The sequence below is a fragment of the Passer montanus genome, unplaced genomic scaffold (genome assembly GCF_014805655.1).
Source record: "Passer montanus isolate IOZ18808 unplaced genomic scaffold, ASM1480565v1 scaffold326, whole genome shotgun sequence".
In the NCBI taxonomy this organism is placed as follows: Eukaryota; Metazoa; Chordata; class Aves; order Passeriformes; family Passeridae; genus Passer; species Passer montanus.
This window is the reverse complement of record NW_024367997.1, coordinates 1-57,167: the sequence shown is the minus strand read 5'-3', so window position 1 is coordinate 57,167 and position 57,167 is coordinate 1. Positions and strand designations below refer to the sequence as shown.

Here is a 57,167-nt window from a genome sequence, read left to right as displayed (position 1 = left end):
GGCCATCGTTCGTGTCCATGGCGCAGGATGCCTCTCAGCAGAGATGCCCTATCAAGCTCTCGGGCTGCCCTTGCATTGCCTCGGTACTTCCTACAGTGTCATTCCATGTTACTATCATCACCCCCACGTCCCTGCTGTCTCCACAGTGCTACACCATGTCGCAGCAGTGGCGCACGATGTCCCCCCATGTGCCAGTATGTCCCAGCATGTGCCACCGTGCGGCCATGTGCATTCTGTGTCCCAGTGGCATCACACCATGTCCCCACTCTGCCCACCATGTCCCCACAGTGTTCCGCCGCAAGCACACTCCCATGGAATCATGACCTGGATATAGCCCAAACCCCCCCCCCAAAAAAAAAAAACCTGGAAAAATGCCCAAATTCCCAGCCTAAGCCCACCCATTTTTGAAAACCCAGTGAGTCACAATCCAAATTTGCACTATTCCCATGCAATCAGGACCCAGAAAAAGTAAAAAGCCAAAAAAACCCCAACTTCCCCCATAAATTACCAATCTTTTGCAACCAACCACAACTTCTGGTATTTAAAGCAGACAGAATTTTTTATTTTTAATATGAACACTTGGAATTAAAAAATTCCAAGGGAATCCTGAGGGATCCCAGTTGGAGCCTCCAGGGTCAAACGTGGGATTGGGGCAGTCCTGGGCCAAAACTCCCTGGAATTCTGGCCTGTGCCCATCCCCCACCTCACCAGGAGACTCCAATAATTTACGGAAATAAATACAGGGAATAAAATCCGAAAATCGCGGCAATTACAACAATAATCTTTTGGGGGGGAAAGCATGGAACCGTGTGGCAAAAGCATGGAATTCCGTGGGAAAAACACAGGATTCTGGGGGAAAAGCAGGGAATTATTAGGGTTGGGAGAGCATTTTCCAAGTCCAAGGGTGTTGTTGGAGGTCGGAGCTGTGGTGGCTCCCACGTTTTTGGAATTTTTCTTCACGAAAAATGCAGAATACAAGATTTTGTTTTGGAAACTCCCAAAAAAAAAGGTGAAATCCTGAATCCAGTTGGGAAAAACCTCTGGAATCCACACAGGAATGGCGAGAGCTGGAAAATCACTGGGAAAAAGAGGGAAAATTCCCAGTTCCGAACTGGAATTGTGCCCGGGATGATCCCAAACCTCTTCCCTCAGGAAGGGCTCTGAGTCCAGCTGGGAATTCTGGTCATTCTGCAGGGGAAGGATCCGGCTGGGCCCAGACCCTGAAATTCAGGTTTCCACCACTCGGATCAGGGGCAGCGGCTTTGGGCCTGGGAGGCGTTTGCTGGGAAAAGGGGGGGAAAAAAAAAGAAAGGGAATTTTTCAGTAGGAAAAAAACAGGGGAAAAGGTTTCAGGGAGATCTGGATTCCCAAAAGTTCCAGTGCAAGGGATTTGGGATCTGCTGCAGACATTGAAAAACTAGGGGAGATACCAATTATCCTTGAATCTGGAAGAGCATCCCAAAATTCTGAAAGTTGGTCTCTAAATCCAGAAGAGAATCCCAAAATCCAGACGTCACTTCTAAAACTGCAGCCCCAAATCCAAGAGTTCATTGACCAATCCAAGGAGAACCCCCAAATCCAGAAGAGATCCTGGAATTCCCAGTCTGAATCCCACCATTCCCGGCCCAGATCCCGGAATTCCCGACCCGGACCCCAGAATTCCAGTTGCACCTGCTGACGTATTCCGACTTGGAGCGCGCGCGGGCGCTGCTCCCGCCCCGGCTCACTTGTTTCTCAATCAGGTGCTCGATCCGGTCATGCATCTCCAGATTCTGGGAAAAAAACTGGATTTGGGATCTGGAAAGGACTTTCCAACCCTGGGGAGCTGCCTTGGGGTGGTCCCTCTGTGCCTGGAATGGGAATTTTTGGGATTTGGGGGAATTTGGAGTGTAGGAATGGGATTGGGTATTTCCTGAGTTATTTGGGAAGGTTTGTCCCAGGAAAAATGAATGTCCCAGGGGGAATTTTCCATCTCAAAATACTCCATCTCCCTGTTGGATTGGGAATTTCCCAAATCCTGATAGAAATGGTCAGGCTCAGGTTGGGAATTTCGGGTTTTTTCCAGGTTGGTTTTTTTTTGGGGGGGGGGTCTTTTGGGATTTTCTAGGTCTTGAATCCCTCCCACCTTTTTCCCCCCTTTTTCCTGCTTTTCCCCCATTCCCAGTTCCCCAACCACCCCCATGAGGAGCCCAACCCCGATCCTGACATTCCCAACCCCGATCCCAACACTGCAAAAAGATCCAAGCTCAGATCCAGCCCCCAGAATTCCAGACCCCACCTCTGCTTCCAGGTAGGAAACTCTTTCCTTCAGCTCTTGGATTGCCGTGTCCTTGGCCTGGATCACACTCTTGGAATTCTGCAGCTGCAACCCGGACATTTGCAAGGGATTGGCAATTCCCAAATTTTTTTCCAGGTTTTTCCCAGGTTTTTCCCGCTTTTTTCCTTTTTTTCCCATTTTTTCCTGGATGTTTCTCTGGTTTTTCCGTGATTTTTTCCCAATTTTTTCATGGATTTTGCCTGGATTTTTCCAAGATTTTTTCCTGGTTTTTCCCAGTTTTTCATTGATTTTTCCCCAGTTTTTCCCATATTTTTCCCGGGTTGTTTCACAGGTTTTTTCCTTGGTTTTCCCAGAATTTTCCTGGGTTTTCTTCTGGTTTTCCCCCACTTTTTTCCCATAATTTTCCCCCATTTTTTCCCAGAATTTCCCCCCATTTTTCCCCAGACTTTTCCCTGTTTTTTTCCTGGATTTTCCAGGGTTTTTCCCGGTTTTCCCATCACCTGTTCGATCATCTGGCGGACTTTGCGCTGCTGGCTCTTGAGCATGTCATCCAGGTGATGGATTTTCTCCCGGAGCCCTGCCACCTCCTTTTCCAGCTGGGATGAGCTGAGAAGATACCGGGAAAAATCTTCGGGAACAGTCTCCAGAAAAACTGGGAATGCCCACATCAAAACAACTCCCAGAATTCCTACTCCAAAAAAAGCCTGGGAATGGTCACATCCAAAAAAAATTGGGAGTGTTCAGCTAAAAAAAATGGGATTGTTCACAGCAAAACCACTCTGGAATTCCTGCTCAAAAAAAGAAGGGAATGTCCACCCACCAAAAAAAACTGGGAATGTCCACCACAAAAAAACCCTGGCAATGCCCATCCCAAAAAACCCTCAGATATAGGGAACAAGTTGGGATATCAGGAATTGGGCATTCCTGGGATTTTCTCATTCCCAGGATTCCCACATTCCCAGAATTCCCATTCCTGGACTCCCACCGCTCCTGCTGTGCCGCTCTTTCCCCTTCCGCCTTCCGGAGCCGCTCCAGCTCCGCCTGTCCCAGCTCCATCCGTGCCAGCAGATCCCGGTGATCCTGCGGATTGGGCAGGGATTCGGGAATGGGATCATGGCATACGGGATAATGGGATATGGCATAATGGGATATGTGATAACGGGATACAGGATAATGGGATTTAGGAATGGGATTCAGGAATGGCATAATGGGATATGGCATAATGGGATATGTGATAATGGGATACAGAATAATGGGATTCAGGAATGGCATAATGGGATATGTGGTAATGGGATACAGGATAATGGGATGCAGGAATGGGATTCAGGAATGGGATTCAGGAATGGGATAGTGGGAAACCAGGAACAGGTCAGGATATCAGGAATGGGGTGGATATTGGGAATGGCCCCTGGCTCATCCCAATCCCAAACCCACTCATCCCAATCCTCCCAATCCCAAATCACCTTTTCCATGCCTGCCAGGAGCTTCTGGAGCTGCTCCACCTCCGTCTCCGCTCGGCTGCGGGCGGAATCCGCCCGCTCCGCGTCCTCCTGGCACCGCAACAGTGCCCTCTGCAATGGGAAATCCAGGAATTCCGGGAATTCCAGCTCTCCCGGGATCCCAGGACACATTCCGGAATTTTCCTCAGCAGGAGGATTTTCCTGGAGATCCCTCAAAAAACCCCAAGGGGAATAGTTCCTCAAAAAACTCAGCATCTCCTCTAAAACTACAAAATTTGGACAAAATCGCCCCTAAAATCCCAGAATTTGGGCAAAATTCTCTTGAGATTCCTGAATTTCGGTGAAATTCTGGATTTTTAGGAATTCCAGGCTCACCTCGAGGCCATCCCGCTCCAGCTGGTGCCGCTTTTCAGCCTCCTGGAGCCTCCACAGAAGCCGCGGAGCCTCGGGATCCTCCTGTGGGAACAGCCCCAAAAGTCCCGTGTCCCCCAAATATCCAAGAGGCCAAAATTCCCAAATTTTGTGTTTTCCAAGAGCTCAAAAATTCCCCAAATTTGGGATTTTTAGCTAAAAAACGAACCTCCCAAATCCCAATTAAAACGTGGCATTTCAAGACTTGAAATTTGGTGGAAAACACAAAAAATTCTCAAATTAATCCCAAATATTTCCCATTTTTGTGTGGAAAATGGGTTTCTTAAACATTTTCACTCTGATCCCAAATCCCACCCCAAAAAATTCCAGAATTTTTTCTGTTCCCTACCGGATTTTCCTGGGAATTTCCCCGGCAGGAGCAGCTCTGGCTCTGTTTCTCCAGCACCACCTGAACTCCGGGGAAAATCAGGATTTATCCCAAATTTTTCTAATTCCCTCAATTCCCTTTTCCCAAATTTAAACTGATGAATTCCCATTTTTTTCCTTATTTTTTCGAAGCCTTTTTCCCAATTTTAATACATTTACTCCCAAATATTTTTCACATTTTTAAATCTAATAATTTTGTCCCATTTCCCAAGTTTCAATGGGTTTTTTTCCCAATTTAAATCCATTTATTCCTAAATTTCTATGGATTTATTCCCATTTCCCCCCCATTTTTTTATTTCCAGGACCTGCTCCCACTTCCCAATTTGGGGCAAAATTGGGGAATTTTGTCAGAGTAGCAACTCCAAAATTCCAGGATCATCCCTGGGAGCGCCAAAAATCCCAAATTTCACATTTTTCACCCAAAAATTGAATTTTACTGTTTTCCCTACCAATAATTGCAATTTTTCCTTTTCACCACCCCAAAAATAGGAGTTCTTCCCATTTTTCCTGAAAAAATGGGAATTTTCCCTTTTCCCACCAGAAAAATTGGGATTTCCCCCCTTTTTCCACCCAAAATCGATCTGGAATGTTTTTTTCAGAGGAAAATGCCTTTATTTTTATTTTTTTTTTTTTTTAATTCCCTAATTTTTAACCTCAGAGCTCTCCTGAAATTCCTGAAATTCCCGAAATTCCCGGAATTCCCGAAATTCTGTCCGGGTCTGGAGTTTGGTGCTCAAATCTTCCCGGAGTTTTTTGAGGGCACTCCCAGCCTGTGAAAAAGAGGGAAAAGTTGGGAGTTTTTTGGGATTTGGGAGGGAGGGGGAAAAAAAGGTAAAAAAATCCAAATAAAAATGGGGAAAAATCCAATTAAATTAAAATAAATGACAATAAAATTCAGAAATTTGGGGAACTTTTTGGGAATTTGGGGAAAACTAGGGAAAAATTTTTGGGAAATTTTACAGGAATTTTACATGATTTTTTTAGATTTTGGGATAATTCAGGGAAAATTTGGGAGAATTTTTTGGGAACTCAGAGAGGAATTTGAGGGAATTTGCGGGAAATCTGTGGAAATTTTGGGGAATTTTGAAGGGAATTTTCAGGGAATTTTGCAGAATTTTGGGAATTTCACCTCCTGGATGTGCCGGACTTCGCTCTTGAGTTGCGTCACCGGCTCCTCGTGGTCGGCGCGAGCCTTGAGATAAACCTGGAATGGGAACAGGAATAAAATGGGATTGGGAATGTCCCAAATCCCTCCAGGAATTCCAATGGATCTGCAGGGGTTGGGGCAAGGCTTCCCAAAATTTCCCAGAATTTTCTGTGCCTGAATTTTCCCATTAAAATTTGAATTTTCCGTGGGTTTTTTTTGGGAAAACACGTGGGTGTTGTTCCCAAGGAGTGGAATTCCCTGAAATCCACCAGGAATTCCTGAAATTCCACCTGGAGTCCCTCAAAACCACACTAAATCCCAAAAAATCCGCGTTTTATCCCTAAAATTCCACACAGAATTCCTCAAAATCCACCTGAAATGCTCTGAAATTCCCATGGAATTCCCAAAATCCCACCCAGAATTTCCCCAAATCCAAACTGAATCCCAGAAAATCCACCTGGAACTCCCCAAAATCCTTCAAATCCATCCCCAAATCCAATAAAAATTTTGTGGGAATTTGGGGAAAATTTTGTGGGAATTTTGCAGCATTCTGATTGAATTTTAGGGAACTTGGGGACAATTTGTGAGGAATTTTGCAGGAATTCTGGGGTAATTTAGGGACAATTTGAGGAAAAATTTGCTGGAATTTCTGTGGAATTTTGTGGGAATTTTGATTGGAATTCGGGATAAAATTCCCAAACCACCCCAGGCACCAATCCCAAAATCCCTAAAACCCCAGGATTTGGCGCACCTCGATGATCTCCTCAACCCCATTCTTGGATTTGGGGCATTCCGAGGCCAAAATTAGGGAATTCCTGGTTCTTTTTGTGGGAATTTTAAGGGAACTTTAAGGGAACTTTGTGGGGAATTTTTAGGTGGGAATTTTAGGGGAATTTTGCAGGAATTTGGGGCCATTTTTGCTGGACTTTTTTTTTTAATTTTTGATGGGAATTTTACCACCCCCTTTCTCCCCTAGGAACGATCCCAAATGCCAAAAAAATCCCGGGATTTGGGGCACCTTGATGATCTCCTCGTCGCCGTCCTTGGATTTGACACACTCCGAGGCCAAGGAATTCCCGTCGGATCTCTTGGCCACCATGGCGAAGGCTCTGCCCACGGGCTTTGGGGGAAAACGCGGCGATTTCGGGAAAAAATTCCCGGGAAAAGCCCGGAATTGGGATTTGCCCCACTAAGGGTGGGAATTGTCCCAAAAACCCCGGCTTTGGAGGGAAAAATCCAGGATTTTCATGGAAAAATCCAGGATTTCCAGCTGTTTCCTGCTGCGGATACATCTGGGAAAACCACGATCCCATTCCCCGTCCCAAAATGATCCTAAAAATCCTGGATTTTACCACAAAATCCAAGCCTTCCCCCACAAAATCCTGAATTTTCATCCCCAAAATCCCAGAATTATCCCAAAATTCCTATTTTCCTCCCCCAAATTCATGGTTTTACCACCGCAAACTGCCAAATTTCTCCCCAAGACACACAATTTTCCCCCAAAATTCCCAGAATTTCCCCCCAAATTCCCACAAAAATCAAAAATTTCACTTCTTCTCCCCCAAATACTGAATTTTCACCACAACTCCCCCCAAAATTCCAAGAATTATCCCAAATCCCCCACAATTTCCCAAAAAATTTCCCATTTTCCTCCCCAAAATTCCCATTTTCCCCCCCCAAATTCCCAAACTTTCCCCCAAACTCTCAAGTTTCCCTCATAAAATTCCCATTTTTCCCTGAAATTCCCAGAATTCCCCCCTGGTATTCCCAAATTTCCCCCCCAGTCCCGCTCTTTCCGCACCTTCTGTTTGGGCCGGGGCTCCCTGGGGGGGTCTCGGGGCAGGCGCAGCCTCAGCACCGGCCCAGCCTCCTAAGGGTTAAACCCAGCTTAAAATCGGGACTAAAAATCGGCATTTTGGGCAAAGCCAAGGAAAGGATAAATTGGGAAGAAATCCAGGAAAAATCCAGGATAAATCCAGAATAAACCCAGGAAAAATCCAGGATAAATCCGTAAAGAATCCAAGATAAACTGGGAAGAAATCCAGGAAAAATCCGGGATAAATCCAGGAAAAATCTGGGATAAATCCCAGCCTTCCCAGATTTCTCTGCTGGGATCGGGAAGGAAAAGCGACTCCGGATCCAGATTTTTGTGGGGGGGATGTTTTCCAAAAATTCCAGGACTCACCTCCGCTGTCCAGGAAGATTTGGGGACCCCTCCAGAATTTTCCAGGGATCCAGGGGAGTTTTCAGGGCTGGGAAATTCTGGGAATTCTGTGGGACGCCTCATGCTCAGCTCCTGCTGGGAAAAACCTGCCCTGAACCAGAAAATTCCCAAAATTCCCAAATGTTCATTCCCAAGGAGTTTTCCCACCCGACCCCTGGGGGATTTTTTTTGGAGGAATTCACTAGGAATGGGAATTTGGGGGATCTCAGAAATCCTGGATGGGGGAATCCCAAAAAATTCCAGGAGTGGGGATCCCAAAAAAACCCCGGGAATTTTGGGAATTCCAAACCGCTCCTTCAAAGGCTGGGAATGAGGAATTTCACTCTGGAAAACCGGGAAAGTTTGGAATCCGGGAAAAATCCCGGAGTTCTCCAAATCCATTAAAAACCCTGGGATCGTTGGGATTTGAGACACAAAATTCCCAAATTTCCCGGGATTTGGGGCGGGGTTGGATTTTTGGGAATGTACCAGCCCCGCCCCAAGGCCCGGCTGATAAAAGCGGGAAAAAAAAAAAAAAAAAACCAAAACAACAACAGGGAAAACTCCTCAAATCCCGGCTGGAAAATTCTGGGATGGCCCCGCCCCCTGGGGTTCGGAATTCCCAAAAAATTGGGACTTTGGGAGTGGATTTTGGGGAGAGATTCCCGGGAATTCCATGGGAAAATGGAGCCGGGAAGATCCCGAAAACCCCGGGATGGGTTTGGGGCTGGAACGTGGGGAAAAGGGATTTGGGATCGCCCAAAAATCATCCCGGGAATTCCGGGAATGAGGAAAAGGAGGGAGCCGGGAATTGTGGGGAGGGGTCCCGGGGTTTTTAGAGAGGGGATCCCGAGGGAATTCTGGGAAGGACTGGGGTATTTTGGGAAGGATTTGGGAATTTTGGGAGGGTCCCGGAAATTCCAAGGAGGTTTGGGATCCCCCAAAAGTCGTTCCAAGAGGGGGGAAAAATCCCAGGAATTCCGGGAATTGCCGGAATGAGGAAAAGGTGGGAGCCGGGGATTTTGGGGAGGGGTCCCGAGGATTTCAGAGAAGGAATTCGAGAATTTTGGGAAGGATTTGGGAATTTTGGGAAGAAGTCCCGGGAATTCTAAAGGGATTTGGGATCCCCGAACTCCTCCCAGGAGGGCGGGAAGAGCCCGAGAGTTCCGGGAGTGGGGAAAGGAGAGGCCCCGCAATTTTGGGAAGGGGATCCAGGAATTCCGGGAAAGGATCCCGAGATGTTTAGGGAAGAGATAGAGGAATTTTGGGAAGGATTCGGGAATTTGGGGCGGGATGCCAGGAGTTCCAAAGGGATCGCGAAAGGGGGGAAAAAAATCCCGGCAGTTCCGGGAAGAGCCAGAGGAAAGGAATTTTCCCGGGGACTTTTTGCGGAAGATCCGGGAATTTTTTGGGAATGCCGCGGGATTTTTTGCGGGGGAGGAAGTTTTTGGGCAGGATTTGGGAATTCGGGGGAGGGGCCCGGGGGGTTCTTACCGGGGATTGCGGGAGCGCGGCCCAGCCCGGGAGCCCGTTCATGGCCCCGCCGCCACTTCCGCCTCACCTGAGCCAGGTGGCCACGCCCCGCGGCCACGCCCACGCCGGCCACGCCCACGCCGGCCACGCCTCCGTGTTTGGGGATTGTTGGCGGGGTTTGGCCACGCCCCCGCCTGGGTCATGCCCATGTTTGGTCATGGCTAAATATGGTAATGAGGAGATGTGGGCACGCCCACAAGGTGAAGACCACGCCCACAAGAGGGAAAGGGGGGGAAGGGGAAAATTGGGGAAAAATGAGAGAAAAATGGGGAAAAAGGGGGAGAATTGGGAAAAGAGGAGGAGAATTGGGGAAAAGGGGGGAGAATTGGGAAAAAAGGAGGAGAATGGGGGAAAAAGGAGGAGAATTGGGAAAAAAAGGAGGAGAATTGGGGGAAAAAGGAGGAGAATTGGGAAAAAAAGGAGGAGAATTGTGGGGAAAAAGGGGGAGAATTGGGAAAAAAGGGGGAGAATTGGGAAAAAAGGAAAAGAATTGGGGGGGAAAAAGGGGGAGAATTGGGAAAAAAAGGGGGGAAAGCTATTGGGAAAGTTGGGGTAAAACTGCGATAAAAGTGGGCAAAAAATGGGGCAAATTGGGCTAAAACCGGGGGGAAACTGGGGCAAAGCCGTGCCCAAGGTGACCCGGGCCGTGCCAGTGTCACAGCCGGGTGTGCCCAAGCCGTGCCAATGCCACACCCGCGTGGCCCCGGCCGTGCCAAGCCCCGCTCTGGCCGTGCCAAGCCCTGCCCGGGCGTGTCCCCAGAGCCGTGCCAGAGCCGTGCCAGGCGCTGCCCCCGGTGGCACCACGCTGTCCCCAGCCCGCCCGGGGCTGGCACTGCCCGGGCGCGTCCTTGGGGACACCTTGGGGACATCCCCGGGGGCGGTGGCACCGCGGCATCGCAGGCAACCCCGGGGGATTTCAGGGAATTTGGGGGGATTTCGAGGAATTTGAGGGAATTGCAGAGAACTGCGGGGATTGGGAGCTCCCGGGAATTTCAGGGATTGGGAATTCCGGGCGCGCTGTCCCCGGGATGTCCCCAAGTCTCGGGGAAACTGAGGCACGGGGGGGGTGGGGACAGCGCGGGACCGGTCGGGCCGGTCCGGGGGCACCTCCGAGGGCACCGGGCGCGGCCCTTCCGGGGTGGGGACACCCGGGGACAGCGGTGGCAGTGGTGGCACCTGCGGGGGCACCGGGCGGTGGCACCTTCCTGAGCGGTGACCTCACGGTGACCGCAGGGGACTGCGGTGGCTCCAGTGCCACCTGCTGGGGACACCCCGCTGCCACCTGTGTCACCACCGGCCACGGCCCTGCCGGGGTGGTGGCACAGGGACACCCGGGGACACCAGGGGACAGAGGTGGCACCAGAGAAATCCCACCCGGAATTCCCAAATCCCACCGAGAATTACTGAGAATTCCCAAGAATTCCCACCCAGAATTCCCAAAAATTCCCAATCATTTCCCACCCACAATTCCTGAAAAATTCCTGAACATTCCCACCTAGAATTCCCACCCAGAATTCCAAAAAAAATTCCAGACCCTGCTGCCCTTAAACCGCAGGATTTTATTCCAAACATTTTTGGGAGCAGGTGTGGGAATAAAAATTCCTGGAACTGGGAAACCCCGAGATTCCCCCGAAGTGTCCTCAGGAGCTGGGAAATCCCTGGAAATCCCTGGATTCCCACAGGGTCCCGGCTGATTTTCCTTCATATCCTCGCTTTGGGAATTTTTCCTATGGAGCAGCAGCAGCCCGGGGCTGATCCCAGCTGGAATTCTGAGACTGATCCCGGCTGGAATTCCGGGACTGATCCCAGCTGGAATTCCAGGGCTGATCCCAGCTGGAATTCCAGGGCTGATCCCAGCTGGAATTCTGGGCCTGATCCCGGCTGGAATTCTGGGACTGATCCCGGCTGGAATTCTGGGACTGATCCCAGCTGGAATTCCGGGGCCGATCCCAGAGCCGATCCTGGGGCTGATCCCAGACTCAATCCCAGCTCCAGAATTCCCAGGAATCTGCGGGAGGGGGCTGATCCCAGGGATGGCCCTGGAACCAGTCCCAGGTTGGGACCAATCCTGGAACCGATCCTGGGACCGATCCCACTGATGATGATGGCAGCACTCCCGGCGTTCCTGGCATTCCCGGCATTCCTAGCATTCCCGGCGTTCCTGGCATTCCCGGCGTTCCTGGCATTCCCGGCGTTCCTGGCACTCCCGGCGTTCCTGGCTCAGCAGGAGCTGGCCTGCAGGTTGGCCTCGCTCAGGAGGGAGGCGATGGCCGCGGATCCGAACTCCTCATCCGAGCTCAGCCGCTCGTCCACGGCGCGGCGCCTGCCGGGGCAAATCCCCTTCTCCATGGAATTCCCGGCCCCTTCCATGGAATTCCCGGCCTTTTCCATGGAATTCCCAGCCTCTTCCAAACCAGAATTCCCTTACCAGGCCTCCTTTGCCATGGATTTAGATCATTTCCCATGAATTTACAACCTCTTCCTTGGAATTTGGGGTTTTCCCATGGGCTTGGGACCTTTCCACGGGCTTAGGAGCCTTTCCCACAGATTCTGGAATTTTCCACCTGGGAATTCCTTACCAGGCCTCCTTTTCCATGGATTTCAGGCGCCGCTGGAGCTGCTCGTTGAGCTCCTGCTGCTCCTCCAGCTCCCGCTGGGATTTTTTCCGGGCGTTTTCCAAGCGCTCGATTTCCTCCTCGGATTCGTCCACCTGGCGCTTCAGGGCCTTTACCCGCAGGCTCAGCTGGGAATTTCCGGGATTTGGGGTTGGATTTGGGATTTGGGAATTTTGGGAGAATCCTGGGGTGCAGGGATTGGCCCTGGCCTCGGAATTTTAAGGATTTTAAAGGATTTTTAAGGAATTTTAAAGGATTTTTTAAGGATTTTAAAGGATTTTTGGGCTTTTTTTCTATCCCAAATCATGCCAGGAATTCCTTGGATGGGATTTTAGGGATTTTCAGGATCCAAGCTCCGGTTTTTCCATGGATTCCCCATCCCTGAGATGGTGGGAATGTCCCTGGCCTGGGATTTTTAAGGAATTTTTAAGGATCTTTGGGATCTTTCCCCCCAAAACATTTCAGGATTCCCTGCCCTGGCTCAGGTGGGATTTTCGGGACAAATCCTGGATCCTATCCCAGATTTTTCCATGGAATTCCAGGAACTCCAGCCCCACCTGGTCCCTGTGGTTGCTGCTGCTCTGCCGCTCCTCATCCAGCTGCAGCGACAATTCCTTGATTTTCCTCTCCAGCTTCCGGTTGGACGAGAGCAGGACGCTCTTCTCCCTGTGGAAAAACGGGAATTCCGTGGATTCCCCGCCCTCTGGAGCTGCCTAGCAGTGGGATTTGGATGGATCTTTATGGAATTTCAAGGATGTTAAAGGGATTCTTAAGGAATTTTTAAGCAATTTGCAGGAATTGTTAAGGAATTTTCAAGGAATTTTTTAGGGATTTTTAAGGGATTTGGAAAAATTTGGGAATTGGGATTTGAGATTTAGGAGTTGGGAAGTGGGATTTGGGGTTGGAAAAATTTGGGATTTTGGAATTTGGGATTTGGGGTCGGGCACCTCTCCTCGGCCTGGAGCTGCTCCCGGAGCTCTTCCAGCTGCGATTCCAGCTGGGAATTCCGGCTGTTCCCGGGTCGCTGCTGCCCCTCAGAAGCGGCCAGCCGGTTCTTCAGCTCCTTGTTCTGGGAAAAATTCCCAAAAATCCCCTTGATTCCGGGGCTCTTCCCGGTTTTGCCAAGTTTCCCAATGGGGAGGAATTCCAGGAATGCTTTGCAGGATTCCAGGAGTTGGGAAAGAGGGGAAAAGTGGGAATTCTGGGACTTGTCTGCAGGGAAAAGTGAGAATTCTGCACAGGAAAAGTGGGAATTCTGTTGGAATTCTGCAGGGAAAGTGGGAATTCTGTGGGAAAAATACCCTGGGAGAGGGCAGAGAACCCCAGAAGCTGGGACTGGGAATAAAACCAGGAAAAGGTGGGAAAAAAACAGAAAAAAAGCAGAAAAAAGTAGGGGAAAAGCAGGAAAAAATGGGGAAAACTCCTTGGAATCATGACCCCAGTCCCAAGGATTCTTTTCCCAGAATTCCTCATGAAATCTGGGCTCCCCCTGGGCCACTCCCACCAGGATTCGAGGCTGGATCCAGGGATTTTCTCGGGATTTTTCCTGAGTTTTTCCCAGGATTTTTCCAGGATTTTCCCGGGATTTTTCCAGGATTTTCCTGGGATTTTTCCAGGACCTTCCCGGGAATTTTTCCATGATTTTCCAGGGATTTCCCGCACCTGGCGCTCCAGGGAGGATTTGTCACATTCCAGGTCCTGGCGGCTCGAACGTTCCTGGAGCAGCTCTGCCCGCAGCTGCTCGATCTGGGAATAAAAATGGAAAAATCCAGGAATTTCCAGGAATTTCCGGGATGTTCCATGGATTTCCATGGATTTTTCCACGGATTTTCCCATGGATTTCAGGAATGGGGTTGGGAGATGTACTGGGATTCTCTGGGAATTGTGGGAAAAGGATCCCTGGGACTATTCCCAGTGGAAAAAATTCCCATTTTATGCCCCATTTATGCCTTGGAATTTTGGGGGAAAAAGGAGGGAATAAAGTTTGGGAAAGGCCCAGAATCCATTGGGATTGAACTCCCAAATTCCCACCCAAATATCAAAAATAGGGAATTTTTTTGGGAATTCTTTATTCCTTTTCCCAACCTCTTCCAATCCCCACTCCCACCCCAACTGACAATTCCCGGTTGGAATTTTCAGATGGATCCTTGGGGGGCAGGGGTTGGAATTCCGGGAGAATTCCATTTTTGCCAAGATGAGAATTCCCAAAATTCCCAGGATTTTACCTGATCCCGGCTCCGGGTCACCCTCTCGCTCAGCAGCTCCACCGAGCTCCGCTCCTCATCCAGCTCCAATTCCAAACGTTTGGATTTTTCCTGATGGGAATTTGGGATGGAATTTTCAGGGAATTTTGAGGGGAACTTTGAAAAATTTTGGGGGGAATTTTCTGGGAATTCTTTAAGAATTTTCCATTATTTTGGGGGTGGAATTTTCTGGGAGCAATATGGGAATTTTTTTTCCATTTCTTGGAGAATTTTCTGGGATTTTTTTTTAGGAATCCTCACCTCCAGCGCCTTGGAATGCCGGGCTCGCTCTTCCTGGGATCGCTTCCGATTTTCCAGCTCCTGCTCCAGCTCCTGGAGCCTCTGGAGCAGCAGCTCCTTGTCCAGCAGGATCCGATCCTGCTCTTCCCGGTTTTCCTGGATCGTCTCCTTCAGCCGGGAAACCTGCCAGGAAAACGACAAATTTCCCCAAATTCCCAGATGGATTTTCCCCAAAAATCTGCAGAATTCCTGGAAAAATCAGCTCTGATTCCCAACAAACCTCGTCCTGGAGCTTCCCGAGGTTCTGTTGGAATTTTTCCGCCTCGGCCTCGCGGTCTTGGGCGATTTTTTGGGAATCCGTGAGTTCCCGGCGGGATTTTTCCTGGAATTCTTCCAGCTGGGATCGGAGCGAGGCCAGGGAGCTCTGGGATTCTGCCGTCATCTGCTCCAGCTGAAAAATGGGAATTTCGGGATCTGGAATTTTGTGGGATGGTGCCAAAAATGGGATCTGGGGTGGAAATTCAGGGGGGTGGAAATCCCAGAATTCCATGAAAAAAGCTGAAAATTCCGTGGAAAAAACTCAGAATTCAATGAAAAAAAATCAGCATTCCATGAGAAACCCAAGAATTCCATGAAAAAGAAACAAGAATTCTGTGAAAAAACACCAGAATTCAGTGGGAAAATCCAGGGATTTTCAGGAAAAACCCCTGGAATCTCATCCCAAACCTCTCAGAGGTCCCAGTCCCACAAGACGAAAATTTTGGGATGAGAAAATGCCAGAATTCCAGGAAAAAAAAAAACAAATTCCGCCCAAAAACTTCCTCAAATTCCACAAGACCCCAGAACTCCATTTAAAAAAACCCAAAAAAATTCCATTAAATACCCAAAAAAATTTTTGGAAAAAAACCCCAAAACTCCATGAAAAAGTCTGTAATTCCATGGAAAACACCCAAAATTCCCCCACAAAGAACCCACTCCAAAATGCCACACAAAAACCTCTGAAATTCAACGGAAAACCCCAAAAATTCCGTGAAAATCCCTGGAATCTTTGCCCATACCTCCTGGCTGAGCCGCTCGCGCCGGCGCCGCTCCTCGCCCAGCGCCGATCCCAAATCCCGCAGCTCCCGTTGGGATCGCTCCAGGCGCGACTCCAGCGCCCGCTCCCGCTCCGCGCCCGATCCCAGAGACTCGGCCAGGGCCGCGCGCTCCGCCTGCCCGAGAGATTTGGGATCAGTGGGGCTCTGGGATTTGGGATCAGCGGGGCTCTGGGATTTGGGATCAGCGGGACTCTGGGATTTGGGATCAGCGGGACTCTGGGATTTGGGATCAGCGGGGCTCTTNGGGGTGGTGGGTTTTTTGGGGGGGGGGGGGGGGGGGGGGGGGGGGGGTTTGTTGCTTTTTGGGGGATTTTTCTTTGGATTTTTGAGAATTCCCAGCCCCTCCAGTTTGGATTTCTGGCAATTCCCACTACCTCCAATTTGGCCACTTTCTCCCGGAGCTGTTCCCAGTTCTCCTGCTGTTCCTTGGACTCCTCCAGCTGCGATTCCAGAACTTTCCGTGCCTCCTCCGACGCCTCCAGCGCAGATTCCAGGGAAATCTGGGCCTTGGGGGATCCAGAGGAGATTTTGGGGCATTTTGAGGAATTTTAGGGAAATTTTTGATGGTTTTGGGGGGATTTTGTGGGAATTCTTTTTTGGCACAATTTTGGCTGAGCCCACAATGAGCAAAGCTGGGACCTCAAATTCCAAAAATTTCCCAAAAATTTCCAAAAATGTTCCAAATTCCTGGGATTTCCCCTCCTTACCTGAGCAGCCTCATCTCGCTCTCTCTGGAGCTTTTCCAGATCCTTCCGGGCCTGCTCCAGCTCCTGGGAAGAATCCCAAATTTTTGGGGAAAAAAAAAAATAGATTTTTGGGTAAAAATCCCAAATCTTTGGGGGGGGGGGAATCCCAAATTTTGTCAAAAAGAAATTCCCAAATTTGGGGGGGGGAAATCCTGAATTTTGGGGAAAAGATCCCAAATTTTGGGGTAAAATTTCACGGATTTCTCGCACCTTCCGGAGCTTTTCCAGCTCCTGGGGGTCGGTCCGGGCTCGATCCCGATCCTCCCGCGCCGCCTGGAGCCGCTCCCGGAGCTCCCGGAGCTCCTCCTCCAACTCCTCCCGCTCCAGCCGCGCCTGCAGCAGCCTGGAAAATCCCAGAAATTCCCAAAATTCACCAAATCCCCTCCGTCCCAAAATCCCCGACCCTCTTTTGTTGGGAGGTGGGAGTGGAAAATCCTGGAAAATCTCAGAAAATCCTGGAAAGTCTCAGAAAATCCCAAATTTTGGATCTCCCCAAGGCTGCGGGACTCACTCCTGCTTGGAATTCCGCAGCTCTTCCTTGTTTTTCTGGAACATTTCCCGCCACTGCTCCGTCTCCTCCGCGCTCTCCTCCAGCTCCCGACGCAGGTTCCGCAGCTGCATTCCCAAATTTTCCCGCTCCTGCTCCAGGCTGGATTTCTCCTGCAAGGAATTGACAAGATTCCCAAAAAAAAAAAAAATTCCTGGGGAATTCGAGACAAAATTCCTCGGAATTGGCGTGGAGTCCATGGAAATTCCAGAGGTTTTTTTTCCCAATTTCCCCCCCCATTCCAGAGGGATTTTTCCCAATTTTCCCCCCATTCCAGAGGGATTTTTCCCAATTTTCCCCCCATTCCAGAGGGTTTTTTCCCAATTTTCCCCCCCATTCCAGAGGGATTTTTCATAATTTCCCCCCCATTCCAGAGGGATTTTTCCCAATTTTTCCCATGTTCCACTGGGGTTTTTTCTCACGGCTTTCTCCCCCATTCCAGAGGCTTGGAATATGGGGGGAAAAGCCTGGAATTCCCAGTGCTGTCCCCAATTCCCATCCCAATTCCCACCTCCGCCACCCGCTCCGTCTCCCCCCGGATCGTCTCCATCTCCCCCCGGAGCCGCTCCAGGTCGGAATCGTGCGCGGCCACCTCGGCCTTCAGGGCCCCCTTGAGCGCCTGCAGCTCCCGCTCCTGGCGCCGCCGCGACCCCAAAACCTCCTGCAGCTGCTCCCGGCACTCCTGCAGCTCCTGGGAACGGGAAAAACGGGATTTGGGATGTGGAAAAAACCCGGAACCTCCTGGGAATGGGAAAAAACGGGATTTGGGATGTAGAAAAAACCCTCAAAAGCTCCTGGGAATGGGAAATTCGGGATTTGGGGATGGAAAAACCCCAAAACCTCCTGGCACTGGAAAAATCGGGATTTGGGATGTGGAAAAACCCTCAAAACCTCCTGGGAACGGGAAATTTGGGATTTGGGATGTGGAAAAACCCTCAAAAGCTCCTGGAGCTGCTCCCGGCATTCCTGCTGCTCCTGGGAATGGGAGAAGTTAGGAAAGTGGAAAAACTGGGATTTGGGATGTGGTTGTGACCCCAAAACCTCTCCCAGCTGCTGCCAGCATTCCCACAGATGCTGGGAATGGGAAAATTGGGATTTGGGGGTGGCAAAAAATCCCAAAGCCTCCTGGAGTCTTACCAGGATTCCAGGAGTTCCCAGGAAGGGCAGATTTGGGGTTTTGGGTTTTATTTTTTGTGTGTGGTTTTCATTGGCATTTTTCTCCTTTTGAGGCTTTTAGGGCTTTTTTTGTGGGGTTTTTTTTTTGTTTGTTTTCCCCATTTTGGGGGTTTTTAGGGGTACCTGGTAGAGGCCCTCTGTGTCGGGGTCACTTTTGGGGTCGTTTTTGGGGTCGGTGGCCAGCAGCTGCCCCTCGAGGTGGCCCAGCCGCGCCTCCAGCGCCTCCTTGGCGGCTCTCAGCTCGCTCAGCCTGGGCAACGAAGGGTTAATGGGGGAAATCGGGGTCTATTGGGGCTTTCTGGGGGGAAATCAGGGGTTCCTGGGGTCTTTTGGGGGTCCGGAGGGGATTTGGGGGGTTTTAGGTGGAATTAGGGGAGGTTTGGGGGTCTGGGGGGGGATGAAGGGAGGTCTAGAGGGTCTTGAAAGGGTCTTTGGGCCCCAAACCCCAAAAGGGACAAAGGGGGACCCACAGTGACCTCAGACCCCAAAGGGCCACCCCAAACCTGCCCCAAACACTTTAGGGGACCCCAAATCCCTGGGAGGGACCCCAAACCCCAAAGGGCCACCCCAAACCCCTGGAGGGGACCCCAAACCCCTGAGGGACAATGGGGGTGACCCCAAACCCCAAAGGGACAGCGGGGGTGACCCCAAACCCCTCCCCCCCATCAGTGACCCCATTACTGGGCCTGGCTCCGCTGCAGCTCCTGGGATTTCCTGTCCAGGGCCTCCCGCAGGATTTGGGACTGGGGCGAGTCCGGAGCCCCCACGGAACTCTGGGACATTCAGGGACATTTGGGATGTTAGGGACGTCGTGGCCTAAAATCCCAAATCCCAAACCCATCCCAAATCCCTCCCAAATCCCAAACCCATCCCAAATCCCAAACCCATCCCAAATCCATCCCAAACCCATCCCAAATCCCTCCCAAATCCCAAACCCATCCCAAATCCCAAATCCATCCCAAATCCATCCCAAACCCATCCCAAATCCCAAACCCATTCCACATCCATTCCAAATCCCTCCCAAATCCCAAATCCCAAACCCATCCTAAATCCCAAATCCATCCCAAACCCCAAACCCATCCCAAATCCCAAATCCATCCCAAACCCATCCCAAATCCATCCCAAACTCCAAACCCCTGGAATTTTCCCACTCACCGCCAGCTCCTGGAATTTCCCCAGCAGCCTCGAGGTTTTCCTTTTCAGGGAAATTTCGCTCTCGGAGCTCCTGGATTTGGGAGAAAAAATGAATTGGGGTCATGGAAAAAGGGAAGGGCAGGAATTGCTGCTGGATTCCCCCAAATTCTGAATTTGGGGAAAATATTTGGGAATTGGGGTAATGCAGTGGGAATTTGAGGGCGGTTTTGGGGGAATTTGGGGAATTTTAGAGAGGTTTGGGGGAAATTTGGGGGGATTTGGGAGAATTTTGGGGCTGTTTTGGGGGAATTTTGGGGTTCTGGGGGCTCACCCCTCCTTTAGGATGCTGTAGATGAGCTCAGTGGGGTTTTCACAGCCCCCCAATTCCCGCTGATCCCGCAGCAGGTCCGGGGTGGATTTCAGCTTCCAGGAGGGAACAAAAACCCTCAATTCCAACAAAACCCCAAATCCCGCATTCCAGACGGGGAAAAAACCCAAATTTTATAGGGAAAAACATTATTTTATAGGGGAAAAGCACCATTTCATAGGAAAATAATCTGAATTTAATGGGGAAAAACCCCAATTTTATAGGTAAAAACCCCCAATTCCATGGGAACCCCCCCCCAAATGTAATGGGAAAAGTCCTTAAATTTTATAGGAAAAACCCCAATTTTTTTAGGCAAAACCCCAATTTTCATGTAAAACCCCCATTTTTAGGAAAGAAAAAAAAATTATTTTTTTTTTAGGAATTTCCCCCCCCAAATACCTGCATCTCCACGCTCTGCTCCTCCACGCCCCCAAAGCCGCGGGGGATTTGGGGGATTTGGGGCGGGATGGCGGCGGATTCCCGGGAATTCCGCGCATCCAAACTCTGCGAGCGCTTCCTGGGAGCCGCCCCGGGGCCGCGGAACCTCCGCGCTGCTCGCCCGCGGGGCAAATTCCCGTCGAATTTGGTGATCAGGGAATCCACGGAGCGCAGCGGCTCCGTGTCCACGTCCCCGGCAATTCTGGGAATTTCCCCCTCCTTTTTTCCCAATTTTTCGCCGCTTTTGGGAAAAGGCGCGCTGAGGTCCCCGTGCGATTGGGATCGGCGCAGCTCCTCCGAGGATTTGGGGGTTTTCAGGTGCTGATCCGAGTGTTTTGGGGCGTCCCGGCATCTTCCCGGCTCCTCGTCCGAGGATTTCGGCATCCCCCGGGACCGCCCCGAACTTTCCTCATCCCAGGATTTTGGGGCCCCGCGGGATCCCCCCGGAATTTCCCGATCCGAGGATTTGGGGCCCCTCCTTAGCTCCTCATCCCAGGATCTGGGGATGCCCCGGGACCCCCCTGAGCCTTCCTCACCTAAAAACCCGGGGATCCCCCGGGACGGCCCTGACCCTTCCTGCTCCGAAACCCTGTGCACCCCCTGCTCCTTCTCCCAAACTTTCGGGACCCCCCGGGACCCCCCTGGCCCTCCCTGCTCCGCCAACCCGCGCGTCCCCCCATCCCAAACATCCCCCTCCTCCTCCTCCTCCTCCTCCTCCTCGGGGGCCCGGGCGCGGGGGGCGTCGGGGGGCGTCGCGGGCTGTCCCCCCTTGATCTGCACGCCGAAGCTGTCGCCGCCGCGCTGGCCGCTGTTGAGCACCACGAAGGGCTGCCCGGCGATGCCCTGCACCCGCACGGCCACGCCGTACGAGCCGCCGCGGCCGCGGGCCGGGCGCGGGGGGCGCCGCGGCTCGCGGAGGTCGCTGATGAAGCGGATCTGGACGCCGTGGTCCAGCGGCTGCTCCGCCATGGCCGGACTCGGGCTGCTCGGCGGGGAAATAAATGGGTTTCCCTCGGTTTCCCCCGGTTTTTCCACGTTTTCCCCCCGGTTTCCCCTTTTCCCCCCCGGTTTCCCCGTTTTTTCTCGGGTTTTCCCCATTTCCCCCTTTTCCCCCCGTTTTCCCCGCTTCTTTCCCCAATTCCCCCCACTTTTCCCCTTTATCTCCCCATTTTCCCCCCCTTTTTTCCCCATTCCCCCCCCCGGTTTCCCCGTTTTTCCTCGGTTTTTCCCCATTTTCCCCCCGCTTTTCCCCTTTATCTCCCCGTTTTCTCCGGGTTTTTCCCCATTTCCCCCCTCCCCGGTTTCCCTCGGTTTTCCGCTGGTTTTTCCACGGCTTCCCCCCGGTTTCCCCTTTTCCCCCCGTTTTTTACGGTTCTTTCCCCGGTTTTCCTCCTTTTTCCCCCCGTTATTTCCCTATTTCCCCCCAGTTTCTCCCCCATTTATACCGGCTTTTCCCCAGTTTTCCCACTTTTCCCCCCCGGTTGCCCGTTTTCCGCATTTTATTCCAGGTTTCCCCCCTTTTCCCCATCTTCCCCCAATTTTTTCCCAGTTTTCCATTGTCGTGTGTGACCCCGTCCGCCCGTCCCGTCCCCCCCACCCCCTTCCCGGTTTTTTCCCATTTTTCTACCACTTTCCCCCTTTTCTCCCCGTTTTTTCCTTGTTTTTCCCGGTGTTCCCCATTTTCCCCCTTTTTTCACTTGTTTTCCCCTTTAGCCCCCACTTTTTTCCCCCCGTTTTCCCTGATTTTCCCTGATTTCCCCCATTTTTTGCCCGGTTTTTCGGACGAGCGGTGACATTTTGGGAGCAGCGCGAGGACGGAACCTCCCCCCGCCCTCGATCCCAGAAATCCTCTGGAAGCCCCGGGGAAAAAAAAAAAAAATGGGAATTTCGGATTGGAAAAGCCGCGATTCCGCCCCACATCCCGGGGTTTTTTTCGCGGGAATAAATCGGGAATGACGCGAGGAGCAGGAGCTGCGGAATGAGCGGGGGAAGGGGGATTTGGGGATGTTTGTGGGGATTCCGGGATGTTTGTGGGGATTTCGGGATGTTTGTGGGGATTTTGGGATGCCATGATGGGTCTGAAGTGCCGGGAAAATTCCCAAAAAAAACCCAAAGGGAAGGAGCAGAGCGCGGGATGGGGGTGGGGAAAAGGATCCCGGGGCAGGGATGGGATCCCCAAATCCTGCTGCCCCTCCGGAATCCCCACGAACCCCTGGAATGGCAGGGGAGCGACCCTGGGAGCGCAATTCCCAAATCCCCAAATCCCTGGATCCCCAAACCCTCCCAGTTCCTAAACCCCCGAATTCCCAAATCCCCAATTTCTGCCGTCCCTTTGGAATCACCCCAAATCCCAGGAATCTCAAAATCCCTGGAACTGCAGGGGAGGGATCCCGGGAGTGGAATTCCCAAATCCCCAAACCCCGGGATCCAGGAAATCCAGGAACCCACCTGAGCGGGGAGCGGCGCGGGTGGAAAATCAGGAATTTTTCCCGGTGGCCAAAGGGCAGCGGGGCCGGGGCGGGGCTGGGAACGATCCCGATGGGAATTCCGGGAGCCGGGGAAGACCTTTGGAAGGGCCAGGAGGGGTCGGGATCACCAGGAAGGGCTGGGATCCATCCCAGATCCCAGGATCCATCCCAAATCTCAGGATCCATCCCAAATCTCGGGATCCATCCCAAATTCTTGGATCCATCCCAGATCCTGGGATCCATCCCCAGTCCTTGGATCCATCCCAAATTCTTGGATCCATCCCAAATCCTGGAATCCATCCCAAATCCCAGGCTCCATCCCAGAGCAGGTGGAGAATCCATGGGGGGGGAGGGGGCTGGGAATGTTCCCAGATGGCTCCAGAAAAACCGGGAACAGGGGAGGGCTGGAAAACCGGGAGAGGATCGGATATTCCCCAAAAAAATGGGAGAGGATTTGGATTTCCCAGAAATCCGGGAGAGGATCGGAAATTCCCGAAATGAGGAAATCCGGTACAGGAATTGCTCCTTTGCTCTCCCAGGATTTCACTGGAAAACTGAAAGGAAAAAAAAAACAAGAAAAGGGAATTTTGGAGCTGAAAAAATGGGAAAAGAACAGGAAAATGTGAATTTTGGGGCTGAGAAAAAACAGAATTTCGGGGATTTCCCTGGAAAACCAGAAGAAAAAAAGCAGGGAAAGGGAATTTAGGGCCTAAAAAAAACCCAAAACAGGAATTTTCCCTGGGAATGGGGTTGGGAAAAATCAAAGGCCATCCCGGCCACTCTGGAAGGGCAGAATTTTGGGAATTTTCCGTCTGGCTGGGATCCAGGGAAGCACAAAGAGCCTTTGTGGCTCCGACCCAGAAAAAGCCGTTTCGTAATTCCTGGAGAGGCCGGAAAATTGGGGGGAAAAAAAACAACTGGAGTTGCTTTTCCAGGAATTTTCCCCCTTTTTTTTCCCTCTTCCTGAAGGAGGAAAAGGGAATTTGGGATTTTGAGAATGGAGAAAGGGAAGGGAAAACCCAGCTGGTCAAAGGTGGGAAAGGAAGGAAAAAATCCCAAATTTTCCCAAAATATTCCCAAAATTGCTGGGTTGGGATCTTCCCAATATTTAGGATGGTCCCAGTGAGGTTTTCCCAAAATTCTGCTCCATTCCTGAGTCCCTGGGGCCCAAATCGAGCTCCAAATGATCCCAAAGTATTCCCAAATTATCTCAAATTATCCCAAATGAATTATCTCAAATGATCCTAAATTATCACAAATTATCTCAAATTATCCCTAATTAATTATAGCGAATTAATTACCCCAAACCATCCCGGGGTTTTTTTGCCTCCAGGGGATTTTTTTTTTTTGGGATCTTTCCCAAAATTCCACCCTCGGCTCCTCCCCCGGGCGTTGTTTGGGGCCAAAGTCCTGGAATTTGGAGCCGCGCCCAAAAACCGGGAGCGGCTTTTCCGGATTTTCCAGTTTTTCCCGCTTTTCCTGGGAACCCGAAACCGGAGAGGGGCGGAGATCGAGGGGGCAGAGGGAATCGCACCTGGAAAAATGGGAGTTTTCACCCGGAAAAAGGGTCGGGAATGGGATCTTTCACCTGGGACAAGGGCGGGGAGAGGGATTTCCATTTGGGATCGGGAATATTCGGGATCGGGATCATCCCCCACGAGCGGCTCCGGGGCTCCCCGCGGGGCGGAATTCCACGAATTCCAGCCCAGACCTGGGCAGAGCTCCCGGGTTAACCCTCAGCCCCAAATCCTGGGAAATCCACCCCAAATCCTGGGAAATCTGCCCCAAATCCTGGGAAATCCGCCCCAAATCCTGGGAAATCGACCCCAAATCCTGGGAAATCCACCACAAATCCTGGGACATCCACCACAAATCCTGGGAAATCGACCCCAAATCCTGGGAAATCGGCCCCAAATCCTGGGAAATCCCGTTCCCGCCGCTCCCAGGGCAATCCCGATCCCCGCCGGGATCCGGTGACGGTTTCCAGGGAAATCGATCCCGTGGAACCGGAGCCCGCGGGATAAAATTGCCGTACACGGAAAAGCCTCGGGATAACCGGGAATGATCCCATTCCCTGGGATAACCGGGAACGATCCCGTTCTCTTGAGATAACCGGGAATGATCCCGTTCCTTTGGGATAACCGGGAATGATCCCATTCCTCGGGATAACTGGGAATGATCGCATTCCCTGGGATAACCGGGAATGATCCCATTCCCTGGACACCAAAATCCCTGCGGGGTTTGGGGTCACTCTGGGTTTGCCCTGAGTTCCATCCCGAAATTCCTGCCCTGAGGGATTCACTCCCACACATTCCCGCTGGGAATTCCCTCTCCGGCCCCAGGAAGCCGCAGGGAAAAGGCGAAACCCCAAATCCTGCCCAGGGAAAGGGAATTCCGAGGATCCCAAACCGGTCCGACCGGTCCGGGAACGCCCGGAGCGATCCCAAAAAAACGGAACAAAGAGGGACAAAACCCGCTGGACTTGGGATTCCCTGAACCTGGGGCCCCCTGGATTTGGGATCCCCGGGATTGGGATCCCCGGGATTGGGATCCCTTGTGTTTGGGATCCCCTGGGTGTGGGGTCCTCTCACTTTGGGAAGAGGCTCCAAAAATGCCCCTGGATTTTTCCCAAATCATCGGAGGGATAAAAGGCAAAGGTCGGGAGGGGTTTTCTGGGGGGATCCCACCGGACAGGACCCCAAAAAGGGACACCGGGACCCCAAAAGGGACAGCAGGACCCCGTCCCGTGTCCCCAGGCCCCTCTGCGTGTCCCCGTGTCCCCTCCCGCTGTCACCAGTGCCCTCTCCCGTGCCACCACGAGCGTCTCCGGTGTCACCGGCACCTCCTCCGGTGTCACCAGCGCCCTGCCGGTGTCACCAGGGCCCTCTCCGGTGTCACCGGCGCCCTGCCCGGTGTCACCAGCGCCCTGCCGGTGTCACCAGGGCCCTCTCCGGTGTCCCCAGCCCGTGCCCGGTGTCACCGGCGCCCTGCCCGGTGCCTCCGGGCCTCTGCCCGGTGGGACAAGACCCTGCCCGGTGTCACCAGCGCCCTCTCCGGTGTCACCAGCGCCCTGTCCCGTGCCACCAGCCCCCCCCTCGTGCCACCAGCGGCCTGCCCGGTGTCCCCAGCCCCTATCCGGTGTCACCAAGCCCCCCGCCCAGGGGGAAAGACCCTCTACCGTGCCACCGGCCCCTGTCCGGTGTCCCCAGCCCGGTTTCCCGGTGTCCCCAGCCCCTATTCGGTGTCACCAAGCCCCCCGCCCAGGGGGAAAGACCCTCTACCGTGCCACCGGCCCCTGTCCGGTGTCCCCAGGTCCCTGTGCGGTGTCCCCACATCCCTGTCCGGTGTCCCCAGCCCCTGTTCCCGGTGTCCCCAGCCCGTGCCCGGTGTCCCCAGCCCGGTTTCCCGGTATCCCCGGCCCCTGTCCTGTGTCCCTAGCCCCGTTCCCGGTGTCCCCAGCCCCGGTTCGGTGTCCCCACATCCCTGTCCGGTGTCCCCAGCCCCCGTTCCCGGTGTCCCCAGTCCCTGTCCGCCGGTGTCCCCCCCCACATCCCTGTCCGGTGTCCCCAGCCGGTGTCCCCACATCCCTGTCCGGTGTCCCCAGCCCCTGTCCGGTGTCCCCAGCCCGGTTTCCCGGTGTCCCCCCCCGCCACTCACCGCCCGCTCCCGCCGCAGCCACCGCAACCTGTTACCTTCGCCCAGGCCCCGCCCCTCGATACTGATTGGTCGGCACCACCCCAAACCCCGCCCACCAGGCGCGGCTCCGCGCCCCAGACCCCGCCCAGCACCGCACCGGTGCTGCGTCGCGTGCGGGCGCCGCCATCTTGAGGAGGGCACCGCGCCCTGGCCGGTATTTTTCGCCGCGCTCAAGATGGCGGCGAGGCCACGCCCACTCGCTACGGCGGCGGGAAGCGGCCGCGTTGCCTCGGCGCAGGCGCAATCGCGTCGTGACTAAGATGGAGGTCGGGGCAGCGCCGCCACCGTTCTGGGCCGGGGGCCCGGCCCCGGGACAAACGTACATCCCCCGGGCTCTGGGACACACCGGCATCCCTCCCCGGGGCACCGGCACCGGGCCCGCCGCGCTGCCCGCCGGCCGCACGCTGTGAGGGCAGAGGGGGCGCGGGAAGGGATGGGGGGAATGGGGGGGTCCTGAGGGGATGGGGAGGGTCCCTGAGGGGATGCGGGAGCAACTGGGGGGGACTGGGGAGATTGGGGGGATCCCTGAGGGAGCAGGGAAATGGGAAGACCGAGGGGATTTGGGGAGGGGGAGGGGAAATGGGGGGATTTGGGGAGGGTCCCTGAGGGCTGGGAGGGCAAACTGGGAGCGGAACTGGGGGGAACTGGGGAGGGGGAAAGGGAAGGAGCAGGAAATGCGGGAATGCCGGGGAGACTCCTGGGGCGCAGGATGGACAAACTGGGAGGAAGCGGGATCTGAACTGGTGTGAGTGGGACCCACACTGGTGTAACTGGGACCCACACTGGTGTGACTGGGACCACACCGGTGTGACTGGGACCCAGCCCAGTGTAACTGGGACGCACACCGGTGTGACTGGGATCTCGGTGTGCCAGGAGCCCAATGGTGACCGGCACGTCGGTGCTGGGACTGAAGTTCTCCGGGGGGGTGATGCTGGCTGCGGACACCGTGGGGTCCTTTGGGTCCCTGGCGCGGTTCCGGGGCATCTCCCGGCTCCTCAAGGTCAACGACTCCACCGTGCTCGGAGCCTCCGGGGACCTGGCGGATTTCCAGCACCTGCGGCAGCTCCTGGAGCAGATGGTGTAAGATTCCCGGGAATTCCCAGCCCAAATTCCCTCAGGAATTCCGGGATTCCCCATCCCAAAATCCCCAGCTGATTCCTGGGGATTTGGGAATTTCCCATCTCCAAATCCCCGATTGATTCCCGCCAAGTCCCCAAAATTCCGAATTGGTTCCTGGGATTTGAGAATTTCCCATCCCCATTGTTTTCTGTGCGCCAATCCCCGAATTCCTTGAGCACCAGTCCCTGAGTTCCTTGAGCACAAATCCCTGAATTCCTTGGAATTCCTTGGGCACAAATCCCTGAATTTCCTGGCATTCTGTCCCCAAATTCTGCAGCGTTTTTTGCTCTTCTCCAATCCCCGAATCCCTGCTCTGCAATCCCTGCTCTCCATTCCTGAATCCCTGCTCTCCAATCCCCAAATCCCCGACCTCCAAGGCAGAATTCCCTGGAATTTCAGGATCGACGAGGAGCTGCTGGGGGACGGGCACAGCTACAGCCCGCGGGCGCTGCACTCGTGGCTGACACGGGTCCTGTACAACCGGCGCTCCAAGATCAACCCCCTCTGGAACACCGTGCTCATCGCCGGCGTCTACGGCGGGGAGAGGTGACCGTCCCAGCACTGCCATTCCAGGGGTTTCTGCTCCTTCCCAGGGAAATTCCTGCTTCTTTTTCCTGCTGCAGCTCCTGCTGCTTCGCGGGGAAATGGGGCTTTTCCCTGGGGTGGTTTCTCCTCCTTCTTCCCGGGGAATTCCTGCTTTTCCCTGGGGTGGTTCCTGCTCTTTCCCAGGGGAATTCCCGGCTCCCTGGGTGATTCCCATTCTCCTGTTCTGCAGTTTCCTGGGATATGTGGACATGCTGGGCGTGGCCTACGAGGCGCCGTCGCTGGCCACGGGATTCGGGGCTTACCTGGCCCAGGTGAGCCCAGGCTCGGGTCTTTACTTCATCATTAAGTTTTTCATTGATTCTTTCCTGTTTTAGTTCGTTATTTTCCGGCTCGTCATTTTTTGATTGATGTTTTGGTATTTTGACTTGGTTTTGATTGATTGGTTCCTTCATTCCCAATCTGTGTGCAGCCGCTGCTGCGGGCGGAGCTGGAGCGGGATCAGGATCGGCTCCCGACGCGGGAGGAGGCGCGGCAGCTGCTGGAGCGCTGCCTGAAGGTGCTCTACTACAGGGATGCTCGCTCCTTTAACAGGGTTTGTATCCCAAATCCATCCCCAAATCCATGGGATCCATCCCCAAATCCATGGGAATTCACCCCAAATCCATGGGATCCATCCCAAACCCATCCCAATCCCGGGAGCTGCTGGAGCAATGCCTGAGGGTGCTCTACTACAGGGATGCTCGCTCCTTTAATAGGGTTTGTATCCAAAATCCACCCCAAAATCCCAGGAATTCATTCCAAAATCCATCCCCAAATCCATGGGAGCCGCCCCAAACCCATCCCAGGGTTTTTCCCGTGGAATTCCGGGTGGGATTGAGGAATTCTGGGCTTTTCCTGCAGTATGAGGTCGCCACGGTGACGGAGAAGGGCGTGGAGCTGGAGGGCCCCCTGACCCTGGAGGCCAACTGGGACATCGCCCACCTGGTCAGGTAATTCCCGCCTGGAATGCCGGCATGTGGGAATTCTGGGGGGTCTGGGGACATCCAGGTAATTCCCACCTGGATAACAGCGGGGTTGGGAATTCCAGAGGGGCATCCAGGTGTTCTGAGTGAGATGCAGGTGTTCTTCCTGCCCCTCTAACTCCCGTTTTTCACTTTTTTTCCCATTTTTCCAGAGGTTTCGAGTGATCTCCAGGAGCTGCTCCGGCCACGGTGAATCCCCATTTTTATTCCATCCCTTCTTTCCCTCTGGAATGGCAAATCCAGCGTTTTTTGGGAATAAAATCAATCAGTTAAGACCAATCCGTGTGTTTGTTCTTTGGGAATCCTCAAAAAAACCACAGGAATTCTCCCGGAAAATGCAGATTTCAGGCAGTTCTGGAATTCAGGGTGGATGCCGTGGCCCCAAATCCCAATTTTTACCAAAACTGTAGAATTTCTTAAAGCCCTTTTGGGATGGAGCCTGGGCATCCCTAAACCCTGTCCACGATTTTGGGGCATTCCATGGGATTTTTCCCCAAAACCCCAAACCCGGAGGGATTTTGAGGCCATTCCCAAGCCTGGGAATTCCCGGCTGGGTTGGGATCTGTTGATTGAACCCAAAATGGCCCAAATGTGCCCCAAATCCTTTTTCTGGGAATTCTGAGAGGGTCCCAATCTCCCTTTGGAAACAGAAAAAAAAATTGGGGAAAAAAGTGGGTTAAAATCCCAATTTTTGCGGAATTTTTGCTGCTTCAAATGGACCCGCGGGGGTTTTTCTGGGAATTCTGGGGTTATGGAAGATTTCAGTCAATTAAGGAAATTTCAATAAAATATTGGACTGTTTCTGTAAAATCCTGGAATATTTTACTAAAATCTTGGAATATTTCAATAACCAAGGCTACAAATATCCAATTAAAATGGATTTTTTCTACTCCCTATTCCCAAAATTCCTCCAGCAGCATTTTCCTAACTTTTCCTTAAAAAAACCCAGGAATTCTCCATGGAAGAAAACAATTCTGACCCTGAAGAATTAATTAAATCCAGGACTTTTCCACCCAAATCCCTCGGGAATGAAGGAATTTTTTCCACAATAAAAACACCGTTTATTTATAAATCCATTTCCCTGCTTTTATTCCATGTTTTCCACTCCTGTACAATTCCAAGCTGATCCATATTTTTTATTTTTAATTTTTTTTTCCTTTGGGGAAAAAAACCCAAAAAAAAAGAAACAAACCTCCACAAATCTTATGGAAAAACGGGTGCTGGGTGCCTCTGGAATTTGGGAATTCCAAGAACTTTTAAAATAAAAAAAAAAAAAACAAAAAAACAAACCAAAACGTTTTCCCAAAAAACATGCAGATTCCGGTAGAAAATCGGAGCTGGCAGTGAAAAATCAACCCAAAATCTTTCTTTTAAATGGATTTTTTCGGGTTTCTCGTCACAGTCTTAGTCCCAAATCCTGGATTTTCTGATCCTAAGGAAGGCAGCGTTTTCCAGGATGGTTTTTTTTTTAAATAAAGTTGATAATTAACAATCCAAAAGAGGGAAATCCAAGGAAAAGTTGGGTTTTTCTGCCCCTCCAATGGGAATTTTTGGGGCAGAAATTGGGAAAATCAAGGTCGGGACAGGAAAAGCAGCACCAATCCCAAAAACTGCTGGCGTGGAATGGTGGCTCCACAATTCCCAAGCCAAGTTCCCTCAAAACTCCCTAAAATTCCACCAAAATTCCATTACAATTCCAGATTTCCATTAAAAAAGCCCCAAAATAGCTGAATCTTGGCAGCCAATCCGAAGGAATTTTCCGTAAAAACGGGGAATTTTTGTCTTCTTGGAAAAAATCTGGGCACAAACAACGTCAAATTCCCACTGCTAAAAACCAGGAATTATGGTACAAGTGAGGTAAAGAAAATTCCCAAAAAATATCCACCCACGAGAGAGAATTCCAAGGAAATACCAACACAGTGAATCCAAGTCTGGGGTTTTTTTTTCAGTTTTTTTTTTTTCAAATTTAAAAAATAAAGAAAAAAAACCCATGAAAATCCTCCCAAAAAATTGGCAGAAACGGCAAATCTGCAAAAATCCCAGAAATCCGTTGGGAACTGGGATCTCATCTGTTTGTTCCGAAAACTGGGCACGTCCTTTGTTTTGGGGCCAAAAATTTGGGAATATTCTTTGATTCTGGGGCCAAAACTTGGGAAAATCCTTGGGGTTTTGGGGCTAAAAAATGGGAATATCCTTTAATTTCTGGGGCGCTTTTGGCTCTCCAGAAACAGGGAACATCCTTTCATTTTTGGGGCCAAAACCAAGCAATTTCCTTTAATTTCGGCGGCCAAAAATAGGGGATATCCTTCAAGTTTGGGGGCAGAAAATTGGGAATAGCCTTCAATTTCTGGGATGTGTTTGGATCTCCAAAAAACAGGGAATATCCTTTAAGTTCTGGGGGCCAGAAACAGGGAATATCCTTCCATATCTGCGGCAAAAAACTTGGAATATCCTTCAATTTTCGGGCCCAAAACCAGGGAACACACCCCTTCCACTCCCGGCGCTCCTCGGCCTCTCCAAACCCAGGAATTTCTGGGATGAATCCGTCACTTTTTTTTTCCTTTTTTTTCCGGGAATTCTCAAATTTCCATCAGATCCAAATCCGCCTCCTCGAAGCCGTAGAAGGACTCGGCCTCGCTCTCCCCCTCGAAGAGCCGGTGCAGGATTTCGGGATCGGCCTCGGGGTCGTCGTTTTCCGGGAATTCCGGGGACGATTCCCTGGTTTTGGCGATTCTCAGCCTCTCCTCCATGGTGGCGATCAGCTCCTCCTGCTCGTCGCCGTTGCGCCGCGGCGATCCCGAATCTCCGGCCGGCCCCGGCAGGACGCTGGCCACCAGGAAAGATTTCTGGATCAATTCCGGGCAATTCCCGAGGATTTCCAAAGCTTCTCCCAGCCACCCCAGCAGCAGCTGGAGCAGCGTGGAGGAGTCGGAATCCACCAGGTCTTTCGCCCGTTCTTTCCATTTTTTGTGGAGGAAATTTTTCAGGGATCTCTTGACGCAGACGTCCAGCGGCTGGATGCGGGAGCTGCAGCCGGCCGGGATGACGGCTGGCAGCGCCCCGGCCGCGCTGAGCACGGCCAGCACCTCCTCGGACAGGTGCGTCCGGTGGCAATCCAGGACCAGCATCCCTTTGGAAGCGCCGCCTCGGCATTCCGTGTGCTTCCTCCACACTCTGGCCGCCCACAATTCCATGATCTCGTCATCGCCGCAGCCGTCCTCCTTGGACTCCAGCAGGATGGATTTGGGAAGGGCGGCCGGACAGGGGAGGCGACCCCTGGAGATGACCAGGGCGGGGAGGACGCTGCCGTCGGCCAGCACGGTCAGCACCAGCTCGCACCACGGCTCTCCGTTGCCCACGGTCTGCAGCGCGCTCTCCTTCCGCTCGTCGCTGCCCAGCACCTCCGCGTCCAGGAAAAGGGAGATTTCATCCACGGCGGCGATCATGGCCAAGGGCAGCTCCTGCGTGTGGATCTGGCGCTGCACGAACTCGATGAAGGCTCCGGCGTTGCCCTGGATCTCCTTGGGAAGAGGGTGGGCGACGCCGCGGCGCGTGTGGGTGCTGAGGTGGTGGCGCAGCATGAACCTGACGGCCCACTCGTAGGAGATCTGGAACCCTCCCTCCAGGGCCCGCCCGATCTTGGTGGCCTTCTGGAAGAGCGTCTCCTCGTTGACCGGCAGCTGCTGCTCGCGCTGCGTCAGGACCCACTCGGCCAGCTTCTCCTCGGCCTCCAGGCTGAGGTACTTGCCCTCGGGCAGCTCGGGGCGGTCGTCCTGGAAGGCCTGGAAGCGCCGGAGCCAGCGGCGGATGCGGCGCGGCGGGTTGCGGAAATGCTGGGCCGCCTGCTCCGTGCTGGAGCAGAGCGCGAACAGGACCACGCGCAGCTTCTTCACCGACAGCTGCTCCTTTTTGGAGGGCTCGGGGTCCTTCTGGGCAGGGTCCGGCGGGTTTGCGGAGGGGTCTGCGTCGGGGGGCTGGGGGGTTGGGGTTTTCTGGGGGTTCTGGGGTGGGGTTTGGGGTTTTTGGGGGGTTTGGGGTTTTGGAGGGGGAGGAGGGGAGGGGGTTTGGCAGGGCGGGGGTTGTGGCGTGTCCTGGGTGTGCCTGGAAAAAAGGGGGATTGGGAAAAGTGAAATATTTGGGGTGTTTGGAGGAAAGGGGAGGGAAAAAAGGGGGAAGAAGAGGAAAACGAGGGGAGGAAAAAGGGGGATTGGGAAAAGTGAAATATTTGGGGATTGGGAGGAAAGGGGAGGGAAAAAAGGGGAGAGAAGGAGAAAAAAGGGGCAAGAAGGGGAAAATGGGGGGTAAGGGAAAAAAAGGGAGAATAGGGAGGGAATAGGAGGGAAAAAAGGGGGAGGAAAAAGGGGAGAAAAAGAGGGGAAAAGGGAGGGAAAAGGGAAAACAAGGGGAGAAAAAAAGGAAGGAAAAGGGGGGGGAAAAGATGAGAAAAAATTCCCAGTCCCATGGAGTGGGGGGCATGAGGAGAAACAGGAATTTTTGGCTTACCTGGAATGTGATATCCAAGAAGGCCCTGGAATAAAACACAATATTTCAGGTTTTTATTCTGATTCACTTGAGGTGTTTTAGGCTTTACTTCTATTTCATTTTATTTCAGAGGAATTGGGGATTTGTGGGAATTCCTGGAAAAGCTGGAATCAAACCAAGCTCCCTCATGAATGAATTCTGAATTTCCAACCCATTAAAATAAAACAAAATTAATTCAGTTTATTCCCAACCCGAGCTCCAGAATATGGAGATTTCTTGGATTTTGGCCGGAATTTGGGGTTTTTCTCGTTTTTCCCCTTTTTTTCCTGGTTTTACCTTGGACAATGATGTTGCTGGACTCGTGGGAGGGGTTGAACACCAAATGTTTGGCCATGGAGTCACCCTCAGAGGTGACGAAGAGGCAGGAGGAGCACGAGAGCCTCACCCCGCTGGGAAATGGGGGAAAAAAGAGGAGAAATGGAAAAAAGGGGGAAAAAATAGGGAGAATGGGGAGGAAAAAGGAGAAAAAAAGGGAAAAAGAGGGGAAAGAAAAAGGGAGGAAAATAGAAGGAGAAAGAAAAACAAATAAACTTTAATATCAGATATAAAAATGTGTCTAATCCCTCATTAATAACTAAATCATTGATATATAAATCATTATTATTTATTGTTAGTGATTAAACTTGTAATAACTAAATTGATAATAATTAAACATTAAATAATAATTATTAATAATTAAAATGTAAAATACCACCCCATTGAAGCACAATGGAATGGGACCCATAAATCCCAAAATCCTGGACTTTTCCCCAGAATAAAAAAGGTTAGGAATTCCCAGGGGCTAGAATTACCCTGGAATTGGTATTTTGGGAATTTTTTCCATACCTGGCTGTGTAGTTCTTGAACAAAGCCAAATATTTAGGGCTTTTCCGGGGAACGTGGTTGCTATAGAGGGAAAAAGATGGAAATGTCACGGATAATCTGGAGAAAGGCTGTAAAATCAAAGAAAACACCCCACAAATAATAAAAATCCCCTAAAAAACTCTATTAAATTCCCTAAAAATCAGACAAGACACATGATGAATCCATATAAAAGATCCTATAAAATTAATATAAATACCCTAAAAAATTAATATAAAATTCTCTAGATTATGTAACATATCCTATAAAATACCCTATAAATCCATTGAAAATAACCCATATAACCCATAAAAATTCCCCTATAATATCCACACAAAATCTCATCTAAAACCCCGTAATATTCCCAATGAAACTCCACAAAATCCCCTATAAAATAATACAAAATCCTCCATAAATCCATATAAAATATCCTAAAAAAAACACAAAAATCACCTATAAACCCACAAAAAATCCCCGATAAAACACTGGAAAAGTGCTCAGGAGCCCAGAATTGTTCCCAAATCCTGGATTTTTCCATCCTTGACCATGTGGTTGCCGTATGCGTGTGAGCAGCGGGAATTCCCCCATTTTTCACCATTTTTGCCCCGTTTTTTGTTCTCATTTTTTCCCAAAATCCCATTTTTTGCCCCCAGACCCCGTACTTGACCATGTGGTTGCCATGTGCGTGTGAGCAGCAGGAATTCCCCCATTTGTCACCATTTTTCACCACTTTTGCCCCGTTTTTTTGTTCCCATTTTTCCCCAAATCCCCTTTTTTCCCCCCAGACCCGTACTTGATCATGTGGTTGGCGTAGGCGCGGGAGCAGCAGGTGCTGTAGCGGCACAAGGAGCAGTGCACGTAGGTGGGGAAGTGGTTGGGGAAGTCGGGGATCTCAAAGCTGCACTCCAGGCACGTCTGCCGGCCCAGGCCGCTCCTTGGGGCAGAAAACGGCAAAATCCGTCAAAATCCGTCAAAACCACGACTTTGGGAGGGCTTCTCTGGGACTGGGGAGGCTGGCAGGAAAGGGGATGGGAGGATTTGGGATGGGCTTTTGCTACAAATGAATGACTATTTAAAACTAATCAATATTAATGAGCTAAAATTATCAATAGTATCAATATTCCAGGATGGCATTCCAGCTTTAATTCCCTGTTTTCCAGCTCCACCTTTCCAAACCAACCTCAGAATTCCCACCTTTTCCCCCAGAATGACACAATTTTCTCCCAGAATTTCCCCAATTTTTCCCAGAAAATCACTGATGTTTTCATGCCAGCTCTCTTGGGGACGCTTCAATGGCTGGAGAACCCCAAAATTCCCATTCTTTCCCCAAATTCCCATGTTTTCCCTGTTTTTCCCTTAACTTCCCCCAAAATTCCTGTTTTTTCCAGGAAAAGCACTGACATTTTTTTGCTGGCTCTCTTGAGGATCCCATGGTGGCTGGGGAATCCCAAAATTCCCAGGTTTTCCCAAAATTCCCGTTTTTTCCCGAAATCCCCTCTTTTTCCCCAAATTCCCGTTTTTTCCTGAAATCCCCGTTTTTTCCCCAAATTCCATTTTTTCCCGGAAAAGCGCTGACGTTTTTTTGCCGGCTCTGCGGGGGGCGTTGCGGTGGCACAGGAAGAGGGGCTGGGGGTCGGAGGAGGATCCCAGGGGAGCCGGATCCGGGCCCATCCCGTGGGAAGGTTCCAGCGGCAGCGCGCGGGGCTGGCCCCGGGACGCCCGGATCGTCACCTGGGGGAGCACAAAAAATCGGGAAATTGGGATTTTCCACGGGGAATCTGGGGTTTGGATGAATTCCCAATCAATGCCATGAAATACCCAATTAGTTCTATGAAAAGAACCAATTAACTCCAGGAAACATCCAATTAATCACAGGCAATATCCCATGAATCACAGTAAATTCCCAATGAACCCCATTAAATTCCCAATTAATTCTACAAAATTCAGTGAATCCCATTAAATTCCCAAGGAATCCCAACAAATTCCCAATGAATCCCAGTAAATTCCCAATGAATCCTACCACCAAACTCCACAAAAATCCACTCAATCCTATAAACCCCTCCCCAAATCCCCCCTTTATTCCCACCCCTTTCCCCATCCCCACCACCCCCAGCCAACAAAAGCCCTGGGAATTTTTCCGGGAATTTTTCCAGGAATTTTTCCAGGAATGGCATGCCTTGGTGCCGGGTTTGAGCCCCTCGAGCTGCTTGGGCTTGCGGAAGGTTTTGTGGTGCTGCAGCTTGTGCTCGATCTTGTCCTTGGCAAACAGGAACTGCAGGCGGCACTTGTTGCAGTGGTACACGCTCTTCTTCTGGAAAAAACCCATCAACGTTAATTAATTATTAATTGTTTCATTAGGTATTGATTGTTTATTAGTTATTAAATAGGTATCAATTGTTTATTGAGTATTGAATGGATATCAGGACTGAAAATTGCACTGGTTGCAGTGGTACAGCTCTCCTGGGAAAAAGCAGTAATTCGTATTAATTAATTATTCGTTCTTAATTATTTAATAGTTATTAAGTACCTATTAACTGTTTACTGAGTATTAGGTGGGTATTAGAACTGCAGGCAGCACTTGTTGCAGTGATACACGCTCTTCTTCTGGAAATTATTATTAATTAGTTGATAATCATTAAGTAGGTATAAATTATTAAGTAGGTATTAGTTATTAAGTATTTTTCCCAAGGAACTCGCTGGAACTGGGGCTCACCTGGCGCTCATGAAGTGCTGCTGGAAGGCGCTGCCGTTCTTGAACATCTTTGGCAACTCCCAAATCCCATCTTTTCCCATTCCCACCCAGACCCAGTTAACGAATCCCTCCTCGTTCAGCATTCCCAAATCCCGTTTTTCCTGGGAATTCTGGCTCACCTGGTGCCTCATGAAGTGCTGCTGGAAGGCGTTGCCGTTCTTGAACACCTTGAGGCAGTAGGGGCACAGGAGGTGCCGCGTGTCCTCGTGGATCAGCCGGAAGTGGCTGTCCACCTCGGAGTACAGCGACGAGCGGTACTGGCACACCTGGAAAACCCGGGAAAACCCGGGAAAACCGGGATTGGGGGCGGGGAAAACGGGGGAAAAATCCTGGGATTTGGGGCGTTTCAGCAGCAGGGTGTGGGAAAATCCCAGTTAACAGGGAACAATTCCATGGTTTTCCATACCTGGCACACACAGGGGATTACTCTGGGATTTCTGGGGTGGGAACTGGGAATTGCAGGTGGGAATTCCGGGAGTTTTCCTTACCTGGCAGACGTAGGGCATCTCCCCGGGTTTGTGGGTGTCCTTCATGTGCTGCAGGAAGAGTGGCTCGCTCTCGAACGCCCACTCGCAGATCTTGCACTTGGCTGCCCCAAAAAACAGGGAAAAATGGGCAAAAGTTGGGAAAATGTGGGAGTTGGAGGTGTGGGGAAAGGCAGAAGGGGGGGAAAAGAAGGGAAAAGAGGGAAAATAAGAGGGAAAAGAAGAGGGAAAAGCAGGAAAATAGGGAAAAGGGGGGAAAGGGAAAAATGGGGGGAAAAGGGAGGGGAAAAAGGGGAAAAGAGGGGGAAAAATGAGGGAAGAGAAGAGGGAAAAGGTGGAACTGGGACTGGAGAAGTAAAACTTGGCTGAGATTTGGGGTGGATTTTGTGGTGACCTTGAGCAAGGGGTGAGGGAGGAGTGACAACTCTCCTTCCATAAATTCCCACTAAATCCAGGAGGAAAATCCCAATTTAGGGACAAAAAATTCCCAGAAAAGCATGACCTAGTGGACTTTTAGGAGTTGTGCACATTCTCCAGGTGGAATTGCGGCTGGAGAAGTGAAACTTAGCTGGAATTTCGGGTGGACTTTGTGGCGACCTCAAGCAAGACGTGAGGGAGAAGCAACAATTTTCCCCGCCCAAAACCCCGACGATCCAAGAGGAAATTCCCAGGTGAATCCCAAAGGGAAGCAGGAAAAGCACTGACTGCTGGACTCGTAGGGGCTGTGCACGTTCTCCAGGTGGCACTGCAGCTGGAAGGGGGTGCTGAAGTGGCGGTAGCAGTGCTGGCAGATGGTGTGCACGTCCACCTCGCCGTTCTGCTGGTCCAGCTCCACGTGGTGCTTCATGTGGTTCATGAACCTGCAGGGACGGAATTCCCGGAGATTCCCATTCCTCATCCGGGGAAAATGCACTCTGTGCATCGCTCCCAGCTCGGTTTGGGGTTATTCATGGTTAATTCCTGGATAATTCCTAACTGGGGGTTGTTCTTGAGGTGCTCAGTGCAGTGGGGGCAGCAGTGCCCATCTCCCTCTGCCCCTCATTCCCACAATCCCAGCCCATTCCCAGGTAATTCCCACATTCCCAGGTAATTCCCACAATCCCAGCCCATTCCCAGGTAATTCCCACATTCCCAGCTCATTCCCAGCCCATTTTTCCCCAGCCCTGGATAACTCCTCACTGGGGGCTGGTTTCTTGAGGTGCTCAGTGCAGTGGGGCAGCAGAGCCCCCATCCCACTGCCCATGACTCCCACACCACTCCCATCCCATTCCCGGGTTTCTCCCGGGTAATTAACGGACAATTAACGGCTAACGAAGGGCTGATGGCTCACCGGATGTTGTTCTTGAGGCGCTTGGTGCAGTGGGGGCAGCGGAAGGAGGTGGGCACCCTGGGGCAGGGGGGCACGGCCGCCCCCTTGCCCCCATCCCGCCCATAGTAGAACTCATCCACCAGCATGATCAGCTTGGCCTGGGCGGGGTCGGCCCCGCCCTCACCTGGCTCAGGTGCGGCCTTGGGCGGGGTCGGGGGCGGGGCTGGGGCTGCGCCCTGGGCAGGGGAGGGAGCCTTGGCCGAGGGCGGGGTGGGCTCGGAATCCAGGGATTTGCGTTTCTTCAGGAATTCCACCAGCTCTGGGCAGCAGTACTGTGGGAACAGGGTAATTAACAGCTGCTCATTAATTGGGGCTGGGGTAATTAATGACTGGGGCTGGGATTAATCGCTGCTCATTAAACTGGGGTTGGGATAATGAATTTGGAAACATTGAACTGGGTCTAGAATTAATCCCTTCATTAAGGCGGGTCTAGAATTAATAACTGGGTCTAGAACGAATCCCCACTCATTAAGCCAGGTCTAGAATGAATCCTGACTTGTTTAACTGGGTCTGCAACAAATCCCCCCGTTAAGGCGGGATTGGAATGAATCCCCACTCATTAAGGCAGGTCTAGAATGAATCCCCACTCATTAAGGCAGGTCCAGAATGAATCCCGACTCGTTAAGCCGGGCCTAGAGCCCCCCAGCCCAGGGATGATGACTTACACACATGTGGCCCCGCAGCGCCTCGGTGACGCGGAACTGCGAGTCGCACTTGGGACAGACCTTGCGGCCCCCGTCCTGGAAATCCAGGCTGGGAATGGGAGAGGAGCTGCCTGCAGCGGGACAAACACGGATCAGCTCCCAGCGCCACCACTCCCACACTCGTCAATCCCAAAAAAATCCCTAATTCCCCACTTTTCACAGCCTTTGTCCCACAAAGCCTCCCAAAATTCCTCAGTTTTTGTTTTTCTACCCCAAAAACCATCTTAAACCACCTCTTGCCTCCCAAGAACCCGGAGCGCGCCTTAAATCCAAGCTCTGCCTCGCGGCGCCGCGGCGTTCCCGGGGTTTACCTTTGCGGGGCGCGGCTGAGGCCGAGGCCTCGCTGGCGGGGCCGCGCTGGGCCGTGCCGGGGCTGCTGTTGGCCACGGCCAGCGCGGCGGGGCCGTGGGCCAGCGAGGGCACCGTGCCCAGCGTGTTCACCAGCTTGGCCACCTCAGGGCCGCCGGCGCTGCTGCCGCCGTCACCAGGCACGCCCGGGCGCTTCACCGTCACAAAGCTGGCGATGCTCACTGCGGAGGGGAGAGGATTCCATGGAATTCCCGACGGGAACTGGGGTGGGAATTCAGCCACCTCCTCCAGTTCCCTCCTTGAGACTTCACCAGAAATGGCTTGGACAAAATTCCAGTGAAATTCCAGCCAGGAATTCTCAAACTGAACCACATTTTTACCCAAACTGCCCCAGATTCTCCTCATTTCCCAATCTGTGAATAAACTCTGACCCAAGAGCAAACTCAGGCCCAACTCCCAGCCCTGCACCCTGGCTCCCATGGATTCTTCCATGAGAATTCCTGCAGGAACTCAGGCCAGGATTAGGAACTCGGGCCTGGATCAGGAATTAGAGATATGATCAGGAATTTGGGCTTGGATTGGGAACTTGGGCCTGGATTGAGAATTTGGGATATGAACAGGAACTCAGGCCAGGAGCAGGAACTCAGGCCTGGACCAGGAATTTGGGATAGGATGGGGAACTCAGCCCAGGATCAGGAACTTAGGCCCGGATCAGGAATTTGGGACAGAATGGGGAACTCAGGCCAAGATAAGGAACTCAGGCCCGGGTCGGGAATTTGGGGCATGACCAGGAACTCAGGCCCGGATCAGGAATTTGGGATACCATCAGGAACTCGGTGACTCACTCTGCTGGGGCGCCTGGGCCTGGGGCACGGTGCTGCGCAGGGTCAGCGTGGCCGGGATGACCGTGGCGAAGGCGTTGGTGGCCGGCCGGCCGGGCCCGGCGCTGCCCGGCCGCACCTGCGCCACTGGCGAGAACACCTGGGGAACGCCAACTGCCGGTTTAACAAACTGGGTACCTGGGGCTTCAAACACAAACAGAGAGCCGTGATCTGACCCCAGTCCCAAGAAATACGGGATTTACAGCTTTATTTGGCGTTTACAGCTTTTATTCCTATTAATGATGATTATTAGTATTATTAATGATGATCACCTGGCACAAAGGTGACAGGGCCCACTGGCCCATGAGGCTCTGCACTGGCCACACCTCATCACCCTCACCATTATCAGCATTACTCCCATTACTAGCTATTACTGAACGGTTCTAGTTTGATTAATTAATTAATTACCTGGCACGAGGGTGATGGGCCGGACGGTCTGGCCCTGCTGGACATTGAGCACGATGCCCACCTGGTTCATGGGGCTCTGCACGGGCCGGACGTTCTGCACCGGGAACCCCTGGAGCCCAAGGGATGCATCAGCCCCAAAACTGTCCCAAACCAACCCAAAGCCGTCCCAGGCCAACCCAAAACCATCCCACACCAACCCAAAGCCATCCCAGGCCAACCCAAAGCCGTCCTACACCAACCCAAAAATAATCCCAGGAATCCAACAGATCCGTCACCCCCAGGCCATTCCTGAGGGAATTCCAACCCCAAGAATATCCCAAACAAACCCAAAAATCACGCGGGATTGGGGTTGGGCTTTGGGATTGAGATTTAGGACTGGGTTAAGGACTTGGATTGGGGTTTAGGACTGAGATCAGTATTAGGGTTTAGCATTGGGATCAGGATTGGAGTTTGGGGTTCAGGATTGGGGTTCAAGGAAAACAAAACCTCTGGAAGGTTTGAAGTTTTGTTGAGCCAAATCCTCCACGGGATCCAACCCCCATCCCACAGCCCTGGGGGATTTTGGCGCGACGGGCAAAGAAGCACCAAAACCAGAGCGAGATATGGGAATTTTCCCCGGGACAGCGCGGTTTTCCCAGGGGTGTCCCGCGGAGCGTCGGGCCAGGAGCTCACCTGGGTGGTGATGAAGATGGGCTGGGTGCCCGCGGGCGGGTTGGTGCCGTGGTTGGCGTTCTGCATCAGCTGCACCGGCCGCAGCAGGGGCTGCGTGACCACAGCGCCCAGACCGGGCGCGGGGCTCTGCGCCAGCAGCAGCGACTGCCCGCCCGGCTGCACCGCGGCATTCCCGCCTGGAAACAGCCACAGCACCCGTGGGGAACGGGGAAATTCAGGGGGACACGGGGGGAGAAATCCGGGGAAATATGGGGGGGCAATGGGGGAAAATCCAGGGGAATATGGGGGGAAATCCAGGGGAATATGGGGGAAAATCCAGGGGAATATGGGGGAAATCCAGGGGAAAAGGGGGGAAATTCAGGGGAACATGGGGGAAAATCCAGGGGGAAACTCCAGGGGAATATGGGGGAAAAATCCAGGGCAATATGGGGAAAAATCCAGGAGAAAAGGGGAGGAAATCAGAGAAATATTAAGTGGGGGAAAGGGACAAAATTAAGAGGGAAAAGGGGGACGATCCATGGGAAAATCCATAGGAATATGGGGGGAAAAGTCCACGGGAATATGGGGGGGGGAATCCATGGAAAAAGGGGAAATGTAATTGGGGAAATGGGAAAGTCGGTGGGAAATATGGAAAATCAGTGAGAAAATGGGAAACACCAGTGGGAAAAGGGGGGAAATGAAGTGGGAAAGGGAAAAAAATTGGGGAAGATGAAGAGGGAAAAGGGGGAAATGACCTGTGGGATTTTTTTCCATGGAGTTGTAATCCTCCACCACGGAGTCCTCGATGACGTCGCTGATTTTCTGCCATGGCTCCAGCTCCTCCTCCTCGCATTCCATGAAAAGATCCGTGTCTGCCATCCTGGAAAAACGCGGGAAAAACAGGAATTTGGCACTAAGAAATTCGCAGGGAAGTTTTTTTCCATGAGGAGGAATGGGAATAATGAGTTTGGGCTGGTTTTGGACACCAAAATTCCAAGGGAAAACAAAAGGAGCTGGCAATTTTCAGGTTCTGGGGTTGTTTGTTTTTTTTCCAAGGAAATCTGTGGAAAATTCCTGGATTTGACAAAAAGTGGAATTTTTTCCCTCCTCTCCCACTCAGGAGTTCCAGGTTATTTCTCTGGTTTAAAATCTCTGTTTCTTTACAAGGGAACCCATGAAATTTGGGATTAAAATCCCCAGGATTGACTCAAAATTGGAATATTTTGCCTCTCCCACTGAGGAATTCCAGGTAATTTTAAAATTTTTAAATAAAAAAAAATTAAGATTTAAAAAATCCCAAAGGATTTTTGGTTATCCTGAGATTCCCAGCTTGGAATGAGCAGCAGGAACTTCTGTCTGGAGCCTTTAATTAAAATTAGAATACAATAAAAATACTGGGAGGATAATTCCAAGAATTTTGGGATCAAAGGAAAAATTTGCAGAGATAAAAACAAAAATTAACCAGAGCTTCCCACCCTGGGAATTCTCTCCATCACTTCAGCTTGGGATGAGGGGAATTGTGGAAAATTCTCCTGGAATGGGGGGAAAAAATGAGATTTTGTTGTCTCCCACCCCACAGGCAGAACCTTGGAATGCTCTCCTGCCTCTTCCCAAAAAATTCCTCACCTCCAGGCCTCGGGAAGCTGGAAAAATAATCCAAAGAATATCAGCAAAGGTTGGTTTTCCTTGGCTTTGAGGTGGATAAAACACCCAAATTAAATGTTAATAATAATTACTAATTACTAATAATAAATATTAACAATTACTAATTCTAGCAGCCCTAAAACATCCAGGAATTGGGAAAATTCTGAGAATTTTGAGGAATTTGGGAAACAAAATGCAAATTTCTTTCGGGACTACACCCTTCACCTTCCCATCTATTAAAAAAAAACCAGGAAAAACCTCATCCCATTAATTAATCAGATTTAACTTGTGCTAATTAATCATTAAAATCTTCTAAAATGCACTTTTTTTTTTTTCCACCCCCAGCACCTTTGGGAATTTTTCTGGAGAGGATCCCTCCCATTCCCTGCCCACACTGGGATCAGGTGAATCCCAATAAAATCCAGTGAATCCCAATAAAATTAGGTTTTTGGGAAGCAGACTTGCATCCCTCCCCAGCTCCCTGGCACATCCCAGCCTCAGGGAATTCCAGGAAAACCTCAAGCACTGGGAATTTTCAGAGCAGCATCCTCAGGGGATTTGGGGGATGGAATCCCAAATCCTGCTGGAGGAAGGGAATTCCTGCGCTCCTGAGCCTCTCCCAGGAGTTTTGGTCTCCTGGCTTGCCCAGGGGAGAAAATGAGGAGTTTTCCCATTTTTTCCTGCTTGGATCCGGGCGGGATGAGGGGATGGGGCCGCTGCTGAGGGTGACAGCGGAGGGACAGGAACAGGGACAGGAAAAACTGGGAAGAGAGGCGAGACGGTGATCCCAAATCCCTGAGAAGGAGGCTGGGATCCCAATCCCAAATCCCTGAAGAGATAGCTGAGATCCCTGAGGGGAAGAGTGCTGGGATGGCAATCCTGGATCTCTCAGGAAAAGGCTGGGATGCCAATCCCAAATTCCCGAGGAAGAAGACCGGGATGCCAATCCCAAATCCCCGAGGAAGAAGACCGGGATGCCCAGTCCCTGCGGGCGAGGGCTCCCTCCCCTCACGGCGCTGGACAGGGGCACTCACTCAGCGAAGGTGAAGCACCAGCAGGCCAAGGATGATGGGGGTGGTCTCACCCTGCAAACCGCTGATCCCAGACCCTCCCCTTTCCCTTAGCCTCCCCTAAAAACCGGGAAAAGGCCGCTTCTCCCGAGAACTCCGGTAAAAGCCCCCACACACACCCTCAGCGTATTGTGGCGGCTAAGAAAGAGAGTGAAAAATAATCCCCGTGCCCAACATGGCCGCCCACCAGCGAAGCAGCGCCGCCAAAGAGAGGAGGGGGCGGCAGCACCGGCAGAGGGGGGAATGGACGGACACGACCGCCCCTTCCCTACCCCGGCGCTGGCGACCGGGGGGGAGACCGTGAGGGAACCGTGAGGGGTCCCCCGGTGTGGCGGGAGGGGGTGCGCGGAGGGAGCGGCGGCGGGGCCGCATCACCGCCGCCCCCCTCTCCTGAGGGCGGCCGCTTCACCGCGCCCCCCGCGCCGTGAGGGCTGCGCGCAGATCCCTCCGCGTCCCTCAGCGCCCGCCCGGGCCCGGCGGGAGCGGCCGCCGGAGCCGCCGCGGCTCCTCCCCGGCCCCTCCTCGGCACCCCGAGCCCTCCCTCCTCCTTCTCCTCCTCCTCCTCCTGCTGCTCTTCGCCTCCTCCTCCTCCTCCCGCCACCGCTTTGTGTACGGCGCGCTCCGGCCCTGCCGCCCCCCCTCCTTCATTCCCTCCTTCTCCCCCATTCCCGGGCGGTTCGAGCCGGTTCCACCGTCACCGATCCCCCCCCCATCTCCATCTCCCGCCGCCGCCACCCCCGGGGGGGGATCGCCGCCTTCATCCCCCCCCTTCCCCGCGCCCCCCGCCTCACCTTCCTCAGCGCTGCCGCCGCTCGCTCCTACGGGGCTCCGCCGCTCTCCGGGCGAGGCGACCCGCAGGGCGCGGGGGCAGGTGGCATGAGCCCCCACCCACACTTGGCGGGATGCTGAGGAGGAGGAGGAGGATGAAGATGGTGATGAAGAAGAAGGAGGAATTATCCCTGGCTCTGCTCGCCCTCTCTACGTTCTGCCGGGGGGCGGCTCCGTGCTTGGCGTGCGTATGGGTTTTTTCCCCCCCCTTCCTCTACTTCACCCCTCACGGAAAAGGGGGGGGGATAAGAAAAAAAAGGTCGTCGGGCCCGGCGGGCTGATACAGGCGCGCGGCGCCCGCAGCCGCACCACACACAACACACACACCACACACACAAAAAGGGGACCTGGCCGGCGGAGGGATACCGCTGACGTCACTTCCGCCTGCGCGCGGTGACGTCACGGGGGCCGGGCCCTGAGGCGGCTGAGGGAGGGAAGGGGAAGGGAGGGAAAATGGCGGCGCCGGGTCGCGACCCCCGCCCGCTCCTCAGCGCTCTGTGCCTCACGGATCCGCCTCTGCTGCGGGGCCGGGGGGCTCTGAGCGGGTCAGGGCTTGGGGAGCGGCGGGATGAGCGGCCGGCGCTGCCCCGCGGGCTGAGGCGATGCTCCCGGGCCGGTGTCCCGCGCTCGCTGCGAGCGGCCCGAGAGCCCCTCAGGGCCGGGCGGGCTGTGAGCAGCGGTCAGCCCGCACAGCTCAGGGGTGCTCGGGGCTCCCGGCCGAAATCTCCCAGCCGAGGCCAAAATCGTCCAGCTGAGGGCACTAATTCTCTACCTGAGGTAAAAATTCTCCACCTCAGGCCAAAATTGTCCAGATGAGGGCAATAATTCTCTACCTGAGGTAAAAATTCTCCATCTCAGGCAAAAATCGTCCAGCTGAGGGCACTAATTCTCTACCTGAGGTAAAAATCCTCCCCCTGAGGCCAGAATCGTCCAGCTCAGGGCAATAATTCTCTACCCGAGGTAAAAATTCTCCACCTCAGGCAAAAATCGTCCAGCTCAGGGCAATAATTCTCTACCCAAGGTAAAAATTCTCCACCTCAGGCCAGAATTGTCCAGATGAGGGCAAAATCTCCAATATGGGGCAGGCGTTGGTAAAACAGCCAAAAAAATGAGTGAAAAACAGCCAAAAATTGGAAAAAAATAATTTAAATATCCTTAATAATAAAGGAACAATCCCAAAATAACCATTAAAGTATCTTTATTCATAGCAGAAAAATAGCTTTTTTCCCCCTCCTTTTCCTGGTGGTTCATGGAAAAAGCAGGGATATAAAAAAATGTAAATATTTTGGAAATTCCAAAATAAGCATTCCCTGGGAAGAGGAAAAAAAAAAAGGCAGATTCCTTAAAAATTCCATACTAAAGAAATAATCTTGAATTTAAAAATTAATTCTCATTATGGACAACCCCAGCAGGAATTAGGAATGAAATCCTGATTTTCCAGAGGAAACAAAAAAATTTTTTTTTTAATTTTTTGGATTTTTTTCCACCCAGAAAAGCCACAAAATATTTTGAAAAGTTGCTGAAATCCCTTGGGAGAAAATTCCCTGGAAACATTCCCAAAATCCCGAGGTTTTGAACCAAAACTCCTCCAGGAAACATTCCCAAAATCCCAATTTTTTAAGCCAAAACTCCTCCCTCCTTCGCTATTCCCAAATTCTTTCTCCAGGCTGAAAAAAAAAATTAAAAATTTTAAAAAATAAAAAATAAAATAAAATAAAATAATTAAAAAAACCAAAACAGGAAAATTTGCAATAAAAAGGATAAAATCGCAAAAGACAAAATAAAATAATTAAAAAAAAAAAAAAACAGGAAAATTTGCAATAAAAAGGAGAAAATCGTGGGGGAAAGCGGGAATTCCACGGAGGGAGAAGTTTGGAAGTTTCCCTTTGACATTTTAAGGTGGAATTTTGTTTTTTCCGAGCCCTTGGCTCCTCCTCTCCCAAGCCCCTCCCCTTTCCCCTGGGTTTCCGAGCCTTCCCCGGCTGTTCCTCCACAAAAATCCAAGGAAACTCCGGGAATTGCCATTCCCAGCTCGGGCCAGGATGGGTAAGAGATCCCAAAATCCCAAACGATCCCAAAACACCCCAAAAATGCCGGGATTTGCTGCTTTTGGCTTCCCGGGGGAGGGAGGGGTCCAAGTCGAGCTTTTTCCTGGGTTAAAATATTTAAATATTCCCTAAAACCCCTCTGGGTTTAAACTAAGAGCTGGAATTCCTTCATTAAAATCCACTTTCCCTCGAATTAACTGGGAATTTATAATCCCTAACCTTGTAAAAACTGGGAGAAACTTTTGGATTTGCTGCTCGGGAAGAGGAAAAACCCTTGGAAAAATCCTTAAAGATCAGATTTGAGTGTTTTCCTGACCTATTGCATATTTTTGGGGATAAATCCTTGATTTCCAGGGTACTTTTCCTGATTTTTTTCTTTTTTTTTTTTGAGGACAGAACCTCTGATTTCCAGGAACTTTGACTTTTGGCTCTGTGGAAAAAGTGGGAGGGGCCAAAAACTTGGAAACCGTTTCCATGGGGATTGTTGGGAGATCAAACCAGAGGGAAAATAGCAGGAATTTTGGGATCAAACCCAAACAAAAATGAGGGCTTTTTTTAGGGAATGTGTAGCCAAAAAAATATCAATATTCTAACCAAAAATATCCTGAATTTCCTAGAAGTTTTTCATTCCCAAGTGGAATTTTTTGAGGATTTTTTTGGCTCCAAGTTCCTGGAAGTTAATAAAAAACTTAGGGAATGATTGACACGCCTGGAAGGACCTGGCAGCTCCAAAAAAATGGGAATTATGGAAGGAAATAAATCCTGGAATGCTCTGAAAAATGAACTCCCTAAATTTCCTTGGGGATTTGGGGCTTTGGGAGAACATTCCTGAAGTTCCTAGATTTTTTCCAGTGACTTCTCTGGTTTTTTCATTTGAATCTGAATTTTATTTTTCCCATATTTAATCTGGATTTGCCTCCCTGGGACTTGGAATATTTTGATATTAAATATGAATAATAAATATCCTGGGATTCCAAAGAAATCCCCATTTTTTCCAGCCCTTGCTAAAATCCCAAATTTATCCCTCCTAATCTGACGCTTTGGGATAACAAGGAGAGCCAAAAATTGGGAATGAGGAATGAGAAACTGGGAATAAGGAATTGGGAATGGGGAATTCCATGGATTTAAGGCTGGGAAATGGCAGTGGGGAATTGGCAGTGAGGAGCCATTGGAAGGCCCTGAATTCCCAGGATTTTTGGGCTGGGAATGATGGAGCTTTGCCCTTTTCCAGCAGGAAAATGCGGAGCGTGCGGGCCGGGCTATCCCAGCCCTCTGGAGGCCATGAAAGGCAAGTGCTGGGCCGGCATTCCCAGACCCTGGAGCTGCTTTGGGATGGGGCAGGGGAGGCTGGGAAAAGCTGGAGTTGGGGCTGAGGGCGGCGTGTTCCCGCAGGGCCCCGGGAGCAGCTGCTGTACCTGCCCTGCATCTACCGCAACACCGGCCGCGGCATTCCCGACTTCCTGGCCACCGTGGATGTGGATCCCAAATCCCCTCGGTACTGCCAGGTACGGGCCTGGAGAGCCCGGGGGAATCCGGGGAACCTGGGATCCCAAATCTGGGAAACTCCAGGAGAACCTGGGGTCCTGAATCTGGAAAAACCCGGGGGAATCTGGGAAAATTCAGGAGAACCTGGGATCCTGAATCTGGAAAACCTGGGAGAACCTGGGATCCTGAATCCGGGAAAATCCAGGGGAACCTGTGATCCCAAATCTGGGAAACTCCAGGAGAACCTGGGGTTCTGAATCTGGAAAACCTGGGAGAACCTGGGATCCCAAATCCTGGAAAATCCAGGTAAACCCGAGCTCCCAAATCCAGGAAAAGCAAGGCTCCCAAATCCAGGGAAAGCAGGACTCCCAAATCCAGGGAAAGCCAGGCTCCCAAATCCAGGAAAAGCAAGGCTCCCAAATCCAGGAAAAGCAGGACTCCCAAATCCAGGGAAAGCAGGACTCCCAAATCCCTCCGGGCCCCGGCGGGGAGGGCACTCCCGGCACTCCCAGAGCCGGGAGCTGGAGCGGGCCCATTGCAGGTGCTGCATCGCCTGCCCATGCCGCACGTGGGGGACGAGCTGCACCACTCGGGCTGGAACGCCTGCAGCAGCTGCCACGGCGACCCCGCCAGATCCAGGGATTTCCTCATCCTGCCCAGCCTCGTCTCCTCCCGCATCTACATCGTGGACGTGGCAACCGATCCCAAGGCTCCCAGGCTCCACAAGGTTTGGAACTCCCCACTTTTTCCCTGCTTTTTTTCCCACTTATTTTGCCCTTTTTTCATCGTTTTATCCCAATTTCTTCATTTTTTTTTCCCCACTCTGATTTATTCCCTTTTTTTCTCTCTCTTTTCCCCCTTTTCCCTTCAAACATTCCCACAAACCTTTGCCCACAAATCCCCATTTCCCCCCCACACCTATATTTTCAGGAATTTTCCCCGTTTTTCCCTGTTCCAGGTGGTGGAAGCTGAGGAGCTGGCCCGCAAGGCGAACGCCGCGTTCCCGCACACTTCGCACTGCCTGGGCTCCGGGGAGATCCTCATCAGCTGCCTGGGGGATCCTGATGGCAACGGAAAAGGTTCGGAATTCCTCCAGATTCCATCAAAATATCCCCAGGCATTCATTTTCCTGCAGAATCCATGGAATACTTAGAATTTTCCTGAAATTTTTAGCACATTCCTGCAGTTTTTAATTGATTTTCCAGGCTGCTTTTATGTTTCATTTAATAAAAAAATGAAAATAGATGTAAATAATAATTTGCTTTATATAAAGCAAAATAATCTTAGGAATTATTATTATTATAGGAAAGGATAAAATGCTAGGAAATTATTTTTATTACCAATAATAAAATAATGGGAAATAATTTTAGGAACTGTTATTATTATTACTATTGGTAACAACAACAACAATAATAATAGTAATAATAATAGTGATGTGTAAATCAAAAATTAATTTGCTTTATTTCAAGCTCTATAAGTCTCTCCAAACTCCTTTTTTTGGGATTTTTTTCCAGGCACTTTCGTCCTCCTGGATGGAGAAACCTTCGAAGTGAAAGGAAATTGGGAGAAAGGAGGAAAAATCCCAAATTTGGGCTACGACTTCTGGTACCAGCCCCGGCACAACGTCCTGCTCAGCACCGAGTGGGGTGTCCCCAAAGTCCTGAGCCAGGGATTCAATCCCAAGGATGTGGAGAAAGGTCAGTGGGAAATCCTGGAAAACTCCATTTTTGAGAGCAGAAACTCATAAAAGATCCAATTTTTGAGAGTCAAAACTTCTAAAAAGAATCCAAATTTTGTGTGGAAATTGCTAGAAAAAAATCCAAATTTTGACCTTAAAAACTCCTCAAAAATTCAATTTCCCACATGTAAAACCCCTTTAAAAAATCCCAATTTTTTTCCTAAATCCCTTTCTTACCCCCAGTTTTGCTCTGTACCACTGAAAAAACCGGGAATTTTGGGAACATCTCCCTTTCCCAGGGCACTACGGGCGCCGCATCAACGTGTGGGACTGGAGCGAGCGGCGCCTGGTGCAGGAGCTGGACCTGGGCACGGGCTCCGTGCCGCTGGAGATCCGCTTCCTGCACGAGCCGCGCGCCGCGCAGGGCTTCGTGGGCTGCGCCCTGAGCGGGCACATCCAGAGGTTCCACCGGGGCCCGGTGAGCCCCGGCACTCGGGGGAATCCCTGGGAATGGGGCTTTGGATGGGATTCCTGGCAGGTTTTATTGGGGTGGGGAGTGCCCTGAGCGGGCACATCCAGAGATTCCACCGGAGCCCCGTGAGCCCCGGCACTCGGGGGAACCCACTGGGAATGGGGGTTTTTCAATGGAATTCCTGGGGTTTAGGGATTTTTCCCAGGTTTTATTGGGGTGGGATTTGTGGGGAGTGCCCTGAGCGGGCACATCCAGAGATTCCACAGGAACCCCGTGAGCCCCCGCCACTCGGGGCAATCCGCTGGGAATTGGGGCTTTTCCATGGGTTTTGGAGGATTTTGGGCAAAAACTGCAGGAATCGGGGCTTTTACCATGGGATTCCAGAGGGTTCAGGCAAAACCTGCAGGAATGGGGGCTTTTTTCCTGGGATTCCAGAGGGTTTGGGGCAAAATGTGCAGGAACTGGGGTTTTACCTTGGGATTCAGGAGGGTTTTGAGGTTTTTCCGTGAAATTCCTGGGATTTGGGGCAAAACCTGCAGGAATCTGGGCTTTTGCCATGGGATTCCAGAGGGTTTTTGGGGTTTTTTTCATGGAATTCCTGGGGTTTTAGGGGAATCACTGAGGTTTTACTGCTGTGGGATTGTGGGGTGGGGTGGATATCCCATGTGTTTTGGGAATTTGGGAAGAATTCCATGCTTTCTGTCCCTCAGGAAGGAAAATGGGAAGCGGAGAAGGTGATTGAGGTGCCCAGTAAGAAAGTCCAAGGATGGCTCCTCCCAGAAATGCCAGGTGGGAGAAATTTGGGGAAAATTTGGGAATTTTCTTGTGGACCCAGAGCAGATTTTGGTGGAATTCTATCCTTAAATGGCAAAAAATTCCAAATGTTGGGGTCTTTTTGAGGGAGAATTTTGGGATGAGCAAAGGAACCCTGGAGTGGGATCTGATCCTTGCTGGGGGTGGGATTTCCCAGGAAAATTCTTGGAATTTGAGTCTGGGTTTGCTCAGGAATGATCCTAGGAATGCTGGAGAGGCTTGGAACAATTCCCAAGGTTGATGTCCCATGAAAATCCTTGGAATTTGCATTTGAATTGGCTCCATCCTTTTTTTCTCCATAAAATCCCTGGAATTTGGGTCTGGATTTCCTCAGGAATTCTGGAAGTTCCCCCGGGAATTCGGGAATAATTCCCGAGGTTGATTTTGTTCCTCCCACCTCCTTCCCAACCCCATTTTTTGGCATTTCCACGCGGGAACTCGGGGATTTCTGGGATTCTCTCAGCTCCGGTTCCCTGATTTTCCTCTGGAATTCCCTCGGGAAGGGCTGATCACGGATATCCTGATTTCCCTGGACGACAGATTCCTGTACTTCAGCTGCTGGCTCCACGGGGACGTGCGGCAGTACGACATCTCCGACCCCAAAAATCCCAAACTGGTGGGGCAGGTGAGGAAGAAATTCCAAAAAAAACCCAATTCCCACGGTTTTGAAGGGATTCATTCAGTTTTTCCATGGATTTTACCGGTTTTCCAGGTTTTTCTTGGAGGAAGCATCTCCAAAGGGGGAGGTGTGACCGTGGTGGAGGATCGGGAATTGCGGGATCAGCCAGAGCCGTGTGTGATCCAGGTGAAGATTCCCAATTTTTTTTCCCTATTCTTCCCAGATTTTTGGAAATTCCCGACATCCAAAACCCCTCCTGAGGTTGTTCCCACCTGGATTTTCCTTCTTTAGGGATAGGTTTCATCCCATAAATCCCAATTTTCCCTCAGGAAAAAATCGTGGAATTAAGAAATTTGAGGAAAAATTCACGGATTTTCCACTTCAAGCATTAATTTATGGTTTTTCTATGGAAAATTCTGGGATGGGGAATAAAAAATCCCTTGGACACCCCCAGGAAATTCTGGAATTTTAACCCCTGGAATTATTGGAAAATCTCTTGGTGAGGTGAGGATGGGACAAAAAGAACCAGACAAGGGAATTCCTGCCAAAAAATGAGAAAAACCCTTGGATTTGGTGTCTCCCACAGGGTTTTTCCAACTTTAATCATTCCAGAATCCTCTAAAAAAAATTCCAGAGAATTCCAAACCATCCTTTATTCCCTGACTGATCTTCAGCCATTCCAGTGCTCGTGTCCTGAGGCAAAAATTCCTTTTTCTCCCCAAAATTGAGGATTGGCCGCTCCTGACTCCGGGATTTTGGAGCCCCTGGATGGTTTTTTCCTCTGTAATTCCCCAAAGACTCCATTTTCTCCCCAAAGCTGGGGATGGCACTCCAGGATTTCGGAGCCCCTGGCTGTTTTTCCCGTTGCAGGGGAAGAGGATCCCGGGGGGGCCGCAGATGCTGCAGCTGAGCCTGGACGGGCGCCGGCTCTACGTGACCACGTCGCTGTTCAGCGCCTGGGACCGCCAGTTCTACCCCAGCCTGCTCACGTGAGCCCTGATCAATAACTCTGGGGTTACTGCCTAATTACCGATCAATAACCGGCTAATAATCGCTTCTTGTTATCGGTTATTGGCTGGTTATTAATCAGTAATGGCTGATCGTTGGTTGGTGGTGAAGTGGTTGTTAGTTGAGTGTTAAATGGGTGTTAGTTGATTGTTAAATGGTTATTAATTGATTGCTAATTGGTTTTTAATTGGTTATGCATTAATAATTTTTCTTTGTAAATTATTAATAATTAATAACAATAATTAATAATTCATGACCAATTAATAATTGGTTGTTAATTCCAAAGGTTGGGGTCGTTTTGAGGGGGAATTTTGGGGTGAATTTTGGGTTATTAGTTGGTGATCAATTCCGTAGTTTTAATCGCATCAGCAAAGCCTTTTCCCAGCCCCAACCCCTTTTCCCAATTTTATTTTTTTTAATTCCCGCATTTTTCCCGGGTGTTCCAGGGAGGGCTCGGTGCTGCTGCAGCTGGACGTGGACACGGAGCGGGGGGGCTTGGCCGTGAATCCCAAATTCCTGGTGGATTTCGGGAAGGAGCCGGGCGGGCCCTGCCTGGCGCACGAGATGCGCTACCCGGGGGGGGACTGCACCTCCGACATCTGGCTGTGATCCCGGAATTCCGGGAATGTTCCGGAATAATTGGGATTGGGGGGATGTGGGAGTGCACCTCTGACATCTGGCTGTGATCCCGGAATTCTCTGCTCCCATTCACTGGTTTTCCTCTGGAATTCCCTCGAGCATGGATATCCTGATTTCCCTGGATGACAGAATATTCAGGAATATTTGGGAATGTGGGGATTGCACCTCCTACACCTGGATGTGATCCCAGGAAATTAGGAATTTGGGGACTGCACCTCCAACATCTGCCTCTGAACCCAGGAAATTCAGGACTTATCCCATTTTTTCCTGCTCTTTCCTCTCTCCATCTCTTTTCCCAGGGAATTTGGGGTGCCTGGGGCTTTATCTTCTCCTGAAATTCCCATTCCAGAGCAGCCTCTCCTAAAATCACTCTGATATTATTGATCAAAAATCACAATAAAATTCTCCTTCCAGCAGATTAAATTACTTCTTTTTTAGGGTTTTTGGGCATTTTTGGCATTTTTTGTTTTAAAAAACCATGTCACTTTCCAACATTTTTCCACATTCTTTTGTTGTATAGAGATAAGACAGGGATAAAAAGGGGATAGAATAGGAATAAAATAAAAACTAAATAAGGGTAAAATAGTGCAAAATATGAATAAAATAGAGGGAGAAATAGAGAAGTACAAGGATAAAATAGAGGAAAAAACAGGGATAAATCAGAGGTAAAATAGGGAGAAAGTAGAAATGAAATGGAGAAGAATAGGGGCAAAATAGACGAAAAACCGGGATAAAATCGGCAGCTGGAAGCAGAGCCCCGGGAGCAGAGGCAGCGCCGGGAATTCCTCCCGGACCCTTCCCGCAGCCCCCGCCCCGCCCGTGCCCGGCCCCGCCGCCGCCCTCGGCCCCGGGGTTTGTTTGTCCCGGGCTTCTCCCGGGAATGAGCCTCGGGAAGCTGCAGCTGATGCAGGAAACAACTTTATTGATGGCAGGGAAAGCAGAGCCGGGCAGGGACAGGACAGGGCAGGGGTGGGGACAGGGCAGGGATGGGGACAGGGCAGGGATGGCCGGGAATGGCCCGGGGGATCCCGAACCCTGAAATCACCCGAGGGGACCCCAAAGCAGGAATCCCCCGTGGGATCCTTAAGCCCTGAATCACCCGGGGCACCCCAAAGCCCCGATCCCATCAGCCAGGGGACCCCAAAACTCCAAACCCCCCAATCCCATCACTCAGGCCACCCCAAAGTCCCAATCCCATCACCCAGGGCACCCCACAGTCCTGGTCCCATCAGCCAGGGGACCCTAAAGCCCTGATCCCCCCCAAAACCATCACCCAGGGCACCCCAAAACCCCAATCCCCCCCAATGCCGTCACCCGGGGCACCCCAAATCCCCAATCCCGTCACCCGGGGCACCCCAAAGTCCCAATGCCATCCCCCAGGGCACTCCACAGCCCCGGGTCCCGCGGCGCTGCCGGGCTGGCTCAGGGCAGGGTCACGGATTTGGCGTCGCCGCCGGGGAAGCGAATCTCGTGCGCCAGGCACGGCCCGTGGGGCTCCTTGCCGAAATCCACCAGGAAGTTCTTGTTCACGGCCAGGCCGCCCTTGTCCGTGTCCACGTCGAGCTGCAGCATCACCGAGCCCTCCCTGCGCGGGGACAGCACGGGCTGCAGGGGACAGCGACCCCCGGGCGCCCCGAGCTGCTCGGGGAGGGGTCCCCAGTTCCCATGGAGGGGACAGGATGGGCTCGGGGACAGCTTTGGGTCCCCAGTCCCTCGGGACAGGACAGACCCAGGGGCAGGAGGGGCTCGGGCTCGGTTCCCCCTCCCCAGCCCCCTGGCTGGGCTCAGGCCGGGCCCCCTTGGGCCGAGCTCAGCCGGGCTCCGCTCGATCCCCCCGGCCGGGAGCGGCTCCGGGAGCCCCGGGGGGGTGGCGGCCCCCTCCCCTCGCCCGCCCGGCCCGGGAGCCTTTGGCAGCCGGGAGCGGCTCACTTGAGCAGGCTGGGGTAGAACTGCCGGTCCCAGGTGCTGTAGAAGGAGTTGGTCACGTAGAGCCGCTTCCCGTCCAGGCTCAGCTGCAGCGAGGCGGGGCCGCCGTACACGCGCTTGCACTGGGACACACGGACTGGGGTTACTGGGGGCGCTGGGGCACGGGGACACAAGGACTGGGGGCACTGGAAGCACCGGTGGCACGGGGACACACGGACTGGGGGCACTGGGAACACTGGGACACACAGACTGGGGGCACTGGGGGTACTGGGAGCACTGGGACACAGGGGCTGGTGGCACTGGGAGAACTGGGAGTGGGGTTACTGGGGACCTAGGGCTGGATCCCAGGGGCAGTGAGAGCAGGCTCACACTCAGGTGAGCACACACACACTCACACTCACTCTCACACTCACTGTCCCCCTGTCCCCGCTCACCTTGACCACCAGCGGCTCGGGCTGGCACTTGAGCTCCTCGTCCCGGCACACGGTCACGGGGCCCCCTCGCAGGATGCTGCCCCCCACGAACACCTGCAAGGGCGGCGCTGGCACACGAGCGTTCCCCGGCCCGGCCCCCCGGCCCCGCTTGGGCCCCCGGCCCGGGGCTGCCCCTCACCTGCCCCACCAGCCGCGGCTTGCAGTTCCTGGCCAGCTCGTACTGCCGGATGTCCCCGTGCAGCCAGTTGCACACGAACAGGAACCGGTCGTCCGGGCTGATGACCAGGTCGGCGATGAAGGCTGCGGGCAGAGCCGGGGCTCAGGGCCGCGGGCAGAGCCGGGCCCGGCACACGGGGCTGGGCTGAGCCGGGCTTTGGGGCAGGGACCGGGACTGTGGGCTCAGGCAGGAGTTGGGCTCAGGCAAGATTCGGGGTCACCCCGCAGGCTCTGGGGTCACCAGCCAGCTCTGGGGTTACCGGCCGGGCTCTGGGGTCACCCCGCAGGCTGTGCCCGCTGCAGAACTCACCCAGGGCACAGGAATGCCACCCCCGAGGCCACACGCACCTGGCATCTTGGGCATGATCCAGCCCGACACGTCCTTGGGCGGGATGCGGATCACCTCCTCCACGGCCCAGTTGTCTCTCTGCACAGGGACACCGAGCCCGGCTCAGCCCGCGCTGCCCCCGCCC

General features: G+C 52.1%; 6 protein-coding genes across 13 annotated transcripts; 2 read left to right on the top strand and 4 right to left on the bottom strand.

The window, feature by feature from the left end:
- Nucleotides 1-540: 540 nt before the first annotated feature.
- TUFT1 (tuftelin 1) lies at nt 541-9,488 on the bottom strand. 2 transcript variants are annotated; one of them, XM_039715352.1, is made up of 14 exons: nt 9,381-9,488; nt 7,869-7,979; nt 7,485-7,553; nt 6,702-6,803; nt 5,666-5,740; nt 5,190-5,306; nt 4,499-4,558; nt 4,114-4,194; nt 3,742-3,849; nt 3,264-3,358; nt 2,779-2,884; nt 2,279-2,362; nt 1,672-1,772; nt 541-1,282 (listed from the first exon to the last, which is right to left on the bottom strand). In XM_039715352.1, exons 1-14 carry the CDS (start codon nt 9,420-9,422, stop codon nt 1,228-1,230), a joined length of 1,206 nt encoding a protein of 401 aa, XP_039571286.1. In that variant the 5' UTR covers nt 9,423-9,488; the 3' UTR covers nt 541-1,227. The 2 variants fall into 2 exon arrangements, with proteins under 2 accessions (XP_039571286.1, XP_039571284.1); XM_039715350.1 differs by having other exon boundaries at nt 7,869-7,982; nt 9,381-9,423.
- Nucleotides 9,489-10,964: 1,476 nt separating this feature from the next.
- Nucleotides 10,965-26,277, bottom strand: CGN (cingulin). Of its 5 annotated transcripts, none has more exons than XR_005628168.1 (20): nt 26,148-26,201; nt 19,984-21,004; nt 19,549-19,640; nt 19,239-19,308; nt 18,765-18,856; nt 18,207-18,333; nt 17,419-17,598; nt 16,872-17,020; nt 16,322-16,703; nt 15,989-16,120; nt 15,576-15,728; nt 14,798-14,968; nt 14,539-14,700; nt 14,260-14,349; nt 13,697-13,780; nt 12,982-13,103; nt 12,592-12,700; nt 11,999-12,162; nt 11,581-11,742; nt 10,965-11,544 (listed from the first exon to the last, which is right to left on the bottom strand). XR_005628168.1 is itself a non-coding variant. In XM_039715354.1 (20 exons), exons 3-20 carry the CDS (start codon nt 20,989-20,991, stop codon nt 11,640-11,642), a joined length of 3,390 nt encoding a protein of 1,129 aa, XP_039571288.1. In that variant the 5' UTR covers nt 20,992-21,004; nt 22,471-22,587; nt 26,148-26,277; the 3' UTR covers nt 10,965-11,639. The 5 variants fall into 5 exon arrangements, 4 of the variants coding, with proteins under 4 accessions (XP_039571288.1, XP_039571289.1, XP_039571287.1 ...); XM_039715354.1 differs by adding an exon at nt 22,471-22,587 and having other exon boundaries at nt 10,965-11,742; nt 26,148-26,277; XM_039715355.1 differs by having other exon boundaries at nt 10,965-11,742; nt 16,322-16,384; nt 16,571-16,703.
- Nucleotides 26,278-26,420: 143 nt separating this feature from the next.
- PSMB4 (proteasome 20S subunit beta 4) lies at nt 26,421-29,152 on the top strand. The gene is made up of 7 exons (XM_039715357.1): nt 26,421-26,592; nt 27,060-27,266; nt 27,705-27,851; nt 28,081-28,162; nt 28,321-28,443; nt 28,752-28,840; nt 29,026-29,152. Exons 1-7 carry the CDS (start codon nt 26,447-26,449, stop codon nt 29,036-29,038), a joined length of 807 nt encoding a protein of 268 aa, XP_039571291.1. The 5' UTR covers nt 26,421-26,446; the 3' UTR covers nt 29,039-29,152.
- A 785-nt stretch (nt 29,153-29,937) lies between these two features.
- Nucleotides 29,938-45,457, bottom strand: POGZ (pogo transposable element derived with ZNF domain). 2 transcript variants are annotated; one of them, XM_039715346.1, is made up of 18 exons: nt 45,320-45,457; nt 42,570-42,694; nt 41,836-42,011; nt 41,164-41,272; nt 40,720-40,899; nt 39,877-40,095; nt 39,527-39,636; nt 38,823-39,133; nt 38,198-38,352; nt 37,496-37,596; nt 37,127-37,273; nt 36,432-36,566; nt 35,832-35,986; nt 35,049-35,189; nt 34,241-34,300; nt 33,692-33,804; nt 33,377-33,401; nt 29,938-32,974 (listed from the first exon to the last, which is right to left on the bottom strand). In XM_039715346.1, exons 2-18 carry the CDS (start codon nt 42,691-42,693, stop codon nt 31,453-31,455), a joined length of 3,783 nt encoding a protein of 1,260 aa, XP_039571280.1. In that variant the 5' UTR covers nt 42,694; nt 45,320-45,457; the 3' UTR covers nt 29,938-31,452. The 2 variants fall into 2 exon arrangements, with proteins under 2 accessions (XP_039571280.1, XP_039571281.1); XM_039715347.1 differs by having other exon boundaries at nt 36,432-36,563.
- Nucleotides 45,396-54,537, top strand: SELENBP1 (selenium binding protein 1). 2 transcript variants are annotated; one of them, XM_039715349.1, is made up of 12 exons: nt 45,396-45,540; nt 48,636-48,692; nt 48,797-48,909; nt 49,431-49,616; nt 49,848-49,968; nt 50,404-50,586; nt 50,867-51,045; nt 51,750-51,828; nt 52,356-52,477; nt 52,565-52,657; nt 53,342-53,460; nt 53,926-54,537. In XM_039715349.1, the coding sequence occupies exons 2-12, from the start codon at nt 48,686-48,688 to the stop codon at nt 54,086-54,088; spliced, it is 1,365 nt and encodes a 454-aa protein (XP_039571283.1). In that variant the 5' UTR covers nt 45,396-45,540; nt 48,636-48,685; the 3' UTR covers nt 54,089-54,537. The 2 variants fall into 2 exon arrangements, with proteins under 2 accessions (XP_039571283.1, XP_039571282.1); XM_039715348.1 differs by lacking the exon at nt 45,396-45,540 and adding an exon at nt 47,277-47,402.
- Nucleotides 54,538-54,843: 306 nt separating this feature from the next.
- Nucleotides 54,844-57,117, bottom strand: LOC120505121 (methanethiol oxidase-like). The gene is made up of 5 exons (XM_039715358.1): nt 57,043-57,117; nt 56,657-56,778; nt 56,479-56,571; nt 56,048-56,166; nt 54,844-55,703 (listed from the first exon to the last, which is right to left on the bottom strand). The coding sequence occupies exons 1-5, from the start codon at nt 57,056-57,058 to the stop codon at nt 55,541-55,543; spliced, it is 513 nt and encodes a 170-aa protein (XP_039571292.1). The 5' UTR covers nt 57,059-57,117; the 3' UTR covers nt 54,844-55,540.
- Nucleotides 57,118-57,167: the final 50 nt, after the last annotated feature.

Coding starts and splice junctions, on each gene's coding strand:
- TUFT1 (XM_039715350.1), bottom strand. CDS start 9,422: ATGAACGGGCTCCCGGGCTGGGCCGCGCTCCCGCAATCCCCG. Junction 5,307..5,665: donor AAGTCCGGCACATCCAGGAG/GTGAAATTCCCA, acceptor TCTTTTTCACAG/GCTGGGAGTGCCCTCAAAAA. Junction 2,885..3,263: donor AGAGCGGCACAGCAGGAGCG/GTGGGAGTCCAG, acceptor GTATCTTCTCAG/CTCATCCCAGCTGGAAAAGG.
- CGN (XM_039715354.1), bottom strand. CDS start 20,991: ATGGCGGAGCAGCCGCTGGACCACGGCGTCCAGATCCGCTTCATCAGC. Junction 19,641..19,983: donor AGCAGAGCGTGGAGATGCAG/GTATTTGGGGGG, acceptor CCCTCCTGGAAG/CTGAAATCCACCCCGGACCT. Junction 13,781..14,259: donor TGACCCGGAGCCGGGATCAG/GTAAAATCCTGG, acceptor TTTTATTCCCAG/ATCGAGCAGCTGCGGGCAGA.
- PSMB4 (XM_039715357.1), top strand. CDS start 26,447: ATGGAGGTCGGGGCAGCGCCGCCACCGTTCTGGGCCGGGGGCCCGGCC. Junction 27,267..27,704: donor CAGCTCCTGGAGCAGATGGT/GTAAGATTCCCG, acceptor CTGGAATTTCAG/GATCGACGAGGAGCTGCTGG. Junction 28,163..28,320: donor TCGGGGCTTACCTGGCCCAG/GTGAGCCCAGGC, acceptor ATCTGTGTGCAG/CCGCTGCTGCGGGCGGAGCT.
- POGZ (XM_039715346.1), bottom strand. CDS start 42,693: ATGGCAGACACGGATCTTTTCATGGAATGCGAGGAGGAGGAGCTGGAG. Junction 42,012..42,569: donor CATGGAAAAAAATCCCACAG/GTCATTTCCCCC, acceptor GGCTGTTTCCAG/GCGGGAATGCCGCGGTGCAG. Junction 35,190..35,831: donor CGCAGAGCCGGCAAAAAAAC/GTCAGCGCTTTT, acceptor TTCTGCCCCAAG/GAGCGGCCTGGGCCGGCAGA.
- SELENBP1 (XM_039715348.1), top strand. Junction 49,617..49,847: donor AGGCTCCCAGGCTCCACAAG/GTTTGGAACTCC, acceptor TCCCTGTTCCAG/GTGGTGGAAGCTGAGGAGCT. Junction 49,969..50,403: donor TCCTGATGGCAACGGAAAAG/GTTCGGAATTCC, acceptor ATTTTTTTCCAG/GCACTTTCGTCCTCCTGGAT.
- LOC120505121 (XM_039715358.1), bottom strand. Junction 56,167..56,478: donor CCGAGCCGCTGGTGGTCAAG/GTGAGCGGGGAC, acceptor CGTGTGTCCCAG/TGCAAGCGCGTGTACGGCGG. Junction 55,704..56,047: donor TTCTACCCCAGCCTGCTCAA/GTGAGCCGCTCC, acceptor GTCCCCGCGCAG/GGAGGGCTCGGTGATGCTGC.